The sequence below is a fragment of the Zeus faber genome, assembly GCF_960531495.2.
Source record: "Zeus faber genome assembly, chromosome: 2".
NCBI lineage: Eukaryota > Metazoa > Chordata > Actinopteri > Zeiformes > Zeidae > Zeus > Zeus faber.
Window position 1 is genome coordinate 11724470 of NC_137189.1, and position 71782 is coordinate 11796251.

Here is a 71782-nt window from a genome sequence, read left to right on the forward strand (position 1 = left end):
AATGCATTTCAGAGTTGGTGATTTGAATCAATGGGAAATTGCATAGTAATAACATAAGGTAAGATAAGACTCTAATAACCCCAGGAGGAATGAAAGTGACTATTTGAACACGGAGGCAAGCAGAGGACTCGGAGGTCTCTCCCCAGTGGGACGGGTGCATCTCGGTGAACGTCGGCCACTGGGTCCGGGTCAAAACTTTTGGGTCTGCAGACACAGCAGCTGTCACTTTACAGTCTCGGCGCGATCCACATTTGGTGCCGGAGTGACTTTCGGTGTGTATAAAGTGCGGCAATCGTGGACTTGCTGATCCCCACCGCATTTGTGTGCGAGTGTTTGTGGGTGCAAGTGTGAGTGTGACACCATCTGAGACGAGCACACCGGGTCCTGATGGCTTTGCTTTCCCAGATGCCTGAGAAGTCAGGGGTGGGGGTGGGGTGGGATTGGGGTCCGTCACAGGACGGTGGCTCAAGGCCCCTCTCAGGTTTCTGACTGGAGTCCCAGGTAAATTTAGTAAGCCGCTGTCTCGGCACCCACGCACACAACACACTTGGACTTGGGTCGCGCGGGAAGACCTACACAAGGATCCTAAACCTCTTTCAGATAAATCACAGATCGGTTCACGCACGGATGGTTGTGTAACAGCGACAGACCCGAGAGAGAGAGAGAGAGAGAGAGAAGCTGCCGAAACGACTTTCGCTGCTGGGGATGAACCTGACAATGGAAGCATGATATCGATTGAGCACTTTGAAGAGTTCCAAGACGCTGGAGACGATGCCAGCGCCACCACCTGGAGCTGGGTAAAACACCGTGTGAAATAGGCACATTTGGAATGTTGATGGCTGATATCGGTGCAGGCAGTGACTAAGGGCTGATATTTGGAGGAATTTCATACGCCGAGGAGCTTCACCGTCGCAATGAAAGTGGCACTGAAGTCAATCCTGCATTGCATGATCCATTTATTGCATTTGCTTTCCTCATTTATCCTCCCTACATGTGTGTGTTTCTGGACGTGTGTGTGTGTGTTTGGACATGTGTGTGCTTATATCAGATGCAGAGGCCTTATGTGTGTCTGCGGTAAAGTAATTGGCACTGCCAGACATATTGGGCTCAGGCGGCAGGGCCAGCGGTGTGCGTTTCGGTAATCTTTCCCCTTGTAAGACGATCTGATCTCGTCGCCAGGATGTGGAGAGGGTGAGGAGAAAGATAAGAAAAATGGAAAATGAGAGAGAGAGGGAGGGGAGGGGGTGGGGTAGGGAGCTGAGGAAAGAGATGTTTTGATAGATTGAAGGGGAGTCTTTTGCAGCACATACTGCAGCTGGTGTTGGTGTCCAGATTCTGGACCTCTCCCTCTGTGATGCCTCCATAGTTTTTTGTTGGGCCTGGGAGATATGGCAACAAAGAGGGACTGAAGGGGATTTAAAATATTTGTAATATTAATAGTCGGTTTGTAATACTCCTTATACTTTACAAACTAGTTTTATTAAAGAGATTTATACATATGACTGAGAGTGTATATGTATAAATTACTCATAAAAACAAAGCCATTCATATCTGGTATTAAAAGTAAAACCATGAGGTATTTTTAAAACCCACCAACTGATAAGGGACCAAAGGGGAGCTGTGTGATGTGAGTTAACAATTGGTTGTAATGTCATCACACAGAAATCTAAACATGTCCATGACTCCAAACTAACCACAGGTCTGGATTTGGATTTATTTGAACTAGTCTGATGTCTTTGTTTACAGGTGCCAATGTAAAAACGGCCCAAATCACAGTTTGTGTTGATGCTGCTCAGTCGCCATGAGGCCTTCGTGTCACTTCAGCTGCTTTCCACTGGAGCTAACGACGTCGTTTTAGTCGTCGTCATCATCATTCGATTAGATAAGACACTTTACTGACCCCCAGAGCAAAATGGCGGTTATAGTCAAGTAATTAAAATATAAAATAGTAAAAGTTTGGCCCTTTACAAGCATTTTTGTGAGGTTCAAAAGAGATACATTGGAGGCATGGACTCCACAAGACCTCTGAAGGTGTCCTGTGGTATCTGGCACCAATTCATAGGCAGCAGATATTTAAGTCCTGTAAGTGCCAGGTGGGGCCCCCATGGATGGGGCTTGTTGTTCCAGCACATCCCACAGATGCGCCATCGGATCGGACCCTAGCCCCGACCATCAACATAATGTAGAAGAAAACGGGATTCATCAGACCAGGCCACCTTCTTCTATTGCTTCATGGTCCAGTTCTGATGCTCACATGCCAATTGTAGGTGCTTTCTGTGGTGGACAGGGGTCAGCATGGGCACTCTGACCGGTCTGCAGCTACTCAGCCCCATACGCAGCAAGCTGTGATGCATTGTGTGTTCTGACACCTTTCCATCATAGCAGCATTAACATTTTCAGCAGCTTGTGCTACAGTCACTGAGACCATGGGCCCCCTTGACCCTGCCACCAGTTTACCAGTTGCCCTTTCTTGGACCACTTTTGGTGGACCCTAACAACTGCATACCGGGAACACCCCACAAGACCTGCCGTCACTATTTGGTCCTTGTCAACGGTGCTCAGATCCTTACGCTTGCTAATTTTTCCTGCTTCCAACACATCAACTTCAAGAACTGACTGTTCACTTGCTGCCTAATATATCCCACCCCTTGACAGGTGCCATTGGAACGAGATGAGCAATATTATTCACACTTGGCAGACATGCTCAGGGATATAAATAGTTTAAATTCAGTGTGACTAAAAAGTTGTTTATAACTGTAATAATTGCCCTTACACCGATAGGCCCTTAGGCCTAAAATCACATAACTCGCATAGTCCATAAACCCTCACTGCCACTCATAACTCCTGCGTTCAGATGAGTTCACAGAAAAACCAATGGACACTTCTATTTCTGCTCAAGGCAGAAGTTGCTGTAACAAAGCTTTGTTTACTTATTCATTATCATCAAACCACAATAATATATTTGAGGGAAATTTTACATCAGATAATGTCGTTCTCTTTCCACTGCCCTCATGAGTTTGTTTGTGTCCTCAGCAGAATATTTCCTACTTTATATTATTCAATCAACGTGTTGTTTCATGGTCTGTATGAAATCTCTGCCCTTCCAGCGAACGTTTCCCTCGCGTCTTACGACCCGTCGGAGGCCTGACACGGCGGCTTTATGAGCTGGTTATGTCATGAACCTCCCCCAGCGTGTCCTCTCTGAGGTAAATGGCAGGAAAAATAACTGTGGTCGTTAAGATACGCACTATTAACAGCCGTCCTCAATGTCGTCACGTTTTGCTCATATCAGCGTCACAGTGACAGCTGTAAGTGACTTTTTGACCCGAGCTTGAACAACGATTCCTTTATGCAGTCACAACATTAGAACAGGCAAAATGTTCTGCCGATATGACATGTTAAGGTTATATGCGCCTCATTTGTTTCCGTCAGGCTGGACAGCTTTTGACACCAAATGAAGGCACGGAAATTCACTGTGGTTTTGTTGAACAATATTCCTGGTTGTTACTATATGTGTGCTGTCGCCTGAGTAAAGCTCGAGCCTCAGAATTAGATTCTCATGTTTTTCATGCCTCTATATGAGACAAAATGCCTTGGCCATAGGGTATGAATGGGCATCTTTGTCACTAAACATGTTGAGTTTAGCCCCTCGTGTGGCTGTGCGTGTTATAGGCAAAATGCTTGAAAGGGTTGAAAGGTTTATTCTGTTACTTTGCCCCCAACAATCCCTTTGGAACTAAAATACTAAGGGAATGGTGTTGTTCTGCAATATCCTGATGGGTCCTTAGGGTAGGTAGTTGATTTGTTAAAAAAAGTGTGACCATTCCAGCCGAGGGAGACGGGACAATGTCTAAGCAGAGACTCTGGACTTAGCACCATGACAAACAAATCTTTATTTTGTCAAATCCATTCACTAAGAGTGTATATTTGTAATAAATATATATAGGAAGTTGTCTATTTTGATGTGAGACACCTTTTTCTACATAACATTTCACCTTTGCCCCATTGAGGTTTGATACGGGCCTTGGCGCTTGATGTTGGACATGGTGGAAATGAGATACCCATCATATGACGTTGGGCTCCGTCAGCCAAAGGCAGTAGCTGGCAATAACGCTGTGTTCTGCTCCCATAACACCTCGGTGTGCTCGGCTCAAATGAGAACTAATGACATTTGAGAGAATGGCTTAGGAACAGCTTGCTCCAGGTATGTCGGCCAGTGATACAAAATCCACGTGGCCCAAACATGGAAGAGAAACTCCACGCACTTTAGGAATCTGAGGCTAAACCGGTGAAACAAGAGAGAGCAGCTGTGGAGTGACAAAATGAAAAAATAATAATACGTCAATAACACGTCAAAAGTCATTAACAGGGAAATGCTATTCTTTATGCTATTTTAGAATGGTGTGAGATGATCCAGCACTGTGTACTACATGCACTGGCTCTAAAACAACACACACATGGTTTTATACTGCTGGACTGGGACATGGAGTTGGAAAAGCTATCCATTCTCCCTTTCCTCTCAATGCCCAAAAAAGACATCACAGGCGGGAAAATCCTTTTTCTGTGCACACTGACACACACACACACACACACACACACACACACACACACACACACACATACACACACACACACACACACACGCATATTGGCTCCACATGCGGGAGGGCTGCACGTGATGGTCCAGTAACGTGGGACCGTCCACATGTATAGGGGCTTTGCTGTGGGATACTCCGCCATGGAGAAAATACTTCATTGTCAGAACATTGGCTCACCGCCCAGACATGGCACACATGTATGCAAAAAGCAACACACACACACACACACACACACACACACACACACACACACACACACACACACACACACACACACACACTACACAGACTAACCTACACAGATGTAATTACCAGACCTTGTCTCAAGCGGTGGAAAGTACTTAAGTAAACTCTTCAAGTATCTGTTCTTACTTAAGTATATTCAATTTTCGGCGACTTTCGACTTTTACCCTGCTACATTTCTCAAAGCAAATATCTTTTATTTTTACTCCGCTACATTTCTAATTTTCTAATTTCTGATCCCCCTTTACTTCAAAAAATCCCTCAAACTTTATACAATATTTATAGGCTGTAACATCAGGACACTTGATATGACAAGTACTTTTACTTTTAATACTTTAATTACATTTAAGAATAAACACTTATGCACTTTAACTTTATGTTTGCGTGGTGCATTCATTTTTACTCATTCATTCACTCACATGTTGCTTCTTAGGCAAAACATCTGAGACTGGGTACTTTTTCTACCACTACCTGTCTCACTTCGGGGTTCACCGGATTACTCGCAGTCACACACACACACACACACACACACACACACACACACACCACACACACACACCACACACACACACACACACACCACACACACACACACACACACACACTGCACTTCGCGCTGAACGCCACACATCGCACGCAGCGCTGTGATTGGTCGGAAGAATCGCCTCACCGCGTCTTGCGACAGCCATGGCGTCACACCAGAGCCTGCTCGTGTTTCCTCACTTCCCAAATACAACATTGAATTCCGTGTAAACTTATTCATTCTATATGGTAAATTCTCATACATAAATGCAGCATAACAAAAGGTACCCCCGATTTCAGTGGATTTTTATGTGAATTGAAATTATTATTAACTATATTAATAACTCTATTAATTATTATAAACTATTAATATTCATTCTCAAACTCGTGGACACCAAAACGATTGTTAACATGCTATTCTTTAAAGAAGAATAACACAATTTGTTTTTAATCAGGATTTTGTATTAGTGAAGTTGAGTCATCCCAATTCTATTTCTTTATAAATGATTATCATTACCTTTTTTTTTTTTTAATTTTGTATTCACTACATTTATATTCGTGTTTATCCGTATACCATCATGTTGAGCACATGTCTGCACGGTTTAATTTTCAACAATCCCAACAACAATCGCAACAGCGGTACAAACGGCTGGGAAAACAACCTTGGCGGCGGACGCCAGCGCCGAGTTGTTGCCGATTGGTCCGCGGCTCGGCTGCCGATGACATCGATTGCTTGAAGCTGCGGCGCCGCCACCGTGTCAGCGGAGCACCGCGGCGCCTCCAACCAGTCGGCGCCGATTGGTTCGCACTTTTGTTTTTGACGACGCCGGGGGGGGGGAGGAGAGAGGAGGAATGTCATTGTAGATGCACGAAGTAGTCGCTGGGACCGAGAGCGAGACCGATTCCGCTGCTATGATGTCCCCTTCTGGTGTGGTTTTCTGAGGATATATATATATACACCGGGGGTGCGCGTTTCGGGAAAGGCCACCAGCTCGTCCTGCACACAAGGTATGTTTTTTTTATTCGTCTTACATTTGGTCTGCAATGGCTTAGTCTCGAGAAGCTTTTTTTTTTTTTTTTTTTTGTGTGCGTGTATTCACATGTCTTTCTACCGCATTAGCTGATCATTAATCAATTATTGTGACGACGTCAGAGAGGGGTCTAAGCCCAACTGTTTTTTTTTTTTGGGACAACCGCTCCGGTGGGGGGGACACACGTTGCGTGAAGTGTGTGTTGTATTTGTTATGAACAGAGCGCAGCTCTTACATGGATGTATTAAAGAACCGAGCAGGGTGACAAAACCAAACTTGAAATCCAAAATCGATCAGTTGTTCGACCACATTCATTCAGATACACTTTCTATTTGCAGGTCCATCGCATTATTCGGCGTTTTCACAGCTAAGCAGACCAAACTCTATTGTAACACACATGACAGGCACTATTTTTTTTTAACTGCTTCGTCTAGTCATGTCGGCACCCACTAGTCAAAGTGAAAATAGAGTTTGGACGCTAACCAATTCGTCCTCGTTGCGTCTGTAACATGAGCATGTATATGCGGGAAATCGACGCTCCAACGCGTACAGGGAAGAGGCGGCGACGCACATTCCACCTCCTTTCTAGTTCCGCTGCTTTGTAGTGTTATTGTGAAGTGGATCTACACATGACTTGGTTTTCAGATACACCCACAACCCACAATGTCCAATTTGAATGTGGGGCCCCGCTCCCCCTACCAAGGGGCCTCCTCTGACGCGCGAACGGGCACAGCAAGGGGGTAGGCGGGTGGAGAAGGGATGCTGGCGCATTTCCATCTGTTCTTGCCCCGTGGTGCAATCATTTTTGGGGAAAACTGACAGCTGAGTCAAGGGCACACCTCCCTATCCTTTCTTTGCCTTTCCTGTCCTTTCCTTCAATTCCCTACTCCACAGCAACCTCCCCCATCTAAAATCAGGTGACCACATAGTCACTGGACATATTCAGCCTGATGATCGTAAGGATATATACATTTTATGGCTGCCACATTAAAATCCCACTGAATAACTCAGTTTTAATTTCAACTCCAGGATATAATGTAAAAAAAACACACAAAAAACAACAATTGAAATGGTATGATATTGTAATAGGGTGTTGAACTGTCTCAGGAAAGTTTAAGAATAAAGACAAGTGGTTCATCGAATCCAGGAACTTGTACTGTTTCAATATTCCAAGTCAATATTAATTGAACGCAGAGCACAGTATGGTAACACACTTGGGACTCCACGTAGTTTTGCTTGCATAGCCTTTTATTGGTGCTGTATGAGTATATATATTATAATATAGTATGATAGTATCAATGTGTGTGAATAAGAGTGATACCTATATTGCCACTAACTCATAGGTTAAAATGAATGTATTATCCCTCTCCTCTCGTGGAGGTGCATTGTTATTGTTATGCGTCATGTAGAAATCTTTTTGGATCTATGAATAGGTAATAGTGTACGATGACACAAAGATTGTCAGAGAGCAATCCAACATCCAGTAATGCACTTGACAAGACTAATTCAATCCCCTGTCCATTCGCTTGCTTGCTTTATATAGTCTGAGTATATAGGAGGCCAATGGGCTTTTGGCCAAATCAAGTGCAACATTACTGTTGTTCTACTGCTGATCCTTTATAGGACTCACCCAATCACAGGGTCCCCTGATCCTCTCAACTTTGTATCTGCAGTTATTGCTATGGCCTCATTTATATGTTGAATTTCATCAATGAAAGTATTGACACTTTCTACGGCATTCATTGCCAAATGTCTATGCCTATGTCGTTAAACAGTGAGACACAAATATAACTAAATGTTTGTACAACAAGAGAAAATTAATGAAGGGGTATGTAAAAATAGTATAATAATAATAATATCTATAAAAACACTGACTGGCGCTTTGCTGGCCATCTTCCCCCTCGTGCCTGTGGTTGTTTTTCTGGCAGCTGAATGGAAAACACTAGGGTAGGATTTCCAGTGTTATCTCATAGACAAGGGTGGGAAGGTCAAAGTGGTAGCTGGTTTCTACCACAGTAAATAGGTCACAGACCGCTTGGGTACAAACCAGGGTGGCTATCCAAGAGTTGTATGCAGATCAGCTTTCTTGCCCACTGTGCTCACCCCCCAACCGCCATTGGTAAACATCTAAAAGCTGACCTCCGATTGGTGCGCTGGAATGACCTGTCATGACGGGTCGTATATGTATGTCCTCTACAGTTTGATTGACAGAAGGAGGAAAAGCAGGTGTCAGTTGCTTCAGTCGTTCTTGGAGAGTTAGTTGAGGAGTAAACTAGATCTAGAACGGTGTCTCCACCAACTACTTTGAACCGGATGGTTCATGGGGGCCTGCAGCCCCAGGACGTTTGATTTGTGGCGTGGCAAAATTTGTAAAATTGTAAACCTCTCTGGGATTAATCCCTTTACACAGCCTCCCCTCTGCCCGTTTGAATGTCTGTAAATTCTACATGTTGTCCGTTCTCCTGAACCTCTTTTATTGTCATCATGTTCTGCTGTGTTAGTTGTCCGCCGACATGGCCTATTTGTTCTGTTCTTATCTTCAGTTAGATTACTGTAACCGCAACTCTACACTGCGCTGACCCACTCCCCCTAAAGCTGCATCTTATTTTATGTCACCAGACCCGTCAAACCATGAACTACGTGGGCCAGTTGGCAGGTCAGGTGTTCGTCCAGGTCAAGGAGTTATACCGGGGGCTGAACCCGGCCACCCTCTCCGGCTGCATCGATGTGATCGTGGTGAGGCAGCCCGATGGCTCGCTGCAGTGCTCGCCCTTCCACGTGCGCTTCGGCAAGATGGGCGTCCTCCGTTCCAGAGAGAAAGTGGTGAGGACATGGAGGACAGGCAGCTCTAATTCCAATTTGAATGAACACCTTAAGTCCGCCGTATTCTTTTCTCTCTTCTGACAGCTTGTCCCGTTGTCTCATCTCCTTCCTCCTCAAGGTGGACATGGAGATCAATGGTGAACAAGTGGATCTACACATGAAGCTGGGGGAGAACGGGGAGGCATTCTTTGTCCAGGAGACAGAAAATGACCAGGTACGTAATGCTTTAGCCTAAGGAGAAGATGAGAAGAACTCTAGTCGATGATAAAACACTGTGTTTCAAAGGGAGAAGCTCGTTTCAACTAAAACATACTCCACATGCATGCGGCATACCCCGATTTCTGTGGCCCAGAAACCCAGACACACCCATTGTTTAGGTTTGAGAACCTTTATCAAAACAATCTCACCGTATTCAACCTACTTATGTTCAAACAAGGTCGCGCAGTGTCTCAAGTTGGCACAGGAGCCAGGAATTTCTTCCATTAGTTGGCAGAACAGTATTCCTCTATGCGCCAAAAAGGAGCCCTGAATTAACCCTTTAGTAACGTCTGCCTATTCAAACAGCTTTAATTAGCTTCAGCAAATAAAACGTCAACTATTAAATATATAAATCTCAAAAGGGGATAGAGAATAAAGAGACCATTTATAGAAAATAGCTCAGCTGCTATGATGTTGACAACCTTTTTAAAGACTTAAAGCCTTACAAAACAAATCGAAAAAGTGCATTGTCGATGATTTGGGAAGTGCTGACGCCAACAAAATAAAACAGGATTTCCGATTTCTTGTAATATTCAGCTTTTATAGCCCATCAGAGGCATCGGTTATGGTTAAAACAGCTGAGTTGTGGTCGACATTAACAACGTGCTAGGTTTATATGGCGCTGTATGTACATGTGAAAACAGCCTGAAAGCATTAGAACTGAGCGGGGGAACGGCGGGGGCTGCAGGCCGTCACCAAACAGAGCAAAGCGGATGATTTATCGCCACCCCCAGGAAGGTGTCGGATTCTCAGGCATGTTCGTAGAGGGGCCTGAGAGAGGGAGGGCTCTGTAGGCGTTCTGGGTACAGCGATGAAAACGTGTGGCGGTAGCATCATATAACAAGATAATAATTATCTTCTTTTCCTTTCTTTTCTACTGTCCCTCTCTCTCCGAAGTACGCTTGTTTGTGTTTTCAGACGAGTCACGTGTAGAGAACACTGATTGTTTGATATAGCTTTGGGTCATGGATTACACAGGAATGTATGTTCTCATCCACACAATCTTATGCCCCCCGGCCCACACACACACACACGTACATACACACACACACACACACGTACATACACACACACACACACACACACACACACGCATATGGACAAATGCACACCCTTACATTAGCAGTATGTGGGGCCTTGTAGGAAGGCAATTTCTTTTCCTAGAAGGAGTTTGTAGGTCCCTCCCTCTTTCGCAGAACAGCAGAGCACATCCTGTTTGGAGTTGTCCGTTTTATTTAGCTGGAAACCCCTGTCCCCTAAGGAAGAAAGAGTTTCTAAGAACTACTTGGCAGCTGCCGTATGCATTTTTCTTAACAGTTTATTCAGTTTATTTGTTATTCAGTTTCTTCCCAAATTGCGCAAAACAATAACAGCAGAGTTGTATTTCAGCTGTTGTACAGCCTGTTCAGACATAACCAAGTGGAAAGGGAATTTTCATGAATTTGGTTCAATCTGCAACAACAGCTTACTGTTATTGCAATAGATGAAGCCAGATCATATCTTGTTATGAGTGTTTGAATGTCGCAATCTTTGACACTTACGTGAGTCACACAAGTGGTGTTTTTTTTGGTTTGGCCTGGATATGAACCGACTACACTCAGATGCATAATGATTAGTTTGTCTAGCCAGCAGTCAAAATAAGTGCCATCCTCATCCTCATCATATGAATCATCTCAACTGTCAAAAAAACACATTATACACAGTCCATAACACGCATTTAACATTTGATTATTTATATTGTTTGTTAATCGTTTGGACCTCATTTAGATTTAGATAACACATTATTTGATCTGTTCATGATTTTAGTGGATTAGAAATGGGCAACATTTTTACTACAACAGGGCCTGGTAATAATTGTTGCGTAGTTACCCTGGGCAACCACATTTTGGCCATTATAAACCAACTATCCTAACTATGACTTCAGAAACTTCTGCCACTGGCACATTGATTTACTCTGTCAATGTACAATATACAATAGCAAGTTTCACTGGTAGCCCATAATGTCAAAGACAGTGAATTTTAAAATATCTAAGAGCCCTTTCTTACATTGTTTCCTGTCTAAACAGGAAGTAGTTCCATCCCACCTGGCGACATCCCCCATCTTGTCTGACGGAGCCCTCCTGATGAGCTCCTCCCTGATAGGGAAGGGCTGCGGTTCCACCATCCAGATGCTGGGCTCCGCGAGCAGCACCGTAGAGAGCGGCAACATGGCGATGAAGAAGAGGAGGAAGAGGAGGAGGAAGGCCCGGCCGGACAACATGAGGAGGGAGGAGAGCGGAGACTACTCTGAGGATGAAGACATGTTCACCATCGACATCAGCTCCGATGACGGGAAGAATATGGAGAACAGCAGGTGAGAGGACGGGTGGAAGGAAGGAAGGAAGGAAAGAAATGTCTGAATAAAAAAAGTTAAAACAAAGCCCGGTGGACATGTAACCGTGCGATCTTTCCGGGAGTGGCGGACCCCACCACCAACAATATAAACAGCCTATAGAGTATCACATGCATAACGCAAACACATCGAATGACTATTTCTTATAAAGTATCAGCTTAATGAACAAAACAAAAAAATCTCACGGATTACCACTTTAAATTTGTTTCACAGCTCAAGACATAACTGATTAAGTTTCCCCTTGTGGCTGGCCAAAGCAATTTCTGCAAAAATCTAGTAGCGGTGGCTTTAGCAGATCTACTTATGGGAAGAAGAACAGGGAGATGGAGCATGTGCAGAAGTTTAGGGCTGTGATTCTGGACTCTACATCTGAAGAGATAGTCGAGCACTCATTTCAATCTTAACAGAGAATAGACCCTGGGTTGGAATTGAATAGCGGAATAAATTGAACGAACTGTTGGTCAGACTTGAAATCTGAAAAAGGCTATGTGGGGAAGGAGAAGGGAAGGAAGGGGAAGAGAAGGAAATATAATGCAAACTAAGAAGATAAGAAGAGGGAAGAGCCAGAGTGGTGTGTGGGAGGGAGCCGGTGTCTAGTGGAACTGATGGAGATAAACAACCCGTCGCAGAAATTAGCTCCGTGTGCAGCTGTAGCGGAATCGGTGTCTGGCAGGCAAGGAGCAACAGAGCGCCCGTCACGTGGACTCTGAGCAGCCGCAAGCCACAGCTCACACACACACACACACACACACACACACACACACACACACACACACACACACACACACACACACACACACACACACACAAAAAAAACCAATGGAAACAGTAACATCAGCACTATAGCGATAATGCTGCATATAGAATAAAAATGAAGTATTCTCTGTGATTTAATTTTTGTGTGTGTGTGTGTGTGTGTGTGTGTGTGTGTGTTTTCAAGTTCAAGTTCAAGTTCAAGTTCAAGAGATTATTTGTCACATACATACACATACGGTGTGTGTGTGTGTGTGTGTGTGTGTGTGTGTGTGTGTGTGTGTGTGTGTGTGTGTGTGTGTATCTAAGAGAGGGAGTATAAGCAGTATTTTTTGCCTCTGTGCAGACATGCTATATGTTTTTCTTTGTGTGTTGCTCTCTGGTATGAACCTCTATGCTCAGTATGCAGGTCGGGAATACATACATTTGAACAAGATCTTTAAGCATGCACAGGGTAAACACATATTCTAAATATGGTGTGGTTGTTGTTGTTGTTGTTGTTGTCTTGTTGTTGTAGGTAATGTAAAAGTCTGCTGTTCTTTGGACTGTGGCTTATGTTATAGATATCTTACCAATTGGCAATAATATTGTTTGCATGTGTATAAAAGCTATATTGGTGTGTGCAGGACTTCATCCATCAATGTTTTTGTCGACGAGGGGAGCTCCTACAAGCAGACAGGGATATACGGCCACTCGGATGGGGACTGGAGCCCTATCCAGAGGTACACACACACACACCACACACCACACACCAGGGTTCCTACCAGGTCGGTGAGGTGCATGAAGTGCTTGAATTTTCGTCCTCAAAAATTGAAGTTCTGGAATACCTTGAAAATAACCAATTTTTTTGGCTGAAGTGCTTTCTCCTGGTTTTGTTATTCAAATCGTAATGCAAAAAAACTTTCCAGAATTTCTTTTAGGACATAGATGATTTCAGGGAAATGTCAATTTAAGACAGCATGGTTGGAAATACACTTATAATAGTAGATGAAAATGAGATTAATAGTAAATATATAGATTTACTGTATGTATAATTGACAATGACACTAAGATTATATTATATTTTAATTAAAAAAGATTACAGAGAAAATGTATTATATTTAGTCCTTGAAAATGAAAACGATTTGCTTAATATAGTACTTGAAAGTCCTTCATGTTATAATACCAGAATTAGGCCTAACACGCAGACTATGAAAAATTGACATGTTAGTCATTCTTCTTTCTTGTTTCAGCCCCAACGTCTCTCGTCCCACCACTCCCAAGAGTGACTCTGAGCTGACGACAAAGCCACTGGAATCGACCAATCAGAATCCAGCCATGCACTGGGCCTGGGGAGAGCTGCCGCAGGCTGCCACGGTAACAACAGCTCTCAAACAAATACACACGAGTGTTCATTTTATGTTACGGACTTGATCATCTTCTCCTAACTTTTCTCTCTCCCTCAGCCGTCTTTCCTTCCGCTCAAACACGGTCCGCCTCCACCTCCAGTCTGCCCCGTGTCTATCCCCGTCACCGACAGCACCCATTTCCGCGTGATTCCTCACGAGACGCCTTCGGAACACCCCGAAAACCGCCCGGTCGTGTCGTCTCTCCGGCTGCTGATGCCGGAGGACGCGTGTCAGACGGTCGTGACGATCGGGGCGGAGTCAGAGAGCATGAAGATGGATGCCCAGTCCATAGAAGGGGAGGCAACCATGGAAGACGTCGTGGCCCATGTGATGTCGGAGGGGGAGGAGAATAACGTGGCGCCGTGTCCGCCGTCCAAAACAGACTCTCCGTCCAGAAGGAAAGGTAACATGTTGTCATCGAAACCAGAAATTCTCCACGTCTTAGTTTATCTTTTGAATAACTTTTAAGTAACAGTAATATCCCATTTAATTTCAAACAATCACTTACAATTGGCACAGTACGTCCAAAGAATAACGTTGCCAGTGTGAAGCAGAGCAACTTCCTGTTTCTAGTCTCAGCATTTGTGTGGATGTAGCCAAAAGAGCTGATTTGTGGAAGTCAAAAGGGTCGATAAAACCCTGAAAAAACTGATAAAACGCACTGTTTATGACTATTTTTTAGATAGTATAACATACAGTATAAAGACCTTTTTGTAAAGGCAATTCAACAGGTATAAACTATGGGAACCAAACCAACCAACAAAGATTTAAAAATGGCAAACCTATCCTTTAAGAAATGGAAATGGAGGAGATTTAAACTTCTACTCCCAAGACTGCATGTCAAGCAACGACCAGCCATTATTAATCCACTTTCTATTACCTTTACATTATAAAATTTTAAACTTGTGTTTTTACTTCCTTCCTAAATCAAAGCCCATCAATTGAAGTAGATTACATCCCGTTCAATGTTCTTCTATATAGATAAGAGGAGCCGCCATCTTGGTTCCGATGGCATCTACCTGGATGACATCACTGAGCTGGAGCCTGAAGTGGCAGCGCTGTATTTCCCCAAGAGGTAAGGAAGACACACACACACACACACACACACATGCACACACACACACATATTGAGTAGTATCCCTCCCATTCCTCCCTGCCTGCGCAGTGACGGCGGCGCCACCATGAGGTCCTGCTCGGACCCAGGCCCCCGCAGCGCCAGCCTGTCCCCGCAGTCAGCCAGCTCTGGGGGGGACAGCGGGATGGACAGCTACTGCGACCACATGGCCGACCTGCCCTCTATCACCATCTCTCTGTGCGGAGGACTCACTGACAACAGGGAGATCACTAAAGGTACGTGTAATACAAAGCAAAAAAAATCCTATTAACACCCTTTTCTATGAGCTGAGGAAAACAAATTCTTGGGTTTTTTTTGTCGTGTCCTTACAGAGCAGTTCCAGAAGAAGACCATCTCCTACCAGCAGTTTTCAGAGAACCCCTCCATCATTGACGACCCAAACCTAGTCGTTAAAATCGGTTCCAAGTAAGTCATTAGCGCTGATTGGCACTGGTTTTTGCCAAGTTTATGAAATCTGTGTTAATGTCTTTTTTTGTCCCCCAGGTACTATAATTGGAACACTGCAGCTCCACTTATGCTGGCGATGCAAGCTTTCCAGAAACCTCTGCCAAAGGTAGGATATGTAGACTAGCAAATACACACCGAAGACACACTGCAGAGTACACACATACAAGGCACACAGATACTGTATAATGCTGTTTTCCTACTCCCCCTACTGGCCCAAAGTAGTACTGCAGCGTAGATGTCCTTGTCTTTTTGCGGTCAATATGCCAATATTCATCTGAAAGCCTGTTCTAGATAAACAACAACAATTGTCTTCCCTCTCTTCTCTCCCATCTTATTTGAACACTCCTCCCTCCACCCACCTGACCATCCACCCATCCCTTCATTTATCCATCCATCCACCTTTCCAGCACTCTTGCCTTAATTATATCTACGCAGCCATGGAACTCCTTCTCTGTTGTTTAACTGGCATATTCAGCTCCGGTGCCGTATGTCGGACAAAAGTCTCTCTCTATTCTTTGTCTTTCTTTGACTTCTCTTTTTCTCTTTTTCTGTTTTCTTCTCTCCTGAATCTCCCTGTCACGGAATCTCCCTACCATTTGTATCCTCTTTCTCTTTTTTGCCAAATGCCTTTTCAGTCGCAGTCTCTCTTGCTGGAATTTAGTTTCTCTTACCCTTATTTCATTTTCTTAATACACCCTAACTTAATATAATATTTTTCAATATCCTGGATCAGGCCACCTACTTTCTCTCACTCCATCACATTCCTTCAGCCATATCAGACATATTGTCATTTTTTTATTTGTTGTGTGTGATTTCTGGTTCGGTCGGCTTCAGTTCTTTATGTACGTTTTTGTTGTTCTTTGTTCTGTTGTGTTTGTGGTTGTGTGGTTGTTGTTGTTGGGTTTGTGTGTGTGTGTGTGTGTGTGTGTGTGTGTGTGTGTGTGTGTGTGTCTGTGTGCGTGCGTGCGTTCCGTTCCAGGCCACAGTAGAGAACATCATGAAGGAGAAGATGCCAAAGAAAGGAGGGAGGTGGTGGTTCTCCTGGAGAGGCAGGAACAGCAGCACTAAATCGGTACATTCCACCAGGAAACCTACCAAAACTCAGACTTTGAACAAAGCAGATTTTAGAACAAATGTGAGACCTGAAGAAAGGGAGTGATTACGGAGTATATACTCAAAGCTTTTCTTCTTGTAGGACTCCGTCTCTGAGCGCGTGGCCTGTGATTCCATTGAGCAGCCTGTGAATATGACGTCCATGAACAGGTTGGAAGCAATGCCAAACTTAAAGGAAAACTCTGGTATATTTTAACCTAAGCCCTATTTTTGGGGGGAAATGGGGCAATTGTGTCACTGAAGAACGTGGTCACGATTGCCCCCATTGGTTTAGGTTTTCCTTCAAAATCTCAGATGTTACCTTGATTGAACAACACTTCTAAAAGCTAGTTTGACCATTAATATAGAAAATAAAATTATATAGTTTAACCAAGGCCCTATAAAAAAATAATCTTGCATAAACTTCAGTCTGAAAGATTACAGAATACAGTCAGCAGCTGTAATAGAGTAAGTATGACCTAGTTAGAAGTCAAACCTTTGCAGCCTTAAATCTCCTTATTGAGAACCAAAATCTCTGTATCTTAATACATAAATAACAACGTTAAAATAGGAACTGTGTTGAAGAAAAGCCAAGCCCTTGCTTTAAGGAATCCATAACTCCAATGCTTATCCTGGTACCGTTTGATTTTCACCTGTTGACCTGTCTGTCCATTCCCAGACACAAGGAGGAGTCGTCCTCTAGCGACGATGAGCACATGTCGGGCCAGCAGAGCTCTGCCTCGGCCCATTCAGAACCTCTGCTTCCACCAGGGGGCGTGTTCTACAAGAAGACACTCCGCTTGACCTCAGAGCAGCTGGTAAGGGCACGAGTTTGGTTCAAACACTTTTGAATCATGATCACAACACTCACATAAGATAAGATAAGATAAGATAAGATAAGATAAGATAAAAATACTTTATTAATCCCCAAAGGGAAAATTCAGTGTTGCAGCAGCAATGACATCCATGACAAAACACACATAATTTACAAAAACACACTCAATGAGGTAGGTTGTCTTTGAATGAATTACATGTATATATGTGTGTCTGTGTGTGTGTGTGTGTGTGTGTGTGTGTGTGTGTGTGTGTGTGTGTGTGTGTGTGTGTGTGTGTGTGTGTGTGTGTGTGTGTGTGTGTGTGTGTGTGTGTGTGTGTGTGCGTGTGTGTGTGTATACACGCCCACAATAAAGTCTGTCAGCGTGTAAGTGTTCTGTGTGTTTACATCACAGTATGTGTAGATGTACTGTCATTATAGCATTTGCCTGTGTGCTTGAGGGTGTGTATGTACTGTACTAGAGTGTGTGTGAGTGATGGTTTCTGTAGGCAGGTGTGTGTGTGTGTGTGGGTGTGTGTGTGTGTGTGTGTGTGTGTGTGTGTATACTATATAAAAATAAATAGAATATAATAGAATTTAACATAATGAAAGTTAAAGCTTAAAAGTGGAAGTTAAATGTGAAGTAAAAATCTGCCTTGTGCATTGCCATTCAGAGGAGGAGTTTCCTCTCCGGGCACGGGGGGGGGGTCATTGTAGGTGGCTATTGCAGTCGGCAGGAATGCCCTCTTGTAATGGTCCTTATTGCAGCGGAGCTGAAGGAGACACTCTGTTGTCTGACCAGTAGGTTGCGTAGGGGTTGTGTGGTGTTGTCCATTATGCTGAGCAGCCTATGCAACATCCTTCTCTGCACAACCAGCTCTAGTGGCTCCAGAGCAATCCCCAGCACAGAGTAGGCTTTCCTTATCAGTTTGTTCAGTTTCTTGGAGTTGCTGGTTCTAATGCTGCTGCCCCAACAGATGACAGCGAGGAAAATTGCACTAGCCACAACAGAATGGTAGAAGATATGCACAACATCTTGCTGCACACATTGAAGGAGCTGAGCTTCCTCAAGAAGTAGAGTCTGCTCTGTCCCTTCCTGTAGACAGCCTCAGTGTTGCATTTCCAGTCCAGTCTGTTCTGCAGGTGAACGCCCTGTAACCCTCCACCACCTCCACCTCTTCTCCCAGGGTGGCAATAGTGTTCGGCTTAGTCCTGGTCCTCCGAAATCCACAACCACGATCACATCCACAATCTCCTTCGTCTTGGTTGAATTTAAGGGGAGGTCGTTGTTTCTACACCATGCCACAAAGCGGTCCACCAGTTAGTTCCCTGTACTCAGTCACCTGTCCACCAGTGATACACCCCACAACTGCAGAGTCATCCAAAATGTTCTGCACATGACAGGACTCTGAGTTGGATTGGAAGTCTGAGGTATACAGGGTGAAGAGGAAAGGTGAGAATACAGTCCCCTGCGGAGCTCCTGTGTTGCTAACCACCCGCTCAGACACGCATTCCCTCAGCCGTACAAACTGTGGTCTGTCTGTGAGGTAGTCAATAATCCAGGGGGTTGTAGAGGCGTCCACCTTCATCTCTTGGAGCTTCTCTCTCAGCACTGTGTGTTGAAAGCACTGGAGAAATCAAAAAACATGATCCTCATAGTGCTGCCTGCTTTGTTCAGGTGAGAGTGGTCTCGCTGAAGCAGGTAGATGATGGCGTCTTCAACTCCAACATCGGGACAGTAGGCAAACTGCAGTGGGTCCAGAGAGGTGCTCACCTGAGGTGTGAGATGGGCCAATATCAGTCTCTCCAGGACTTTCATGATGTGTCATGTTAAGGCAACCGGTCTGTAGTCATTGAGGGCAGACGGAGAGGACTTCTTAGGCTTCTTAGGTACCGGAACAGGGCAGGATGTTTCCCACAGCACTGGAACCTTCTCCTGGCTCAGGCTGAGGTTAAAGAGGTGCAGGGAGGGTGTGGGGTCTCTGTGGCTGGGGGTAGGGGAGAAGGCAGCTGACGGTCCTCTGCTGAACCTGTTGAAGAACAAGTTCAAGTCATTGGCTCTGTCCAGGCTTCCCTCAGCCAGATCCCCCTTCATTTTGTATGCCCGTGAGCTTTTTCATTCCTGACCACACATCCCGCACGTTTTTTTGCTGGTGCTTGCTCTCCAGCTTTTGCCTGCATGCATCCTTGCTCTCCCTCAGCCTCCCTTTCAGCTCCCTCTACACGCTCCTCGGTAATTCCCTGTCCCCGTCCCTGAAGGCTCTCTTCTTATTCAGCAGCTCCTTCAGGTCGCTGGTGATCCAGGGCTTGTTATGGCGGGCACATCGCACTGTCCTGGTGGGGATGGTGTTATCCACACAGATGTTGATGTACTCTGTTATACAGTCAGTCATGGAGCTGATGTCATCTCCATGGGACTCACAGAGTACGTCCCAGTCTGTGGCCTCAAAACACCCCTGAAGAGTCTCATTTGCTTCCTTTGACCACCTCCTCACAATCCTTGTGGTCACAGGTTGCTGCTGAACAGTGGGTGTGTAGGTGTGGGTGAGAAATACCAGATTGTGATCTGATCTGCCAAGGGGGGGAGGGCAGTGGAGCTGTATGCATCCATCAAATTAGCATAAAGTAAGTCCAGCGTTTTATTGTCTCTGGTGGGGCAGATAACAAATTGTTGAAAAGTTGGAAGTGTAGATGTGAGAAAAGTGTGGTTAAAATCACCCGAAATCGCTGTGAATGTTTTGTTTTGGTGTTTTGTTTTAAGTCTGGCAGTGACTGAGCTGATGACGTCACAAAGCCGCATCGGCGGAGGTAAACAATACCCCCACTCCTGTTGGCATAGTGACCTGGCACAACAAAAGTTAAAAGTGCCAGGAGTATCAACAGATATCCATTGAGCCGCATAGTATCCATATTTGCGTGAAAAATGCTACTGTGTGCAGTGTTTCACAGAAATGAAAGCGCAATATAAACACAAGAAAACACAAAAGACACAAGACGTTGACCGGAGCTACTGCAACAGGCTGCCACTAGCCATATTGCCAGAATATCTGAAAAATACAGATGGTTCCGCATCAAGCAAGAAGTTTGAGAATATGTGAAGAAGTACTCATTTTATCTTTCCCATATCACTCTTTCCTTTCTACAGCTGTCTCTGCAGTTGCAGGATGGTCCGAATGACGCCGTGTTCAGTGTGACCACGCAGTACCAGGGGACGTGTCGCTGCCAGGGGACCATCTACCTCTGGAACTGGGACGATAAGATAGTCATCTCTGACATCGATGGAACCATCACTAGGTATATGCAGATAAGGACCTGCGCTTGTACTTCGTTTTGTTTTTGGAGGCTGTGTCCTCACACACGCGGCCTTGTGTTTTCGTCTTTGTAGGTCCGACACTCTGGGCCACATCCTTCCCACCCTGGGGAAGGACTGGACCCACCAAGGCATCGCCCGCCTCTACCACAAAGTCAGCCAGTAAGCACTGTTTTGGTACCAAAATAGGGGTCTGTGGCCTAATGCGAATCAAACGGAGGGTCCTTCATGTGAAGAAGGTGGAGAATCCCTTCTGTAAAACCTGCTGTAAACCTTTCTCTCTTTCTTTCCATGATAGAAACGGCTACAAGTTCCTGTACTGCTCGGCTCGGGCCATCGGCATGGCGGACATGACCAGAGGCTACCTCCACTGGGTCAACGAGAGAGGCACCATGCTACCCATGGGCCCCGTCCTGCTCAGCCCCAGCAGCCTGTTTTCTGCCCTGCACAGGTTCCTCAAACATGGAAACAACGACAAACACACCAGACTACGTATAGTCCAATACCTCTTCGATACATTGTGGAATAATGGATGGGTGTGTGTGTTTGACAGGGAGGTGATTGAGAAGAAGCCGGAGAAGTTCAAGGTGGAGTGTCTGACCGACATCAAGAATCTCTTCTACCCCAACATGCAGCCTTTCTATGCAGCCTTCGGTAACAGGCCTACGGTTTGTACACATTTCAACTTATTCTAGTCTTTAAAATTAGAGAATCTTACCTTTATCTTGAAGTTGAGTCTACCTAGAAGTTGTTTTATACTTTATGCCATTGCGTGGATATATCAGCATCGCAAGGGCTTATTTGAATTTGTCTCTCATTATAAACTTCCCTTCTCTCCAAAAAATTCCCATTACAGGACGTTTTCTCCTATAAAGAAGTGGGCGTCCCATTGGAGCGGATCTTCACGGTCAACCCTAAAGGGGAGCTGGTCCAGGAGCACGCCAAGACCAACGTCTCATCGTGAGTCTCAGCCAAAATAAAATCTATTCTCCAATGACGAAGGTTTTGATCATATTTCTGCGGATGTTTAAATTTGGTTCTTTGGTTGGTTCTTTGTTTTGACTTTCCCTGTTTTGTGTTCTTTCCTCTGTATGGCGTGGTCTTTTCCCCTGTCCACCAACCCGCCCCAACCCTTGACCCGCACACCTCCACCCTCCAACCCTCAACTACAGCTACGTGCGTCTGGGTGAGGTGGTGGACCACGTCTTCCCTCCGCTGATGCGAGCCGGCTCCTCGGACTTCCCGTGCTCGGACACGTTCAGCCACTTCACCTACTGGAGGGACCAGCTCCCTCTGGTGGACAATCAGGGGACTACGCCCCTGCCGACTCCCAGCCCCACCAACAACGCCACCGATGGCAGAAGCTGACTGGCAGTCGTCTGTCATTAGTCAAATGCAAACGAAGGTGCTCAGACTGTCCAGGTGTGTATGGGATGTAGGATGCATATGTGCGTTGACCTAAAACATGGAGCACTTTCAGCGTAAAGCTGTAAATAGTTTTCGAAATGAGTGCACTTTCATTACAGCTCAGCATCCTTGGCTTTTTTTGTAATGTAATATGTATATAAGAAATAATGATAATTTATTTGGGCAGCTTATTACATATCATGTTGTTTTTTTGTAGCGTAAAATAGTTGCCGGCACAAACCATTCAAATGGATTGTGCTGGCATCAAAGAACTCGCGGAATTTATTCTTTGCTCTCAGTCGTTTTTCTATCCGACATTTTATAATGTAGATCATTTTTTGCAGCACTGAATGCAAATGTGCATGCACTTACTTGGGCATAATATCAACATTTTGACATTTTTATATTTGTTAAATAAACCGGTGCACTTGGTCTCACAGTTATAACGCTATATTATCTAGCGAATTAAATTCCTGTATTCTACAAAGCACTGTGCACGTGAAAAGTATGTTTGTGTCACCATATATTTTTCTGTGTGACACAGACAAATGGTTAATAATCTTATTTATGATGAAAAGCCTTAACTTATTCAAAAACTAAAGGCAAAGTAAACTTCTAGGACAAATGTAGAAACAGTATACATCTTACAAAGGAAATAAAGCACAAAGTTTGTACGAGTAATCAAAAGAGTGAAGCTTTCCATATATTATTCATACTGTGTTTTATACTTCCTTTAAAAACACACATAATGAATGTTTATTCTCCATGAATGACCTTATTCTCCCGACAATCATAACCCTTCCTCCATTCAAAACGCTCTGAAAATGTTTGTCATAATGTGTAACAAACCTGAGCCCAATACCGTGTTATGTGAATCTCATTTTTGTTGTTTTACATCCATGGAGTGTCTATTTCTGTTTTAAACAGTAGGTTCTCTTTTTCGTTCAACGCATGGGTCGGCTTCACAGCAAACATGTCGGATAAAGTTATTACAAGCTCAAAGCAAAGGAATGTTCTCGTGCACTCTCACAAGAATGGGTTTAAGAGGATTGAGGATATTTGGAAGAGGATTTTTGTTTCTCGCAATTGTATGTAGCACGTTAAAAAGAGTAATTTCCTCAGTAATTACTGAGGAAGCACTGTCATTGTGAATGAATTGCTCATCTTTACATACCACTGAATGTAACGTGTCATCACATAATCTTTTTTGTACTTGTTGAATATTAGAGGGAGTGTAGATAATGCTTTAACAATGCTGTAATTCTTTCTATGAAAGAGGTTGGATAGCGTAACGATTTGGCCTTAGTAGTTCAAGAACCGACGGATTATTGTTCATTATGTTATTTTACGCAACACCTTTTTGTTTTTGACCTATTCACTGTTAATTTGGTGTCAATCACAATCAATAAAAAAATATTTTGAATGATCCCAGTTGTGTTTTCTACTGCAAGGACCATTTTTTTTGCGTGTGTCTCAGAAACGGAAAGAAACGTCTCTCTATGGTCTCAGCTTATTCATAAGTACAAAGGCCTTCTACTTGCTCACACAGTGCAACACAGCTTTTTGTTTAATTTTTTATAGAACATCAGGGTCGCCACATGTGGGACAACGAGGGAGGGAAAGGCACGGTTATTTGTACAGCACATTTCATACACAAGGGCCATTCGAATTGCTTTACGTAATGCATCGAATACACGATAGAAAAGGAAAGAAGGACAAAAGCATAGAAACCCATGCCAGGTAAAGATATTCAAGTGCGATGTCGTACATGCAGCTGCTGCCGCTGCTGCAGTGTCCCGCACCCAAGAGGCATCGCAGGGGCCCCGGCACAGCGCTGGGTCCCCGCACAGAGCAGCAGGAGGAGGTTCTGCAATGCAGCCTCTCCATTGGCCTGCAGGGTGCAGAGAGAGAGCGAAAGAGAAAGAGAGAGAACGAGAGAGAGAGAGAGAGTGAGGCACCTGCTGGACACCATGCCGGCCCCGGTAAGAGACTGTGCTATTTTTTTACTTCTTCAACCGACCGTTGCTTTCTAATCGCTGTTTTCGGTTCCCTCCGAATCGATGAGTCGACGCTCCATCGCTGCGAACGGGGTCGGATCCAGCGTCGACGTTGAAGTCCGAAACGACGACCACGACCTGTGTTTTTTTTTTTTTTTTTTTTACACCCTCGCACCAGGCCAGGGATCCCCCACGAAACGTCTTTGATGAAGTTTGAGACTTTTTTTGTCATTGTTCTTGGTCCGTATCCAGGGTGCGAAGAGCAAAGGCCCTATTTACTGTAACGTCCCGGGGGAGTCGCTCCCAGCGGGACAGCGCTGGAGGTCAGTGAGTTCCCAAAGTTCTCTGAGTACTGTACCTCCTCCAACTTCTACCCCTTCACTGGCATTGGGAGAAAATTTTAATAAAATTGCATAAATCATGTACTGTATGTACGTTTTAAAACATTACATATAACCGATATATATATATATATATATATATATATATATATATATATATATATATATATATATATATTCGGAGTACCACATGCAGTACCCCAAAGTATCACTAGTGCCCCATTTGAGAAACACTGGATTAGAAAAACGGTACCAAAAAGACCCAAATGAATGCTTATGATAATAATAATAATAATAATAATAATAATAATAATAATGAGGATAATAATAATGATAATAATAATAATAATAATAATGATAATAATAATAATTTAACATAATAATACTAACAATAATAGTAGAGGTAATAATAATAATAATAATAATAATAATAATAATAATAATAATAATAAAAGTATAAATAAATAAATATAAAGACTCTATGAAAAGTATAGGAAAGAATGATCTGATCTAAGAACTGAATACAATACTTCCTATTCTATTCAATATTCTTCTTTGCCGGGTCAACTTGCGCCGAACAAATAATGAAGGTCAAAGTCTACGTTCAAAAAAGAATCGAATGCACAGCATAACACAGGGTCATTCTGAACAGTGAAACAGCTACGTAGAAAGCATTAGAAAGAAGATATTATTAGTTGGAGATGAGACAGAGGGTGGTGGTGTCGTCTGCAAACTTAAGGATGACGTTGGAGCTGAGCGTGGCTGAGTACGTAGCCCCGAGGGGCAGTGCAGAGAAGGTGAGGTGACCGAGTTGCAAAGGGAGGTGTTAAGACCCAGGATCCTGAGCTTGGGAACGCGCTTAGCGGGCAACCTGTAATCTACAAACAGCAATCCTCATGTATACACATACACCATTATCCACAGTTAGTGTTAGGGTGCACTGTCAGAGCAATGGCGTCGTCTGTAGATCTATTGGGGCGGTATATGAATGGAAGGGCGGCCAATGTGTCAGGAAGGGTGGAGCAGATGTGGAGTCTGACTAGCCCCTGGAAGCACTTCATGACGATGGAGGTCAGTGCTACAGAGCGGTAGTCACTCAGGCAGGTGATGGAATGTTTCTTTGGTGCGGGGACAACGGTGATCTGTTTGAAGAAGGTGGGGACTGTAGACTGCTTCAGGAAGAGGTTGAATATAGAGGTGAATACCTCCGCTGGGTGGTCGGCGTAGGCCCTCAGGACACGGCCTGGAATACCATCTGGCCCTGGTGGCTACCGAGGATTTACTCTTTTAAAAGCTGTCCTCACATCAGCCGTAGATAGGGACAGAATGCAGTCATCCTGGTCCTCAGCTGGTCTTCCAGTAGGAATGGTGTTGCTCGCCCCAAATTGAGCGTAGAAGGTGTTGAGCTTATCAGGGAGAGAGGCAGCAGACATCACTACCATTTCTCCCTTTACAGTCTGTTATGGATCGCAGTCCCCACCCCATGGGTCTGGGGTAAGAGCTGTGGTAGTTAGGCTCCAACTTATCCCTGTAGTCTCTTTCTGTATCTCCCGTAGATGGCTTTCCGTAGGTCATATCTGGACTTCCTCAAGGCCTTCAGGTCCCTGGAGCTACGGTATAGGCAGAGGAACGTGTTCTGAGCTTAGCACGGATATTGCAATAAACCCTAGGCTTTTGCTTGGGGAAAGTCCTAACATTGACTTTCGGGATGACATCGATGCACTTTGAGATGTAGGCTGAAACAGAGTCTGTGTATTCATTAATGTCCCCATCAGCTGCAACACAGAACATCTGCCAGTCTGTAGTTTCAAAACAGTATTCAATAGACCCGGGTATAATCGGCTCCACCTCCGATCGGCTCTGATGTGAACAGGACATCCGGGTTGAGTTTAGTCGTTTTGGGTGCATTTTACAGTTTCCCCGGGTTCTCTGAAATGCAGCACAATTTTCCCGCTTTACTTGAATGCGGCATGGGCTCCCCCCAGTCTTTCGTCTCCCGGTTGCTAATCTCACGGAGAAACCACTACGCGGTCTACACAGCGCAACCCTCCTGTCTTTAAAACAACCGTCCATGCTTGCTTGTAAACCAGAGCATCTCTTTGTTAGAACTCACTGTGCTGTCTGTGGAAATAGAGCTGCACTCTCAGTGACGGGTGGCCGTTTGATGCCGTGCAGGGTACAATATTTATTTGTTGAGTTTTTACTTGAAAAACATTTTCAGTAAGTTACTTTTCTTTGAAATAAGAAAAACATTGTGGTATTGCTATGCATAATTACCATTGCACAGCTGTTATTTTACCGACGCCTCGCTGGATTTTAATCTTAAATCTTAAATTTTGGATCTTAAACGACACCTCAACTGCGTTCGTAGCTTATGCCAAAGTATGTGTTCCAGATAGTTTTAGCTGGGTTGGACATATTTCGGCATCAGATGTACTGTGTCTGTGCCTGTGTCTGTGTTAAAATGGCTCAAAATTTGAATGGTTTTTCGCTAATATCTGCTTTGATGTGGATCGATATGTATGACACCTCAACCACAAAGTCTTTGTGACAGGTTCAAACAAGACGGAAACCATATTTGTGTGTTCTTCTGAAGTTGGTCTTCCAGATAGTCCAGATAGTCCTGGGGGCTGGACCCCTAATAAAATTGAATAAATAAAAACAAACCATCTCATACATGCTATGTAAACATGCCCCTCACTTCCAGGATATGGACTCATGCAGACCAGATCTGGAAGATGAAGACGGGGATGAAGATGAGGAGTTTGTGGACATTTTGCAGGAGCGGAGGGAGAGCAGTGACCTAAGCCACGCGCTCAGGGCCTTCAACCCAGTGCCTTACAGGGGATCCACGGCCTGCTCCACCCGAGACCTCAACACCGCCGTGCTGGAGTCCCACTACCTCCGCTACATAGCCAAGGAGGTGGGACGATGTGGTGGTTCTTTTTTGTTTATACTGTATACTGCTATCACAAAATCAGTAGCCCACACGCCGGCCCTTTGTTTGTTCCCTTCCCCTCCTAGATCGCCATGGAAACCGGGGCATCGGTGGACGAGGTGAAGGAGGAGGCTCGCGGGATCCTGAACGAAATGTCCCACAACCTGCAGCTGGGCTTCATCCGGCTGATGGGCTTCATGCTGAGCAAGGTGTTCAAGAGGCTGTTCCAGAACATCTACGTCAACCTGGAAGGGCTCAACAGGGTCAGGATCCATACTTTATACCTTTATTATGACTAGTTGTGCAAGGAATTGACAGTGTGGTTTATTATAGTGTAAACAATGTACATTGAACCATTGAATGGACTATGATCCATTGTGTAGAGAGCATTCATAAAAGAAGAACTTTATTGGAGGTTCTTCAGTGATATATTTTCTGAGCAACTGTCCAATGTGTACTTAAATTATATTTATATTAATATTATTTTGCCCTGATTATATATTTATTTGTCCCCTCCAGCTCAAACAAGCTTTTCAGGAATTCCCTGTAATTCTGATGCCCAATCACAGGAGTTATGTTGACTTCCTGGTCATCTCCTTCATCCTTTTCACCTACGACCTGCCCATTCCAGTCATCGCTGCAGGAGTTCGCAAGTATCTATTACAATTGAAGCGCCAATTAACCACTTTACTGATGTATTATAGGATATAGTATTTATAATAAGTCTTATCTTATTTGAACTTATCTCATAGCAAATAGAGATCACAGCAGCATTTCCATCTATTGGGGTGCTGACAACCTTATCTATCTATCTATCTATCTATCTATCTATCTATCCATCCATCCATCCATCCATCCATCCATCCATCCATCCATCCATCCATCCATCCATCCATCCATCTATATATCTATCTATCTCCCTTCATTTTTTCCTTCCTCCAGCTCTGGCTGGCATGAAGATGATCGGTGAAATCCTCCGCCGTTCCGGTGCGTTCTTTATTCGCCGTGCCATCGGCTCAGACAAGCTGTACTGGGCGGTGCTGTCGGAGTACGTCAAGACCATCATCAGGGTACGACCTGACGGCCTGTAATTTACTGCCTATACGACTGAGGAAAGAATGAACAAAGTCAGTAAAGTTCGTACGGTACTTACGTAGTTTTATTACAACCGGTACAACAATGGCGCACTCTGGTCTGCTACCAAGGTATGAGCGATGAGACAGGGTTCTGTCTCCTCTTAAAGCCCCTCTCCTCCCCCAGTGGAAAAGTACTGGAAGGGCAGCACACAGAGTCAAGTTGAAAAGTACTGGAAGGACGGCACATAGAATGAAGTGAAAATGTACAGAGTTGTACAATATGGAAACTGAAAGTTACTGAGTTATGGACTATGAGAGGGGGGGGGGGGATGCACAGAGAGGGGTAGATAGAGAAGGAGAGGGAGGGGGAGAGAGGGGGAGAAGTTTGACCGAAGCTCGTAAAATAGACTTCAGACCTCAGCAAAAAATAACCATTTTATACAGTGGTTTCTTTGGCATAAAAAAAAAAATGCTCTTTGCTTATTTTGATAAAACTATTAAAGTTATTTTTTATATATTTCATCTCTATAGCACCTAGACCCCAAACCCTGGGTTTGACGTATTCACAACTAAAACTACTATTGTCTGATTATTTATATTAAACATACTTTGTGTAGACAGGATTTGCTCCAGTGGAGTTTTATGTCGAGGGCCTGAGAAGTCGCACCCTGAAGTCCCTGACACCCAAGTTAGGTGAGTGGAGACATATTTTTGCTTGGATGCAGATGAGTCTTGTGTTTGTCTTCATTCATGTGCAGTGTATACACACATGTATACACACACATTATCTTTACATCTTTACATTATATTGCGAAATTGCACTTCCATCACCCACCTGGATGCAGGTTATTTTTCAGTGTTATTGTACTTTAATTAATATTGTGACTATCCATTTTTTTAACCATTTTATCATATTTTTACATTTATTGTTGGGTATTTTGAAAATGTGTATTTTTTGTAAATTACATAGTGCTTTTCATACTGTTTTATCACCTATTCTAAACCTTTTATTCTACTTACATTGCTAAATATGCTGACGCTTGCTGCACTCTTATGCACATGACCAATAAACTACTTAAACTTGTTTCAATTGCTGTTTTACACCAAAATTAGCAGGTATACCCGGATTTTTTAAACGCCGTTTAAATGCCGTTTTTTGTTTATTTATTTTTTCTGGTGCGTCGACGTCACCAACATGCCGGAAAAGAGGCGTTTCATGTTTCCAGTGTGATTGTGAAAAAACAGTAGAGGAGACAGCAACTTAAACAAACAACGACATCAAAAAAAAATGGCTCATCACCCAGGGAGACTCGGTTCCCTTCGTTCCTACAAAAGAGCTGTTCAAAAGAATTGGATCGTTTGCAGCCACCTGAATTGCAGAAGGACCGAAGCGGGGACGCTCCTCTGGTTCAGACCGGCTTGGGGCGGTGCTGGAGTTGCTTGGAGTCTGGTGGGGTGCGTGGGGCTCTCCACTGTGCTCCCTACGGATTCTTCATCGGTTATGAAATGATGACGATGAATGACATTTCTGTCTATTGACGCGTCAACTTCCAGAACTTGAACACACATCACATCGCACCGATGAAGGGCCAAAGTAGTGTTTACATCACAGCTGATAAAAACCTGTGTCTATTGCAGGGTCATTTGACCTTGGAATGAAACCTGGGTGTAACGTTTCCCACTAATGAAAAATGCCGGTTTTTAGTGGGTGTTACCGGGTTTTTGGCGCAGTGGGAAAGGGGTTTAAGATGCATGTGTGTTTGTTGTTTCCCAACCTATATATTTATATATTTTTCGCAGGAATGATGCAAATGGTGCTGGAGCCCTTCTTTAAGGGCGAGGTGTATGACATCACGCTGGTGCCGATCAGCATCAGCTACGACCGCGTGCTGGAGGAGTCTCTGCTGGCCCACGAGCTGCTGGGGTTCCCCAAGCCCAAGGAGACCACCAGGGTACATACAGCCCCACAGTGTCACTAAGCAACAGAAAACAACAACCTTAAGCCTACTGAAATATAGGGCTGAATGATTTGGTAAAATAATCAAATTGCGATTTTTTTAGACCAATATTGCGATTGAGATTTAGTATGCAATTTTTTAAAAGTCCCTTATTTTCTGTATTATTCATTAAAAACAACAACAACAAGCAACAACACAACACAAACAATAAAACATTCTATAGTATGACCAACACAACACTGGATACAGTCAACATGTAAACGGCTCTTTCCTGGAGGCCAGGCCACCGTGTTATGATGAAATGAGATTAAATGATATGACTAACATATCTTAATTCAACTTCTGAATTATAAAAAAAAAAAAAAACCTTCAATCACAGCCTAATATCGACTCATTGATTTAACTTCAAGTCTTGTAATTGTTTAAATATGAAAATTAACATTCTAAAAATATGCAGCGTTTCAGCACAAATGTGTCCCACCACAGCACAAGCCGCCATCTCGTGCATTTCTAAAATCGCCAGGAACAGCCAAATAAGTTGAAAAAACCTTTGTTGAAGGAAAATTAGATTTTTCCAGATTCGTGTTTCTTTGTGTTTTTTTATTTCTCAACGTATTTTCAAAACCGGGTTTGATTTATAAATAGTAGAAAAATGTGAACTCAAATACTGTGACGTCAAATATTCCCGTTAGATTACATGGGGAAACACAGTTCACTTACCGAGACGCTGAACAGAGCTAAACAACGCAGATTGATTATTTCCTTTGAAGTGACCGTCCAGGTGAAGATCATTCATCCATATTCCATGTGATGTGAAGTCACAATGTGAAACCGTATTGAGAGAGTTCAACCTTAAAATCGTATGTGTTTTATACACACACGGAGACGTTGTTGTGGAGGGGGCGTGTCACTGATGTCACCGTCACTTCCGTAAACAAGACGAGGATCCGGTTTCACTTGTCAAAACTTTTATTTCCCTGTGTTGTTATTGATTACGAGAAGCAAGTGGAGGACGATCTAAATCATATTTCGGACCTTAATCTGACCAGTGCGATAGATCCAGTCAGTTTAAGCAGCGCCCACTGGACTTCATTTTCCGTGATGTAGTCAGTTCTCCGACAGCGACGCTGAATCTGATATTACTCCGGACTTGGAGAACATTTCAAACAGCGGATTTCAACCATTTACCATTTAGCATTAACCATTCAACCTGAATGTGACGATGAAACGGAATATTTTCAAGAACCACCCGAGGAGACCGACGATACACGTGTCACAACGGAAGAAGTTGATGACTTGATGAAGTCCGTTAAGGTTGGTGATTTAAAATAAAATAAAATAATTCCACTTTTATGAAACATGTATATTCTAACTGTTAAATAAAATCATTTTTCAAAACAGAAATACTTTCAACGTTCCCTCAAAACACAAGAACAAAGAAGTGATTGGCCCATTCAGCAGTATGTTAATTAGCCTTTGTTTGTCCGCCAACCTCATTTGCATTCTGGGAGCTGGCTGAATGAACCTGGTGTGGGTAAAAACTTTGAGGGTGATTATCTCAGAAACACAGTTTGCCACACCCTTGTCATTAACAAGTCATAGTTAAAAAAATGTTTTCTTGATTTGCACAAGTGACACCTTGTTTGGAAGCTCTGATTCTCCTCTTTGAAATGCTGTGAAAAACAAAAAAAGTCGAAAACCGCAAAATGACCCTAAAGTCTGCGGTGGGTCATAATGTATTCTTTTTTGTAAAAATGCTGCGCACATACGTCCACATGTATGACATGACATGGCATGTCGACCAATAATGAGCTTCATGCTCATTCAAAAAAAAAAAAAAGGCAAAAAAAGAAAGGCGCATTATTCTGGAAGAGGCCTCTGGACTCTACAGGTGTTCCGAGCTTGGTCAGCAGCGCACACCCCGCACAGCGCACTGTGGCCCAGGCCGGAGCACCGGGTCTCACTGTGGGGCAGCGCAGAGGATTAAAGCAATCGGGGGGCACGGAGAAAGTGTCCCCGTCACACACGGTTTCGTTCCATACGCGCCAGTTTCGTTCCATTAAGAGACGTAAAATAAAATAAAAACACACTGCTCTGGCATCAGCATCGTCGGTACCGCCGGAGAGGGAGACAGGTGCACAAAATGTGCCCCGATAGCTCCCTCTCTGCAAACCCGCCCCCTCCTGGGAAGGCGTGCTAGGCGGCCGCCAATCTTGCCTAAAGGAAGAGCCAGCCCTGGACAGACTCATTGGTGAGATTGGTGCAAAAACAGTAACTTTTTTCTTTAATCGCAGGCTTTGGGATTTGAAAATTGCGTTCTGTTACATTACGATGTCGGTTTGAATTCGATTAATCGTTCAGCCCTACTGAAATAGTGTGACAAACTGAATAACAAAATATAACAATATGAGAATGTGATCAGTTCCGTGTCCATCTGACGGATTAGGACAGAAGTAGCATTGAAACCCCAAAACGAATTAAATTTTTTTTATATTTACTTAGATACATAAATCTTGTTCTCCCTCTCGGTTTTCACCGTCTTATTAGAGCCGCTCAGATCATCCTCTGAATTTCGCTGATGTTTGGTTTGCTGATGTTTGGTTGCACCCCCCAGGGTCTGCTGAAGGCCAGCAAGGTGCTGCAGGAGGATTACGGCTCCATGCACGTGCACTTTGGCCGTGCTCTGTCAGTCAGACGGCTGTCTCAGGGATCTATCAACCGCAGCCACTACAACCTCACACCTCGGTACGCCGGTCTATTCACCTCTCTTTGTCCTCACTACATTTAGTCTCTCACTAAATACCATTTCCTGGTTCCTCCCCCTGGTCCTACTCTCAGAGACCTTCCCCAGAAGCCCAGTGCAGACATGCAGGCCTGCGTGAGTCAGCTTGCCCACCTTGTGGTCCGGGCCCAGGAGCGGGGGTCCATCCTCGGACCCTGGTCCCTCATGGCCTGCGTGTTGATCCAGAACCCCGTGGATACTCTCACAGAGCAGGGCGTGGCCTGGGACCAGCTCACCGAAAACACCCTGTGGCTCAGGACGCTGGCACTGGGCTTTGGGGCTCGCCTGAACTGGCCTGGTGAGTTGGGGAGGGTGGATGGATGGATGGATGGATGGATGGATTTGGGATATTGTGCCTTCCTCTCAGGACCTGAAACTAACTTCTAAAAGTAGTTGCTAAACTGGCAACCCTGCATCAGCTGTTGGTTGCTAAGACTACCAAAATGGTTGCTGAATTTTATTTGAATGATCCTGTTTAATGACCTGTGTCACAACGTACGTCGCTTTGGTTGCTGTGTTGGTCGCTCGGCTGGCTGCTTTGCTGTGTTGGTTCTGGCTATGGTCACTCAAAGTCTGCGGGCGGTGCTTAATGAGTTAATTTGCATTTCCAAAATATGTTCCCACTTCCCTCCACTCAAAGTTTTGCGACAGTTTAAGTACCAGAAAGCCAGGAGCTCTGGTGAAACCTAGTATGATTTTAATTTATAACGCCTGTTTTGTTGACTGGGAATGCTGGGTTGTATTATATTTCCTTATTTTGAACACAGTGTCGTTTTCTAACCCAGAACAAGAAAAACAAATAATGTCTTTACTTTTATTCTCATCTATTTTTCTACTGAAGTGCGGTTTGAAAGAGATTGTAGATGTATTTTTGTTTTGATTTATTAAGTATCAATAAAAGCTATTAATTGTATTGTGTGTTGTATTAAGCTTGTGTGTTTTTAGTTTTTTGTTTTGTTAAATCTCAGTACCACTGCCCAATGCCATAGACACACTACATGACTTTCAAAGTCGTCAGATTGCTGTGCTCACCCTCACTGGGGAGGAATCCCCAGTGAGGGTCTCAAAACTACATTTTGTCACGAAAACAGACGGGAGGATTGAAATAAGAAATATATAAAAAACCTAAAGAAGAAAAGTAAAATATATATGTTGTGTGTTTCTGGCTGCTGCTCCGTGCACTGCCGTCTCTTCTCGTGATACTGAGATTTACACAAACACAACAAAACAAACAAAAGTACACAAGCTTAATACAGCACACAATACAATTAATAGCTTTTATTTATACTAATCAAATAAAAACAAAAATTACATCTACAATCTCTTTCAACATATCGATCAAAAGTTTGTCATGACCGTTTAGTCTGAGCCTTTGTTTTCCCCTGTACAGTCTGTAGGGGGCGTTTGTACCATGTACGGCTCTACAAGGCAAAGAAAGGAAAAGCAGGAATCTGCATCTCACGATGGTCCACTAAATACTATTCTGGAAGGTCTGTTTGGGAGATCAGACAGATTAGATGAATGTAAGTTGGCACAAGTGCCAAGATTCACTCAGGAGATGTTTAGTGGATTAAAACACTTTAAGCAACTTACCGTCAGAGAACCCCGATGACCTGTCTCACTCCAGACGTCTCGTGCACTTGGACACAAAACACATGCACACACACACACACACACACACACACACACACTGTCCTGGGTGTGATTTGTCCATCGCAATAAAAATCCCAGTGTCGGCAGGTCCTTAACATACCTTGAATATCAATTTATAAGGTCTTCATTTTCACATAAACATTTGATCCATATATTTCTTCCCTTCTCCATCAGAGTTAACATTTCTGAAGTTATATAACCTACCGCTGAACTTAATTCTTACTGTACCCTTATCCTTACCTGTGGAGAGAAATCAAAGACGATCCTTATACTCACCTGTCTGAAGCAAAACAAAGTTTATTTTTTAATTTGATTTATTACTGTACCTAATCACTTACCTTGCCATTTGATTTTTTTCTTATTTATTATTTATCATTTTTTGTATTTTAGTTATTTAATTATTCATTCTATTTGTTATGATTTGTATTTTTTTTATATGTTTTAAATTATATAAAAATAGGTCGTAAGGATTTTAATAAATAATTATAATCATAATCATAATCATAATAAATATAGCTACAGGTAGCAATAAAAGTGATCCATTTTTGTCGTTTTAGGTATGTATTACAGTTTTCCGGGTTCTGTGAAACGCAGCACAAGGTACAACTAGCAGCCTTCTAAATGCGGCTGTAAACAAGGGTTTGTCATTGCTGTAACTCATCCTGATGCTTGTGTTAATACAGCCGTACTCTCAGAGGCTGATGAGTCTCAGCGTCCATTTTCCGGAATGTAAAACAAGGTCACAACAATGTTTACTTTTAATGAAGTATCAAATTTTTCATGTGTTTTTACAAGAGTATGTCTCATGCTCCTGTGTTCGACAAATCACTGTGCACTTACGTCACTGAATGTTTCTCTTCTGTCGTTCAGTTTAAATATCCCCCAAGAATGTTTTTTTAACAATTAGGATCATTTGTGGATCATGAAGTGCGGACACTAAAGAAAGCGTCGATTTGTCCAAAGGTTCTTATAAACCTCCTGCGGTGCCAAAACATCTTCTTTGAACGATTATAGTTATTTGGCGTTTTGTAAAACGCAGCACGAGTTACAGTGTTCGGAGTTTCCTTTAAACGCCACATCAGCTCAAGTTGTCTGTCTTGATGTCGCACTCGCAAGTGGCTGGATGCAAAAGAGTTCCGAGAGACGAAGCTTTGACTTATATAACTTCGGATGATGATGTCACAAAGCGACCCACTCCTGAAACTAATGAAATTTCGACAGTTTTTCATTCATTTCTACTCCAAATGTAGATCGATATTGATCAAACTCGAACGACAAAACATCGGAAACGTCCTGTTTCTAACGGGATCTCAACCACACACTGCCGTTGTGGTGTTTCTGATACTTTTAGCCCGAAAACGCCAATATTAGAAATAAAAAAAGTGCCGGCTGGGCCCCTTATAATAATAAATATAGCCGCAAGCAGCAATATATGGGATCTAGCTTAGTCGTATTAGATACGAATTACAGTTTTTCGAGTTCCCATAGAACACACCATCACTTTCTATCAACACCAATTACACAAATGCGCGGCCAGAGTCACAACCTGCAGATATATAAGGAATTGGATGTTGATGTCACAAAGCGCCCACTCAACAAACTCATGTCGCTACTCATTTACATTTACATTACATTTAGTCATTTAGCAGACGCTTTTATCCAAAGCGACTTAAAAGGAAGAATAACATTCAAGCTACATTGCAACAGAAACATTAGTGTAACAATAAATAAATAAATAAATACTGCTAAGTAGTGCTAAGTAATTGTAAGTTAGGAGAGGAGCTGGGTCTTCAAGTGCTTCTTAAAGACAAAGAGTGAGGCCCCTGCTCTGGTGGTTTTTGGCAGCTCGTTCCACCAACATGGAACTACAAATGAGAACAGCCTGGATTGCCGTGGTTGTGCAGCCGGCAGAGCCAGGCGACGCTAATTTGACGAGCGCAGCATCCGGGTGGGTAACATGTGCTCTTACAAGAGCATTTAAGTAAGTGGGAGCATTCCCAGCAATCACTCTGTAGACAAGCATCAGAGACTTTAACTTGATGCGGGCGGCTACAGGTAACCAGTGGAGCTCGATGAGCAGCGGAGTGACATGTGCCCTCTTTGGCTGGTTGAGCACCAGTTGCGCCGCCGCATTCTGTATCATCTGTAGTGGCTTCACCGCACAGGCCGGCAAGCCTGTTAAGAGGGCGTTGCAGTAGTCGAGGCGGGATATCACCAAGGTTTGTACCAGCAGTTGAATGGCATATTGGGTCAGTTACGGCCTGACTTTTCGGATGTTGAATAGTGCGAAGCGGCACGACCAAGAGACGGCGGCAAAATGGTCCGAGAATGTCAGTTGGTCATCGATAATGACACCACCTTCCTTGCAGCAGGTAGGAGAAAGAGATAAAGAGTCAATTTTGATATCAATGTTGTGATAAATACCTTGTTTGGCCGGGAAGACCAACAGTTGCGTTTTTGCCAGGTTTAGTTGAAGATGATAATCCTTCATCCACGTGGATATGTCAGCGAGGCAATCCGAGATCCGCGTCGAGACAGTGGGGTCATCAGGCAGGAAGGACAGATAGAGTTGAGTATCATCCGCATAGCAGTCATATGAACAACCATGCGAGCGGATAATCGGGCCCCAGCGAGGTGGTGTATATGGCAAAGAGGAGGGGTCCCACACAGAGCCTTGGGGCACCCCTGTGGTGAGGTGGTGAGGCACAGACAACTGTCCTTGCCATGTCACACTGAACGAACGCCCAGTGAGGTAAGATTCGAACCAGGGAAGTGCACTGCCAGAGATGCCCATACTTGAGAGTATGGACAGGAGAATGCTGTGATTGACAGTGTCAAAAGCAGCTGATACGTCTAGCAGAATGAGAACCGAGGATTGGGCAGCAGCTCTAGCAGTTTTTAAGGCCTCCGTCACAGACAACAGGGCTGTTTCGGTGGAGTGACCGCTTTTCAAGCCAGATTGAAGTGGATCAAGAAGGTTGTTTCTTGACAGGAATTCTGTAACCTGTCTCGAGACCGCCCTCTCAATGGTTTTGGAAAGGAATGGGAGGAGAGAGACCGGCCGATAGATTTACACTCGAGTGGGATCAAGTGATGGTTTTTTGAGCAGTGGTGCTACCCTAGGCACTTTGAAAGCAGAGGGGAATGTGCCAGAAGTGAGGGAAGAATTAATCAAATGTGTGATTGCCAGGGTGACAGTCGGTGATATGGCTTGAAGGAGGTTAGATGGGATCGGCTCGAGCGGACGGGTAGTAGGACGGCTACATGTTAGTAGTTTAGATACCTCACTCTCAGCAAGAGGGGTAAAACCAGGGAACTATGAGCCTTGAGCTGGAGTAGACAGGTTGTGACTCCACCTGATCGCAAGTTTTAGAACTGTATCGGCGATGTGCGTATTTCTGCTACGTCCAGTAGATTTTCTTTGGTTTTTCACTAATTCCTGCTTCAAATGTGGATCAATATTGATCAAAATTGGGGTACGAGATGTCTGAGACGTCCCGGTTCTAACTAGACCTCAACCGTGTTTGTGGATTCAGTGAGTGTCGTGTTCCAGACAATTTTAGCCAGAAAAATGCCAAGGAGAATAAAAATAATAATTTTAAAAAACCTTATAATTAAAAGGTATTTAAATAAAAGTATTACATTTAACTTTCCGACACCTGAGCTCCACCCTATTCCATCACCGCTCTGATTTATTTGTCTGTATTTCTCCCTCTCCAGGACAAATCCCCCCGTTGGACGTGATGTCGTCCAGCATAAACCAGCACCACTCTGTGGTGCGTCGCAGAGGGGGGCACCTCCTCCTGGTGGAGGAGGCGGGGCTGCCAGGGAAGCAGCCAATCAGCTCAGAGGAGGGTGTGGCCTGGAGGGCAGCGGCCGTGCTGATGGTGGCGTCCTACAGGAACCAGGCGCTGCATGTGTTTGTCCGCCCAGCGCTGCTAGCCGTCGCCATGGAAACCACAAAGAGCACCCAGAGGGGTGAGTATCGACTTGATTTATATATTTTCAAATATACGACAATATATTCAATAGGAATATAAACCTGGTCATTTAATTTCCAGATGAGCTCTTTGCCTTCTTCGGTTTTCTTCAAGACATTTTCTCCAATGAGTTCATCTTTATCCCTGGACAGTCCACTGGGGTAATGGAATTCATCTAACACTATGATCACTCATTTTCATTTCACATCATAGTGGAAAAGGTCATCATGGTGGTATTGTTGTCTAAATAAATGATTTCCATAATGCTCTTAACTCCTGGGCTTAATTGGAAACTTCTCGTGAAAGTTATTCTTCAGCGTCCATGTCTAGTTACTCTGCTGAAATTGTGTTTTTCATTTTTCAGGATTTTGAGGAAGCCTGTTCGCTGCTGGAGAAGCGTCGAGCCGTCCATTCTGGCCCTCAGGAAATTAAAGAGTTGGAGGCGGGGCTCCGGACCACTTCCTTCCTGCGAGCGCTGCTGCGACCCTTCATCGACTCCTATCAGGTATCACACGCCCAAATACAATTCCTCAGAGGTTTCTTTGTGTTGTGCATCCTAATCTGGTGGATGTTATTTTGCCCAGGTGGTGTTCAGTCATCTGCTTGAGGAGGGAGTGAACACATTCCCAGAGAAGCACTTTCTACCTGCTGTTCGAAGTGTGGCCATCAGACGTATCCTCTCAGGTAATAATGGACGGAATGGATAGACCCCACCCTTATTAGTGAGGGAAATTATTTGTGTTTTATCTGAAAAAATATATTGAAGTTGAAAGTAAATGTTGTAAATTATAAATTAAATTAAAATAACATGTATACATAAATATAAAATATATGTATACAAAATATATGTATTAAAAAATGTAAAATAAATAAAATAAACATAACTTTGCAGTGGAGCCCCTGCAGTTCCTATAGTGACCCCTGGTCAAATTCAGTTCACAGTTTTGGAACCACTGTATCTAGAGTTGAATATCTACTAAGAGAAAGCACTGAACCCTGTGGTTTTAATTATGTTCATTTACCACGTGTGACTAGATGCTGCTGCCGTTAAGTCCTGTCAGTTATATTTCCCCACTTTGCTCATGCGTCTCCCAGGTGAGCTTCACTCCTACGAGGCGCTCTCCTCTGACACACAAAAGAACGCTTTGTCTGTCCTGCTGCGGCTGGAGGCCGTGACAAAGTTCAGGACGTAAGTAATAAGATCAGCGCCTTAGTAAAGCTGTTTGGCATTAAGCTCATCTTGTGCGGTGGTTTGAGAAGCTGTCGGCATTAATCTGCTGTTCTCCGGCGGCAGCGTCGAGCAGAGCCGGTTCAGAGTCAACAGATCAGCCGTCAGAAGGATCGGAGACGTACTGTGTAAGAACGGAAGCTGCTCATTAATGAAGCCCCTTTCTGTGTCACCTGACCCGCATTTACTCATGACGGCTTCGTTGTCGTTGCAGCTGGTAAAATCCCGCTGGGGACGCTGAAGACGCCACCTGATGCCAGACTCTAGTGTCCGTGGAAAGGATCCATTTTCGATTCCTACCCCCTCCCCTCCCCCAGACACAGTACAGTCACCTGACTTGAAACCTGGACACGTTCCATTGTTCAACAGTCTCCTCCTCCTCCTTTTTATCTGTCAACGGTCTGATTAGATTAATGGTAAAGTAAAAATAAAAACTCTAGATGTTGTACGCCATTTGGCTGAGGGAGAAAGTAACTCTCAAAAACGAAACCAGACCACCTCACTGGCCTCACGTGTTTGGCTTCTATAACAGTACAGACGACCTGTGACCTCTAATCACCTAATAACCTTGTACTATCCCAATGCTTTTCTATGTTAGTAGTCCACTAGTAAACTAGAATAACATCTATACAGAAAATGAAGAAACAAAGCCTTAAAACTGGAATTAGATATAGCTATATATATAATAATTGACTGTATTCATTTAAACAATCACCACGTCAAAATAATGTGACGCCTGAATACTTGTTGGAAACATTTATTTTTTTTTAATTTCTGTACATCTCAGTGAATGTAAAGAATGTAATAAAATGCACCATAACATTTTCCCCACGTCCTTTTTTCTTAGAACCAGTTGTTTCTTGCTGTGTACTGCATTTGGGCAGCTGTCTTAGAGAGAGTGGAAGCATTTCTGAGCGTTGGTGTGAACCAGGGGGTGTCAAACTCATTTTTGGGCCGAAACACGTCTTCATTTTTTTTGTTACTTTCTGAGTCATTTTAGCCCATATGCATCTATTATTCGTACTAATTACACACATTCATAACCGAATCTGGATATGTTTATGAAAATGTAGTTTAAATTGAGTTGTTTTTCTGTTGTTCTTGGTTTTTATTTTTTGTTTTTGTTTTGTTTTGTTTTTTTCAATTTTGATGTTCCTCAAATGATTTCACAAGCGGGAGAAAAAAATTAAAATGGTAAAAATAATAATTGCAAAATATGATTTCAGTAATCCAATTGCAACCTATGGTGCATAACTTAAGTTTAATATTTAAATGAAAATCTTAATTAATTGGGGTTTTTTTTGTGTTGTTTTATTTTCCTTTTTCCCCAAGCATCCTGCACGGGCCATATTGGGCCTCTCTGAGGGCCGAATCCGGCCCGCGAGAAGCATCTTTGACACCCCTGCTCTAAAATGCTTGAACCATCATTACACAGTAGGCCTACGCTGTACCGAACCAATCAATATTTTCCCCTGCACTGGTAACCCACTCAGCGGTTGAATGAAGGCCTCTCATGTGCCAGTTTTCATTCTGCATTATCTGTACACGGGCGGCACGTCCACCTTGATGCGCAGGGCGGAGACGGGGTCCTGGCAGAACACCGACACGTACTCCATCACCTTGGAATTCATCTTTTTCTCGTTCTCCCGGGCCCGGTGCCGCTCCTTGTCCCACCGCTCCTTCTCGCCGTTCATCTGCGAGAACAGGTTGATCTGGATGGTGCGCAGCGTGGCCGCCAGCACGTAAAAGGCGCCCTGCGCGGCGTGGCACAGCGCCGCGCCGACGCTCAGCGCCGCGCCCATCAGGTTGGGCACCGTCTCGCACACCACGCACGCGCCCTCCAGCAGGTGCAGGGTGCCCTTGCGCGCCGGCGGCTGGCCGTGCTGGTACATGTATCCGTCGGGCGTCGGGGCCTGCTGGGCGTGCGTGAGCAGGTGCCTGCCGCAGTCCGCGAAGTGCGCGGCGGCGCGGCGGAGCGGCAGCAGCGCCAGGTAGAGGTGGCACGCCGCCTTGGTGAGCGCATGGAAGAGCAGCCGCAGCTCCAGCACCGCGTTGCCTGGAGACGAGGAGGGAGTTTATTAAAAAGCTTATCGATTCATCTTTGAAATTATAGGCAAATATCATGATCTAATGTTTATTATTATGAGTGGTTGTATATGGTTTATCTGGGCCTACTTCTGGCCTCTTCAACTGGCGGCCAGCGGACCAAATGTGGCCCACGCACCTAGGCCTGTTAACGCTTGAATAGATTTGCAATGAACTGTCGCGACAATCATTTCAGAAATACCTATTAGAGCTTTAAGTACCAACACCAAACAACCATTTGGCTACGGGGAGTGCATTTAAGAATATTATCTAGACATTATGAGATCCTGCAAGTATTATAATAAGAGTAAGAGACCATTTATAGTCGCAGTATAGCCACACTCTCAACAATGATAATTGCTTGTTGAATTTGTAGGGCCCCTGATAAGTGGAAAATCTGAGAATGCAGTTCAGTAGTTCTGTTATAGACCAATAAAATCATGCTTTTAAGGCCCAAACACTTCTAATGTTTATTATAGTGAATGGCTGTATATGAGGGGTTTATAAGAGCGTTGATGTTAACGATAAAAACAAACAAACAAACAAATAAAAGCATCTTAATATTCAAGCAAAGTGATGTAGCCGCAGCTCCAGCACCGTGTTGCCTGGAGATAAAGAGGGTGACGGGGTCAGATGGAGTCTTATTTAAAACTCTGGCTCATGTCAGCAGCCATTACACACAGTCTGCCACTGGATTAAAGTCAATACGGACATCACTGTAACACGCACAGAAAAATGGAGTTTGGGTGAGATCCGTGCACAACCCACTCGGACTCTTCATCAAATCATATTATATTGGCAAATATAAAAGGTCTTTACACAGTTTCACGAGTTTCGATCGAGAGCACCACCCACACACTGTCACAGCCAATTTAGGAAACAAGCAAATGTGTGAAAATCTTATTCTGGTGTCTTAGAATCCTGATCCATGTTCCCGAATCTTCAAGTAGCTACGTTAACTTTTGGGGTGCATGTCATTCTAGGAAGAGGCATCATAATAATAATATAATATTAATATTAATAACCCTACACATGGCATTGCCCTGTGTTCAATTAAGACTAATTTAAAACATAATATGTGAGGTGCGGTGCACAGATCACACTTTATGTTGAACTTATTAATGCTTATTTCCTACCGCAGTAGGGTGGAAGACTACTCCCACACGGTTCCCTTGGTGGTGAAAGGTCCCAAATCTCTGAAAACCATTGTCTCTTACCGTCTATAAAACAGAAGAGCCAGAGCAAGGCAACACTCGCTGCCAACGACGTCCACCAATCCATGTGGGCCTCCTCGCTCCCTGCTGGACCGGACAGACAGAGTGCCGTGCTGTTCCCTGCAAGATCTGGCTCTGGCCAGCTCTCCTCTGCTCTCCACTAATACCCAAACATTAAGTAGTCGTAGCTTTCTCCGCAGGTGTCGATAGGTGCACCTCGGCCCGCACCGGCGCATTAGGATAATAAGACCATCAGTCTCCTACTCTGTGATGCATGCTGCAGGCTGCAAGCTTCAGGCTGCAAGATGTAAGCTGCAGGCTGCAGGCTGCAAGATGTAGGCTGCAGGCTGCAAGATGTAGGTTGCAGGCTGCAAGATGTAAGCTTCAGGCTGTAGGCTGAAAGATCAAGGCTGCATGCCGCAAGATGTAGGCTGCAGGCTGCAAGATACAGGCTGAATGCTGCAAGATGTAGGCTGCAGGCTGCAAGATACAGGCTGAATGCTGCAAGATGTAGGCTGCAGGCTGCAAGATGTAGGCTGCAGGCTGCAAGATACAGGTTGCAGGCTGCAAGAGGTAAGCTTCAGGCTGTAGGCTGAAAGATCAAGGCTGCCTGCTGCAAGATGTAGGCTGCATGCTGCAAGATGAAAGTTGCATGCTACACGATGTAGGCTGCATGCTGCAAGATACAGGCTGCATGCTGCAAGATGTAGGCTGCATGCTGCAAGATGAAAGTTGCAGGCTGCATGCTGTGTGATGTAGGCTACATGCTGCAAGATGCAGGATGCAGGCTGCATGCTACAAGATGTAGGTTGCATGCTACAAGATGTAGGCTGCATGCTGCAAGATACAGGCTGCATGCTGCAAGATGTAGGTTGCAGGCTGCAAGATGTAAGCTTCAGGCTGTAGGCTGAAAGATCAAGGTTGCATGCTACAAGATGTAGGCTGCATGCTGCAAGATACAGGCTGCATGCTGCAAGATGTAGGTTGCAGGCTGCAAGATGTAAGCTTCAGGCTGTAGGCTGAAAGATCAAGGCTGCATGCCGCAAGATGTAGGCTGCAGGCTGCAAGATACAGGCTGAATGCTGCAAGATGTAGGCTGCAGGCTGCAAGATACAGACTGAATGCTGCAAGATGTAGGCTGCAGGCTGCAAGATACAGGCTGAATGCTGCAAGATGTAGGCTGCAGGCTGCAAGATACAGACTGAATGCTGCAAGATGTAGGCTGCAGGCTGCAAGATGTAGGCTGCAGGCTGCAAGATACAGGTTGCAGGCTGCAAGAGGTAAGCTTCAGGCTGTAGACTGAAAGATCAAGGCTGCATGCTACAAGATGTAGGCTGCATGCTGCAAGATGTAGACTGCATGCTGCAAGATGAAAGTTGCATGCTACATGATGTAGGCTGCATGCTGCAAGATACAGGCTGCATGCTGCCAGATGTAGGCTGCATGCTGCAAGATGAAGGATGCAGGCTGCATGCTACAAGATGTAGGTTGCATGCTACAAGATGTAGTCTGCATGCTGCAAGATACAGGCTGCATGCTGCAAGATGTAGGCTGCATGCTGCAAGATGTAGGCTGCATGCTGCAAGATGAAAGTTGCAGGCTGCATGCTGTAGGCTACATGCTGCAAGATGAAGGATGCAGGCTGCATGCTACAAGATGTAGGTTGCATGCTACAAGATGTAGGCTGCATGCTGCAAGATACAGGCTGCATGCTGCAAGATGTAGGCTGCATGCTGCAAGATACAGGCTGCATGCTGCAAGATGTAGGCTGCATGCTGCAAGATGTAGGCTGCATGCTGCAAGATGTAGGCTGCATGCTGCATGCTGCATGCTGCAAGATGTAGGCTGCATGCTGCAAGATGAAAGTTGCAGGCTGCATGCTGTGCGATGTAGGCTACATGCTGCAAGATGTAGGTTGCAGGCTGCATGCTGCAGGCTTCAAGATGTAGGCATCAGTTAATTTTTTTTAGACAAGGCAAGTGTATTATCTTTTATAGCACATTTCATTCATAAAGGCAATTCAAAGTACTTTGAATGAAGGCATGCTTAATATAAAAGCAAAGAAGGATAAATGCATAGAGATACAGGGAAGGAGTCAAGACATTGAAGTGCAATTTAAAACAGGCACACAGACTATAAAATAAATCAAATAAGTGTTTTTATATAGAGTTCAAAAAAATGACTAGTGCAGGTTTGTTTTAAGAAAGATCCCATAGCAATACCACGCAGGCCCTTTATTCATTTAACTAAATTTAAGTTTCGCTTCTGACCTGCTTCAAACCAATGCTACCTACAGCTTGTCATCTTTGATATCAAATCATCAAATAAATATAATTATAAAACCATACCTTTAGGCCGTTAATGTCATTACCTAATGTTTATTATAGGGAGTGATTTATAACGTATATCTCAAAGGAAGCAGCCTTTCGCTGAGCAACAAAACACAACATTTTAAATCAAAAAAGAAAATAAAAAAGGCAACAAATAATCATTAAAACAACGTTCGAAAGGGGCCGAACGCGCGCTGCCTTCTCGTCCGTCGTTTACGTGAGTGACGCATTGCCATGGCAGCGCGTACCGCTGCAGGTAAGCCTCAGAGCGGCGACTTTTCCATTTTGTGCGCCGGGGTGGAACACAGCGGTTCAGTTCCGCGCAAAGCGTACTTGGATGACGTTCCGCGGTTTGAAAAAAATATGTAAACAAAGCAAATACGTATTTGTGAATTGTTAAATTGTATGCGTGGTGCTCCCTAAACGTGCATGTTTGCGTATCATTTACAATGGCACGGTCCAGTGGGCGTGGCCTAGACCTTATAAAAGCTGGCTCCGGACCTGAGGGGGAAGACACTGGGGGTCTGCCCAGCTGTGTACACCTGTCCCGTAGCCGTCCCTGTAGCCACATGGATATACACACGCGTTTTTTTGCTTTTTGTGTTTGTGCACATATTGTTTGGATGCGTTTCACTGATTTACATTTTTCTCCCCCCCGTGTTGGTGGTCAACCATAATATCTGCATCTACCTCCTACTGCCATCATTTCTCTTAAAGGTATTTCTTCCCCCCACGGTGATCCCAGTTGTTGCGACATGCTCCCACTGTTTGTTTCACTGGTGCATTTCCACTTTTCAGTGAAGGACAGGTAAGAGGGGTGCAATCCTAACCGTTCCTGACAGCGCAAGCTGCTCCGTGCAATGGGGAATAGGCCGGATCAACAGGATACTTTTTAAGAGATTGGATTTAATTTAGGTCAATGAAAGAAAACATAATTATCTTTTTGCACCTAGAGTGGATCAGGAGCCACTTTATAGGTGGTGCTAATTAATAATACATTATTTGGAGGTGCTAATACATTTAACATATATATCCTTTCGCACAATTTAGGCATGTCACTGAAGAACAGCACCACGGATGGTGTGATCACATTCCACACGGCCTGTCCTCTCCGCCTCTTGAAGTTGAAGGTAAATAAGACATTTGAACTGACATCAGTAATCTATTAAATCGACGTCACGCAGAGAGCGAGGTTGACCAATAGTCCCCCATGGGTATTATTCATCTTTGTTTACAAGACCGTGATCGTGATCTCATGTATTTCAGTCAGTCCAAATTCATTCAGAACGGGTGACAATAAGTTTTAACCCTTAAAATGTTCTCTCATTTACACCCCCCCCCCCACACACACACACACACTGACATGGTTGATGATACCGACACACACTTCTCAGCTCTACACATTGACAGGGTGAAACTATCAACTCTTGCAATTAATTATTTATCAGCAGACGTTTAAATGCACTCTGCCAGGGCTCTCAGAGCGGGGGACGGAGGGGGGGGGGATTACAAAGGCCTTGCTGCGGGCATGGCTACCCACCTTCTCCTCTCCCTGTAGGGTGTCATATCTAATGATGCAACTGCAAAACCTCGGGGACGCATGGAAAGGCTTCACGTTACACCGATTCACAATATCCACCTCATCTGCATCGCTCTATTGAACACCACAGAAAGACGTCATCGTGTGACAAGAAATAATAGGTTTACCTCCAATAGAAGAAGACAACCGACCCATTCAAATAGGTGTAGCCTCACATTATTTTCATAACAGAGAACGGAGCGTTTAAGTATAGAGCTGCCATTTTCGTGTGGCGGCTGAAGTCTCCACGTAAGAGAGACGGCAGCACGTCGGTGTAAACGTCCTACGCTGTGCGTGTGAAACGGTGAGATGCCGCTCAGGTTTCAAGGTATTGAGACGATCGCTCGCTCTCTGTGCTGGCCTCGACTCCCCTCTACACTTCGAGTTTGATGCCGCTTTCTGGCTGTAAACTCCCTGCGATGCTACAATCCCTGGAACGCTGGGTTAATATTTCCTCTATTTAAAAGAAATCATCGGTCGTATCCATCTAAAAATGCTGCGAAGATGCAGTGTTTTCAAACTGCGATCACAGGTTAACTGTACTAATATTTAAATTGGTAATCCACAAGATTATCTTGACAACAAAAAACAATCCCATAGTTTGTTTTGCTGGCATTTCATAAGAGACAACCATCCAATGTATTTGGGTTCTGATCCTCTTATACGTTGTTTCCATTGTTGGTGGCGTGGTCCGCCACTCCAGGCAAGAATGCAGCGATCAAGAGCAGACGCGAATGGCAACCGCAGTCAATTTCATAAAGCAGTGTGTAACTAGTTGTGGTCAGCAAACTGTCCATTATGTCTGAAGCACAGCCATTCAAAATGCTGGAATCGGAATGGAATCCACTTCAAAGAAACTTCTCACTATATTTAATTCTTTTTACTTTGGTCACTGAGAAAGACGCCTTTCATGGATCACGTTAGAGCGCGACCATGAACCGTCTCACTTTATTTTTCAGGAACCCAACGACGTCTTGAAAGGCGGTTTGTCCCGAGAGTCGGGGAGCGGGAAGCCCAGGGGACGCGTGAGGTCGAGGGCCAGCGGCGGGAGGCTCCGAGCCGGGAGGAGGGACCAACTCTGGGTGTCCGGGCTTCCTCGCGACCCCCGCCTAGACTGGCTCCTTCATGTCAGCCTGAGACAACGACAGGTACTGCAAGTTCACCTAAATTGCACAAGCAACCGTCAGGTCAGGTCGGGTCATCCCTCGTGCCGTCGGGGCACGTTGATGACATCACCACCCATCTCCAAACGTCCCGATCTGCCGCCAGTCTCACCCACTCCCCTACCGCTTTGCCCGTCCATCTCTTTATGTCCTTCACCCATTCTCCCCTCAGCCTTCCTGCACCGTGCATCATGGTAGACATGCACATGCACATATACACACTCAAAAACATTGCATTTATTGTACTGTGGGTACCATTTAGATTGAATTTGAGGCTGAATATCAAGAGGCCACAGTAGTTATCCAACCCATCCTGGACACAGAGAACACCTTCATCAAGGCGAGTGGCGCAATCATTTGTAGTCTAAATTGGACCAGTTACGCATCTTTTTTTTTGGTCCGGTTTCCACGCTCCACATCTAATATGGATGTTGTGCAATGCATTCTGGGTGTCCACGTTTAGCAGCTGGACGCCTTTCTGTGCCGCTGGGACCTCATGCAACTCCAGAAGAAGGAAATGCTGCACAAGCGCTGGATGGAGCAGGTGTGGATGCCCATACAGAAGGCGGTGGAGAATCACATCTCCAGCCGCTGGTACGACGAAGCAGAGATCCTGGCATACCTGCACACGGGCTACATCCATCACTGCAACACCAAGGTATCGTACCATTCACGTCCATGGACGCCATGTTTTACCAAGCCTTCTCTAATCTTGTTTTCTCCAATCTCAAACCTGCCCTCCTCTTTGTTTCTAGGGCTTTGTGTTTCTCGACACCTATGATTCATGGGAATACGATCCATTTCTTCTCACCGAAATCAAACTACATTGCAACAAGGTCAGAACAGAGCCCAAATGACAAATGTTGAGTACAAGGTGAAAAATATCTTTGGATGTACTTCATTTTTATCAAGCCAGTGGTATTTAAACGTTTATTTTTGCAGAGCCCCCCTCCACAGAATTTCAAGGACTTAAGACCCCCCCCACCCCCTCTGAAAAAGTGCAAATAAAAAAATGTGTCACTTGCAATTTACGTAGTTTATAGTAAGTTTATTTACACAGGCTATCGGGGGCAGAAAGGTGCACAAATAATAATAAAATAAATTATATGGGAAACAAATAATGAAAATAAATGAAAATATGAACAAATTGCATCATTTTAAATAAACTATTATCCTACTAGATCTAGAAATTACATTTTTTTTCCATGACATTTAATGAGTCAAGTCAAATTAGTGCTTGATTTTTTTTCCATCTTTAATTTTCTTGCCCCCCCCCTTGCAATTCCTCCACACCCCACTAGGGGACGCACCCCACAGTTTGAATACCAGTGTCAGACATGGGTCAACTTGTCTCCCTCTGTAGATCAAAACGGCGGCCTTACAAGACCCGCTGTTGAAACACTCACGTGAGAGAATAAAGGAAAAGAGATCAGCCCTGTCTTGTCAAACAGGTATCCAAGATGTTTAACATGAAGAATTTATTTTGGCCGATTAAAGCAGTGTGTCTGATGGAGATAAATCCCTTGATTTTAGGATGCAGATTTACAAAGCAGCAAGTGGCGGAGCTGCTTCAGAAGGATCTACCTCACCAAGCACCTTTCGTTCCACCCTCCAAAACTGTCTCCACCTTCAGGCATCCCCGGGCTGACACTCATCCACAGTCGAGGTACAGATACATAGTTTTGAGATACAAAGCCCTTTATGATCTAATACAGATGACGAGAACAACAATGGTTTGGCAAACAGATATTTGCTGAATTGGAAAAAAGCCCCAACGATAAACATGTATGTGTTCCCATCCAGGCTGGATCCTGTACCGTTCCACATCACAGAAACATCCACCCTCAATAACATCTGTCACCGGGCCAGCTGCTGGTTCTCAACACGATGATATTGGATCAGTTAGTTAAAAAAAAAATTAAAAGATGCATTCAAAAAAAAAAACATTCAATACCTCATTACCTTGGAAGACCTTTAAAAAATATATATATATATATTTATTTTTATTTTTTCCATGTATTTATTATTGGTGAATGGTTGTTTTGGATTTTGTTAAAATGATGTTTGAACTGACACTCATGTTGATTTCTGAGCCATGTTAGGAAATATACAACAACTTGAGGTGTATATTTATATTGGTATATATATTGGAGTTATATATTGTATATATTATATGTTTGCATGATATACTATTAATATATTTGATCATGATATGGGAATATACGCTAAATGTGTATTTGGAGAGTAAACATGCACAAAACTGCCAAGAGATATTCAACTGAACTTTATTAAGGCATTTGGGATTTGAATGGGTTCCCAAAAGGAGACCCTGTACAGTAGGTCGACCTACAGGTTCAACTGGGACATTTAATTCACCGGTAATGTGCAAAAAGTTGTATTGACCAACACATCAAGATATTTAAAAGACAGCACCGAAGAGATATTTGTAAAATAAAAAATACACTTCGAGAAAGGTTTTGAAGCAATTTAGAGGAACAGTTACATCTTGAGGCACATTTGTCTGAATGTGTTCCTGGAGTTCCTTTCGCTGATATTGATGCAGATGAGGTTATTTATCAGCGGATGTCAAGATATTTTTATATTCTAAAACCAAATAATCACAAGCAAACTTCCAAAAATGCAACATTTGGCAAAAATCAACACATCTGTGGACAGTCATCTTTTTATTTATGTATGAGCTCTGTCTACTTCGAACCAACTTTAAGATCACACCCTACACCATATTAAAAAATGAAAGAAATTATTTTCTTAATGACCTTTCTTGGATTTGTCACACCATAAGCTCTTCTCTTCCAGGAAATATATCATGGCACTACTTTCGCGAGGGGAAAAAGAGCCACGTTTGGCTCAGCTTTTAGCCTTTCATTTGGGCTGCTCGTAGAGCTGCAGGTCCAGCTTGACCCACACTTCTCCGGTCGGGACCTCGTGCAGCAGGAGGCGACGGTTGGCGGCGCGTTTGCTCTCCATCTCCTTCTTGATGGTCGCCACAGGAACCTCGGTGCGACCCAGGAAATCTGAAGAGAGGTTTGATTCAGTCTGAGCATGTGTGCCTGTGTTCAATTCTTAATAATTCTATCAAGTGACCGACCGTCCGGGGAGAACTGGTCCTTCTCGAACACGGTGAGGCACAGCACGTCCTGGTACAGGTCCTGGATGAAGAACTGGCAGTTGAAGTTCCATTTGGGGTTGAGCGTGTCGCTGATCGGCCGCGAGGTGTAGCACTGAGCGCCCATGGTCAGCTCACAGTACGGGTTACTCTTACCTGGATGGGGAAAAACCGAATTCCCAAGGTAAAAAACACAACGCATCTGTGGATTTTTTACCTGATTTCTACTTTTAGGAAACATGCCTCAAAACAGCCCAAGGATTTGCACCCACAATAATAGCAGTAAATAGGTTAAATTATGTTTCTGGTTTTTGTTTTTGGAAGGTGAATAGTTTGCTATGTTTTCGTGGACTATTTTCTTAGAGGAAGCTTTGCCTCCGGCATACTGGTTAAGTTACTAGTAAAATCAATATTCCGTCTCAATTTTATTAAATTTTTTTCATAAATAGCTGTGCAATAAGTGGAATAATGTACAGCCAGCCGATCATTATCGCAAAGGACCCCCTTCAGAATGATACAAGACCTGACCAACCCTGTTCAGACGTCAAAATAATGAATAAAATTAGACTTCCGCCGAGTGCAACGTGAGAAAAACTCCACTCCAATTCTCTGAGTTGGGTTTACGTTTTCCCTCAAATGCAAAGTATTTCCAAACAGCACTCCTCCTGTTTGCTTTGTCACCCAAAATTGGTCGCAGACGCTCTGAACTTGCCATCTTCAAAGAGCTAACACTAAAACAAACCGCGAATGAGACAAGTGACGAGAACACTGCATTGTGAGTGAGTGAGAGGAGGCGGGGCTATGTGGGCGCTGCGTCAACTCCCTGTCGCAGAGAAAAGAGCGAGGCGGCGCAGCTGTGCTTTCAATGCTTATTGTATTTAAAAGTATATAGTTATGTTAAAAATGATATATTGCTCTCTGTTTTTCCCAGGAAGGGGGGATACGGACACCCCGTCTCCTGTAATTTTCGCCCCTGCACTAGTGGCTCCGTTATAAAGAAACATTATTGCTTATTACTAATGCAATACAAGTTTGATTTAGTGCCGTGACACCGTTCCAACAGTTTGCTAATGAAGGCTACTTTTTTAAACATACCGGTTTAGGCCCAACTCTACCTGTCTGGATATTATTTTGCGATAATGACCGCCTGGCTACACATTATTCCTTACTCTGGAAAGGGGTCTAACAACTGCTCAGTGGATTCAGATTGTAGGGTATGATGGGTCTCCGGGGAGAAAGCCAGGGTCTGCGCCCCAGTATAGGGCCTCACCGTTGGGCTTGCAGGCCTTGAGCTCCTGGGCTTCGATGACGGTCACCAGCAGACGACCGATACCGCTGCTTTTCAGAGAACGTGCTGTGGACAAACCGAGCATGAAGGTTTGAAATGGACTTTCAAGCAAACACCGACACAGGTTAAATTGAGAGACAACCTGGCTTACCTTGGTAGGCCTTCTCTCTCTTCTTCTTCTCCGTCTCAATGAAGTGTTCAGAAGCCGCTTTGATCCTCTGGACCCACGTCGTCCTACACACGAAGAAGACGTCACAGCACCATACACAGCGTATTGATTACATTCATTAAACGCACAGAGTATAATAAATACACACCTTTCTGTCAAGGTGTCGGTCTTGAGCGTGTACATGCGGTCAATGTGGGAGATGTGGAAGAGCGGCTCGTCGCTGGACGGGTCGGGAGGCATCTTCACCAGGACCTCGTTCAGAAACACGGGCTGGAGATGGAGGAGGGACGCAAGGATGAGGGGGTGAAGAGTTAGACCCAAGAGGAAGGAAAAGAAACACAACAATTACATAAAGTGATAAAGGCTTATTGTTTCGGGGTATGGCCGGATGGTTGTTGCAAGTACTTGGTTTGGGTATGCAATTATAAATATAATTATAATTAATTAGGTATCAATGATCAAATGATATCACTACAGTATTACCCTTCCTCACTCACCGTCTTATACATCTTGAGCTGTGTGTTGGTCTTAGGGCTGAACAGCTTGTCCGGCGCTGAGGAGGAGGAGAAGGGCTTGGCGCTGTGCGTGAGGAGGAGGAAGTCGTTGAAGAGGAAGGCCCACAGCTCCCGGCTGCTCTTGGTCTTGTGCAGCAGGCCGCTGTGCAGCAGCTTGCGAGGTCCAAGGCAGTTGGTCAGGGAGTTGAAAACCAGGTGCTGCGAGCGTGAAAGGAGGAGGAGAGGAAGGATGGGAAAAATATGAGGGTAAGAAAAATTGAATTTTGAAAGCAAATTCAGTCAGACAGAAAACTGAAAATTTGTTGTGTGAATGTGTAAAAAGAGTAGGCATTAAATCCATGGTTCGGGTAACTACTTTTTATGGCAAATCCAAGCTCTGGCTGAGGACCCCACCCTACACTTTATCTGCCTATAATATAGTCATGTGCCACATGTAACTTAAACCTCACTGACAAATAATGCAAATTTCAAGTTTTTACATCATTGGTGAGATTAAGTATCCAGTATATATAATAACCTTTATAATAAAGAACTAAATAGAATAAATAGAAATAAATAGAAAAAATATAAAGAATAAAATATAGAAAAGCAAATATAACACATATAAAATATTATTATTATATAAAGTATATTAAAAACCGTCCCAAAAACAAATCAATATATACAAAAGTGTAGATATAGAAAAGAAAAAAATATTTTTTTCTGTGGACCACCTGAAATTCCTTTGAGGACCCCTAGGAGGGCCACAGACCCGAGTTTGAGAAGCCCTGCATTATTAATCGTACCCTTTGAATGTGTATGTATGTGTATGTATGTGTGTGTGTGTGTGTGTGTACTTCTATGAGCCCCTCGCACTGCACGTGCATCTGGATCCACTCCAGCCGGTCAGAGTTCTCCTTCTCGCGGACGCCCTCATTGACCTGCGAGCAGAGCTCCTCGGCCCGGTCCAGGGCCTCCCTGAGGGGCCTGCGGTCTGCGTGGCCCTCCGGGGTGTGCTCCAGGATCTGACCATCAGGGAGCATCACATCAGAAACATGAAAGGAGCGGTAGCTCAAAAACGGTTCCTAGATGTAACAGCAGAACTGAAGTTCTCAGAGCTTGTAAGGGAACTGGACTCTTGTCATCTAAACTGTTCATCACATCAAATGTTGATGCTTTCAATAACAATATGATTAACCCTAACCCTAACCCCACTCAAGGTCAAAAAGAGGTAAAGTGGTAAACCATCACCATGGATAAATAGCTCTGTCCAGAAGCTCAAGGGGTCATGTAGAGCAGTAAAAGGAAATGGAGAAAATCGACTCGAGGGCCATCCTAGCATTCATAAAGAATCCTTATTTGTATATGACAATTCTGTACGCGCTGCAAGAAAAGAGAATTTCTCAAAGATTATTACAGATAGTGGGAGTAACCCTAGAATACTGTTTTCCACCCTTGACCAACTGCTTGATCCTGACCCTGTTCCTGATATTTTAAGCCAAGCATCTGTCCCAAAATGTGAGGAGTTTGCTGCCTTCTTTAAAACCAATATGACAACTATCGGTGCGAGTATTACTTCCGCTGGTGGAAATTTCAAAAATCAACCCTATAAAAGGAAAGCATCGATGAGGAACTTTAAAACTATTTATGTTACAGAACTCTGTAGGATTGGAATAGAGAGTAAATCTTCCACCTGCTCTCTTGATCCTGTACCTACTATTATTTCTTTTTGATGTTTTCAACAGCGTCTCAAGCTCTGCTCTGAAAATCACTCATCACTTGAGACTGGGGATTTTCCTGATGCTTCTAAAATGGATGTTGTGAAACCATTGTTGAAGAAACCACACTTGGACACTGGTGTCCTAGGTAACTACAGGCCCAAATCAAAGTTTTTTTAAGTACGATACTTAAGAAAGTAGTCCGGAATTAAATCGAAAACTTTGTAAATGAAAAGAACATCTTGTAGAAATGGCAGTGAATTTTCAGAACCCATCACAGCACAGAAACAGCTCTCGCCAAAATAATCAATCAGCATTTGAGCGCAGCATTTGACACCATTGATCACAATATTCTCATAGATTGTCTGGAGAAGTGGGTTGGTCTGTCTGATTGTGTCCTGAACTGGCTCCGATCTTACACTACAGGGAGAAAGATTTGGAGATCATACATCAGAGAAACATGATATTTCTTCTGACAAGGGAGCTGCCATGGGCCCTTTTCTCACTTTACATTGCTTCCATTTGACGATATTATCAGAGAACATCATGTAAATTTAAGTTTTAACTCCCATATTCAGCGAGTGACCGAGAACAGCATTATTTCATCTTAGAAACATTGCCAAAGTACGGCCCTTCCTAGCCCAGAAAGATGCTGAAAAGCTAACTCATGTCTTCATTACAAGTCGATTGGACTACTGCAATGCCCTTTTTGCTGGCCTTCCTAAAAAGTCTATTGAGAGATTTCAGCTTATTCAGAATTTGGCAGCTGGACGCAAACGCACCACTCCAATTTTATTTAGAACTGCATTGGCTCATATTTACCTTTAGAATTTATTCTAAAATCGTGTTACTTGTATACAAAGCTCTACATTACAGAATCACTGGTCTTCGACAGTACGCCGGTTAGAAGTACACCCAACTCAGAAGAGGATTGGAGGTGCAGCCTTTTTTGACTATTCTCTCAAACTATGGAGCAAGCTTCCAAAGAATATTAGAGAGGCAGACTCTGTAGATGCTTTCAAGCGGATGATTCAAACTTTTCTTTTCAGCTCAGTCTTCAATTAGTCCTTCAGTTTGTCTTCATAGTTAAATTAATAGTTAAATTAATTGTTTTAATTGGAATGTTTTAAAACGAGTGTAAAAAAAGAAGAAGAGCTTAAAAAAGTTCAGAGGTAAGATATAGGTAAGCGATGGGATGTGGGGAAAAAAGAAAACAGGAAGAAATCCATGATGAAATGTTTCAAATAGTTCGCAATAATCTGTCGGCACCAGGGGAAGAACGCATTGGTCAAGAGAAACGTGAACATAAGATGAAACATGATGATATGATGATGATATTCTTACCCTGTTTTTAATATATTTCATTATTTTCTTATTCTACTTTGTAAATGCATTTTGCATTGCTTACTTTGCTTTAACTGTCACCATCCGATGGCCGTCTTTTAATGTAAAGAACTAAGTAACATGTCATGAATGAAAGATGCTATTTAAATAAAGGTTATTATGATTATTATTATTATTATTATTATTATTATTATTATTATTATTATTGTAGTGGAAAGTTACAGAAAATCATTTGCGCAACACATTGTTTTGGTTATTGAAATAGTGGTCTGAGCGTAGCTTTCTCGCTCAATGCCACTCCAAAAGAGATAAGTTAGTCTGGTAGACAGAACTATTTAATCAGACAAATTGTTGAAATATTATGCTTAGAACTCACTCCACGACTAGACATTATAAAAGGGTATGTATCTCTGTATTTAGCCAATTTTTATCCTCTCCAGAGACAAAATCAGATCATAATAAAGTATCTTAAATTAAAGAACCTCTTCTCCAAGGTGAATTCTTCCACCACAAATTTGGTGTCACGAACAGGATTGGAAAAAGAGCAAAAAGGAGGACTTTTATGCGCCTCTAGGCACAGTGTCGTCGGGGCGGCAATCCTTCCCAAAGATCGGAAAAAATTGGCCACGGTAAGCGTTTTGCTTATTTCATTTCCATTTGGGGGAGGAATCTGCTGTTTTTTTCCCCTGACGATATGGGTAAGACCAGAATGAATTTGGCTCTCCAAACAAAGAACTAATGCAGTGGAGGTGCTAGCAAAATAAAATGTATTAAAAAAAAAAAAAGAGAAAGCGACAAAGAAAAAAACATTTTTGAAACTAAAATAGCAGAGGTGAAAAGGGGAAAAACAGCCGCTCTAAAAACATTTTTACAGGTCTGTACGGATACCAAACAGATTTAGGACGTAAGAAGTTTTGCTGTGGATACTGCTGTAAACAGATCGAGGGTCTGTAGTCTGCCAGAAAGAGTTAAGGCTTGTGGTTATTGTATTGTCTGCGCACCACTAGAAAGGTTAAAAGGTTAACCTCAGGCCTCTTTGAGCCTGGAAATAAATAGGTAATATCGAGGCTGGTTATTGAACTTACAGGTTGTTTGTCCTGGAAACCTGGTCTGGTTGTACCACTATAGCTAGAGAGCTATCATATCCTTGGGTGAAGAGGTAGATAAACATCCATGAAGGAAAAGAACATATAATATGTATACAATATTATAGATACATAATGATATGTACATTATTGTTTCGCTTTTTTGCTTAGCTTTTACAAGTGTGTGAAAAAGAGAGATTGAGAGCACGAGAGAGAAAGTGGTAGAATGTGAGAAAGAAAGATTGAGAGAAACAAAAAAGGGAAAGAGATAGAAAGAGAGGTTGCAAGAAAAGAGGGCGAGTGAAAGAGAAAGTTAGAGGGCAAGAGAAGGAAAGAAAGCGAAAGAGGGGAAAGAGGAGAGTGAGAGAGAGAGAGAGAGAGAGAGAGAGAGACAGAGAGAGAGTTGTGCTTACATTCTTGATGAGCAGGGGGTAGCGTGTGATCCTCTGCATGGGCTTCAGCAGGAAGCTGGACAGTGGCATTCCCTTACAGCGGTAGTTAGTGGCTATCTTCTGCTCAGAAGCAGGAAGAGAGTGAATTATAACCCATTTTTTAGAGTGTTAGACATTTATTTAGCACGTTTCTTCCCAAGGGCCTTTAATCCCCTCCAAAAGGACCACAGTCCCCAGGATTCAGCACCTTGAGGAAGTCTTTGAATTCAGGCTGGCCATGGGTCTTTCTCTGAAGCAGGGCGGCGGCGTTGAGCTGGCAGGAGCAGAAGCGGATGTAGGGCTGCATGTGGGCCAGCTCCGAGGCCAGCAGGTCCCCCACCACCTGCACCGGCATGTTCTCCCCACCCGTCTTTTTACGCACCCGCAGGGCCCTGCGGTGAGTGAGGGATGAATTTGGAAGCATAGACATTAATCCATGAAACCATAGAAACACAGTACGAAGAACTGTTATGTGATTTACCTTGCGTTTGGTCTGTACACATCCTGAAGTATTAGTATGTTACCAAACAGATGATACATTTTTGTTCATTGACTGCTCATTGTTTCTAAAACCATAGATAAAGGGTGTCAAAATTCAGTCAAATACCCCATGGGTTGAGTTCAGATTTGTATATATATATATATATATATATATATATATATATATATATATAAATACAAATATACAAACTACTGTACTATATACTAAATTTACTATTTTTCTATCTGTATGAAATTGCATTTCCCCTCTATTATTCCACTATAACAGCAGGAAACCACAACTTCTGCGCTGTATGCTTCATATGTATGGACCATCTTGACCAGTGAAGATACAGTTGATCGAATCAAACTTGTTTTTTTGTTCAAAAGATCTTCTTAATAGGGTGCTTTGTTAGACGCGCACATGAACAAACCTCCAACCATGCTCCAAAAGAAGAATCTAATCTCATCTAATCAAACATTCCTTGATATTTCTGCAATAGATTATCTTTACAGGTAGTTCCTGTTTGAGCCGGAGAGGTGAGTATTATATAATAATAGAGACTGAATTGGGTTTGTGCACGTTGAAAATCCAATGGGCAAAAACTCTATAGTAATTATTTAAAGAATCTTTGAATATCCTCTCTATTGCTCTGATTTCAGGCAGCATTAAGCATAAAAAACATTCAAGGCGAAGCGCCTACTTGAGTAGTTTGGTGTTGCACATGATCAGCTCCCTCCAGTTGACAAAGATCACTCCCATCTCAGCGTCAGTCAGACGACCCGACTCTGACATGGGCTTGTAGAAAACCTAAGACAGGCACAATGAAAGAGAGCGAACACTTCAAACCCATTCGGAAACAAATGGCTCTTCCAATATACAGTACTTGTCTACTTACAGTATATCAAAGTTTGCATGTATGTGTGTGAATGAACTGGTGTACCTCTAGGACCAATTCTAGGTCCTCCAGATAAGTCTCTTCAGTCTGGATGAGCTCATGGATGTAACCTTGCCTCTTCCTCTCCTGTGGTGTCATGGTGTCCAAGCTCATCAGGTTAGCACACCCTATAGTGTGTACACGCACACACGCACATATCAAATGCACACGTGTGAAATTCTGTGATGCTGATTGGTTGATACTGAGCAGCAAAACACACATTTGCAATGTTAAAATTTCTTTATTGTTATAGTTCTGTGCTATTTTATTTACAATTTTATGCAAAGATCCGAGTGAGGCACATTGTTTGCAGAACATGGACATGGACAGAACACAGAGAATTGCTATCGCTGACAACACTGCTACCAAACACCCTCAGTTAGATAGAAGTGGAGTGAAGCACCTTCCATGGTTGCATAGGTGTGGACGACTGCAAATGCCTGTAGAAAAGTGTGATGGAAGACTCCAAGGGCAGCTGGGCGTCTTTACATTAGTAGTTTATGTCTTTTATAGGGTGGAGGTGGTATCCAGCAGCTGCAGTGTTACATCTCTGAGTATATGTTTCGTGTTTTATATCTAATAACTGTTTTTAGTTGTTGTTTTTTTGCTGGTGCGTATTGCAGTACAAGTTGAAAACAATCGCAATCAAATCAACTGTGAAGGAATCTATATGAAGGTGTGCATAACAGATTAATTGGATAATATACTGTAAAAGCCACAATCATTTCCAAGCAATTTTGCAAGCAGCAAGGTTATTTTTGTTATCAAGCAACACATAGTGATTTGTCAACTAATATATTTTTTTTACATTGGTCCATCGTAGCAAGGCTTCATGTTGTTAGTGCAAGGATGACTGACCCTGTTAGAAAGTTCTACCGTCTACCGACTAAAAGCATAGATTTATAAAATGTAAGGACTTTTACATTTTACATTTTGACACATGACATGGTGTGCACAGGAGGGGTGCAGGAGGGGGGGCAAGAAACCCTCACCATTTTGTTTCAAGTGCCCTTTTCGGATGGGAATTTAAATAATTCACTTCTAATTGGATAATCAATGTGACTATGCTGAAAAAGTCATTTGCTTGCATTGTCAATGTCAATCAACAGTAAATCAATAGTTTTCGTTTGTCCTTTGGATAATACTATTTAACAGTTGAGTAAATAAAAAAATACTAATGGCAAAAGGTTTTGAAAAGCCCCCCCACCCACTTACCAAGATTTTTCAGTACACAGAATAATCTGGCGTACTACATGGCGCGCTCCTGGTACCACCACATTTTGAGAATCACTGCTCTAAGAAAAGCAAAGCTAAACCCAATTTCTTCCCGTCTACCATTTTATCAGATAACTTAATTGGTTTAAATGGTTGAACATTAATTAAGTACATAACAACACTTCATAAAGGTTTCCCCAAGATCACATTTAAACAATTACAATCCATGAAACCTGTACCATTTCTCTAGGGAAGGTCCTTTTCAGAGTTTTTTGCCCCGTCTCCTGGAAAAGTCTGAGCACGTCACTGATAATGATACAAGAATTCTACTGTATTTAAACTTTTTTTACCCACTTGTCAAAGACATAACTACACATTCCGTGCCTTTGACACAGTAGCGGAGGTATAAAGCCGTAGAAAATAATAATACATATGCTCTCCTGCCTCAATTGTCCTGTAGACGAAAAGGACGGGGTGGGGGCGGGGCGGGGTACAGATGCATTGCAGAGGAAAGATAGAAGGAGAGGAACATAAAAAAGAATGAAAGAAGACAGGAAAAACGAAAAAAAAAATCAGCTGGTCTATTGTTGTGGCTGCGGAGCCTCCTGATGCGACAGGGGGAGGAAGAGGAGGTGGAGGAGGAAGGGCAGAAAGGAAAGCCAGCGTTACTGTCCTACGGAGGAATAAGAAAAGAAAGAAAAAGATGTGGCGGAGGATTGTCGGGGGAAGTGAGGGAGATGAGAGACGGGTGGATGGAGACAAGGAGAGACAAGCAGGCGTTAATACATTATTAATATTAATATCAATGGTGAACTTTAATAGGGTTCCACATGGAGACACATTAATAATGCATGTTCTGCAGATGTAAATGTTAATTTTTTTTTTGTTATTGTAATTCTGACAATTTATTTTGTCATTCTGAGGAAAATATAACCTTGTGTGTGTCTGGGAGCCTTGAATATCCCAATTATAGATTAAAAAAAGAAAAAAAAGGTTTTATGTTAATGGGAAATTTCTTGGATTTCATCCCAAATAAATAGTTTAGTGTCGTCAGGGTTGTCAACAAAACGCCATTACGGCTCCAGAAGCACACGCCATGATACTGGCACGCGCGCACACACACACACACACACACACACACACACACACACACACACACACACACACACACACACACACATACACATACACATACACATACACTACACATACACATACACACACACACACACACACACACACACACACACACACACGTCTATACAGGGACTTTAAGTAATTAAGTGGATGAATCAGATCATTAGTTCATAAAAATCTGCTCCTCCCATATGTGCTTTATGAGTGACCCAATAGATTTCTTCCCTGTTCCCCGTAAGGATCTTCAAAATTGTACTTTAGTCAATAGAGAGAAACTTTAAGGGCTCAATGTTAGCTAAAGTATCAAAAACATTGAGACGTCCCAATTTATTCACCATGGAAATGCCAAACACTGCATGTTTTAACTATATATTGTTGAGAAAACCCAGTAATTAACAGCGATTGAGCCCTTAAAGTTCAGTTCAGTGTATTCCTGTTCACCAGAAAACCCCAAAAAGCCACAAAATACTTACCGGAACTCTCGCAATTCTCCAAAATGGACAAACAATCTACTGGATCTGGAGTCAGTGAATCATTTCAACCAGTCAGAATTTTCAGTTTCTTTGAAAAGGAGTTTTGAGTAAAAACTTTGGTCATTACTCTGTATGACCTGCTCAGACAGTGTAAATATTGTTATGAAAAACAAATGTTCAAACCAGCAGACAGTGTCTGCTGGTTTGAACATTTGTTTTTCCCCAATTGTATTCAATGATAAAAACAATCTATTTTCTTTGGTACTCTCCGTATATGTGTTAAAAAGTGATTTTCCAGGCCACAGTTTCTACAGGAAATATAATTCAAATTCGAAAACTTACATTGCTGGCTGGGGTCGGACTCTGTCGTCATTTTAACGTAGTTGGTGGGCAGTAGGCCGGTGACTCCGTTGGCCTCGGCTTTCCACCAGTCGGGGTTGGTCTTGTCCAGCACGCTGATCAGCTGACCCTTGGAGAAGCTCAGCTCGTCCTGATTCGCCGCTGTATAGTCGTACATGGCGATGACCTGACACACTGCGGGGCCGGCCAAGAAAGTATTAAAGAAGGGATTTAGTAAAATACATAAAAGACAAAACATACATAATGGTACAAGTTTGAAACCACTTGAATGACAACATAGGGGAGGGAAAATGGACATTAAGAGAACATTAGATTACTATCATTAGGATTCTGGAGATAAAAAAAAGCAAATAAGGAGAAAGAAAATCTCAGATAAATACAAACAAATAACATAAAAATGAATATATATATAATAATTATATAAAATAAACATAAAGCATTAATAAATACATAATAAAATAATTTATACAAATGTATCAATAAAATAAATGGACTGGACTACTGATTTATCACCCAAGGACAACATTTTCAGCTTTTAATTTGACGTTTTGACAGATTTTCTTCATACAACAGTGATACAGAAATGTATTATGGAAAAGGGACTATCATTAACACCCTCATTTTTATAATTAAAACCAAGCTATCCTCTATGATTATTAGCCAACAAAATAAACCCATTCAATATTTTTGCGAAGACATTCCACAGCCAAACAAGGTTACATTATATTTTAAAGCATATTACCAGGCAGAGGCGATGGAGTGGACTTTCCGCTGGAAGGACCCAGAAGTTTGACGTGGGAGGAATGGAACCAGCCCCGCTGGCGCTTCCTGCCTCTGGCCTGAAGGGAGAAACAGTCCTGATCATTCATCTTTAATCTAACAGATACATGCAGTTAATTACAAAAACTCTGCAGGACTATGAATCCTTAACTGCTATAATTATCCCCTCATTATCCACTCTGAAGGCATTGTTTTTGTGATTTCTCTAAGCATTTTCCTAGGGAATTAATATAATATAAAAACGATAGAAGATTGATTAAAATGTATTCTTCGGGTGGAACCATTTGGAATAATAGCTATATTTTATGACTTAAACCAAGTGTGTGTGTGTCCCAACCTAAAGCCCACTTGCCAGCATGGTTAACTGGGGGCTAATTTATTCCAGCTCCTACCCATCGGCGGAGGCTTAACAGAGCTCAAACTGTGGCTGGAACTGCTACACTCAGCACAAACTGAGCTGTGGGAGTATTAATGTTTCTCCCTGATGGATATGTCTGACCTGGGGACAGACCATCATTATTTTGGTAACCTTCCCCCCACCTACTCATGGCTCCTCATTGATATGGCAGCTCTGCAGACATGGGGTATAGTAACCCTGTACGCTGACTGTGAACGATGGCTGAGCTCTCCTGCTCTAAGACAGAATACTGTGTACGTAGGAGTACATTATGAAAGCATCTTTTCATGTTTCATCTTGGACCTGAAATTGGACATGATATATAAATATATAAATAATATATAAAATTATTAAGATAATAATAATAATAATAATGATAATAATTCAGCATAATAGTGCAAAAAAAAATTTTTTTGATTAATTTATGAGAAAAAAAATATATATATATCAGGCCAAACTAAATAAGAACAAGATGTAGATTACATTATTTATTACTATAAGGAGGGAAATTAATTATTGAGGAAGTCCATTTCATCATTGAAATGTCAAACTACATCATTTCAGATATGTGTTTTAATAAATCCTGAATTCCTCCCCAGGGATCAATAAAGCACTGTTTTATTTTAATCATATTAAGTAAAAGGGTTATGACCGAATGACCGACCTGCAGTTCCCCAAGCCACCAGCCAGTGGAGTTCTTGGCCAGAACCACAATCAGTTGCCCAGGGGACAGACTCAGCTGCTGCATCGTCGGGGCAACCATGGCGCTCACTGCCTGGGCGATCTCTGTCGAACCAAATTCACAAAATGAAGTAATGTCATTTATGTGTTAAAACAATGCAAGAGTATTTGGTGTCCCATTCCTCTATTGCTCACCATGCTTCTTGGTCGGACCCCCAGGTCTTGAAATCTGTCAAAATAAAGTTACTCCATCATCACAACAATACAAAACTTTTGACTACAATGGAATTACAGGACTTGGCTAACTTAAAATGTGTCATTTTCCTCACCTCTAGCTCCACCGGCCTGACATAGTTGGAGGGGAACACCCCGCTCCGGTCCCCGATGCAGCCTCGCCACCACTCCGCTTCCCGCTCCGTCACCATGACGACGTCTCCCTCAACAAACGTCAGGTCTCCTGCCTCCGGGCTCTCGTAGGTGTACAGGGCCACATACTCTAGGCGTGCCAAGAGTCAAACACAACACGGGATAAAAATAAATCGACTTTGCTAAAAAAGATAGACCTTGAAGTTCCAAAGTCATTACTGTGGTACTTACCATTACATGTGGTAAGTAGCAATGTGGTGGTAGCGATGTTTAATTTAAATGGGATAAGATAACACCTTATTAATCCTCGGGGGGGGGGGAGGGATGACGCTGTTTTATTCTGTTCCGTTTATTAGATAAGAGTAATATCAGATAGTCGGATAACTCAAATTAACATCCACGTCTTACCCTCGAGCTGAGCAGAATCGGAGGTGTCAAAGGCATCCACGCTAGAATCAGAACAACACAACAATTACATTACAACACAACTCTCTCAACACAAATCACACACACACACACACACACACACACACACACACACACGTGTGTGTGTGTGTGTGTGTGTGTGTGTGTGTGTGTGTGTGTGTGTGTGTGCCTGTTCTTGCGGGAGTCGTTTCGTACTCTGCGCTCGTGCACGGTTCCAGAGCCACGTAGGCCTTGGGGAACCATCCCTGAGTCCCGTTGAGCCGTCCCAGCCACCAGTCGTCCCTCTGCTGCAGAACACCGATGACGTCTCCTTGCGAGAAGCTCAGCAACGTGATGGCATCGCCACTGCCGCCGCCCGAGTGAGTGAACCTGGTGTCGGAGGTGGCCGACCACGAGGTGAGCGCACGAGCCCTCGGAGCGACCACGGCCTGAAGACGGTAGAGGAAAAAGGAGCCCAGACCAGGCCAGAGTCCAACGTAAGTCCAGGGGAGAAAGGAGTCCACATGAATGGACAAGTTGGGCGATAAGTCTAGTCTCCTTGTTTCAGAGGGTGCTTTAAAAATAGCTCCGGACAAATGTATGGTCACTATAGCCTTGCTAATCTTTCTAACCATGAGTAATCAAAGGTTCGACTCTTATTTGAGACTCAGTTGTTGACGAGTGACTCAGTAAAAAAAGGTTCATTCGATTCCCTGACTCGTCATTAATTTCATTCAGTCGACCTACAGTAACGCACGGGTGAGAGCAGGAGAACTTCTGGTGAACAGTGGTTGCAGTTACCGAGTAATGAACAAAACGGAACTAACGAATATTTAGCTGGAGTGACTCCCGACTCCCCAGTCATTTAAGAGATTTGCTTGCTACAGACGAACCGTTGACCAGTCGTGCATCACTACGGGAAGTGGCCTACAAACATCAGACCTACTAACATGGATGCTGTCCGCTGGAAGATGGAGTCCTGCGAATGTGTGACCTACAGGGAGAATGGCCTTCCCTGAGGAGGAGCTGGGGGGCTAAAAATATACACTAGTTCTGTTGTTGGAGCGTGTGTGTGCGTACATGTGTGCGCGCGTGCGTGCGTGCGTGACTGAGTGAACCAATGCCAGACCTAATTTGATGCCAAGTCTCCAACTCGGTGCCAAAGCTAGTTTATAGCCCAGATATAACCGTTACAGACGTCGGCCAGCCAGCGAGACGCTCCTACAGCAGCAGGTCTGAGTGGGCCGGATCAGTGAACCAGAGAACTGGTATATTTCTTTTTTTTAACACATAAAATGGATAATGGATAAAAGGAGAAGCCCTAAAAAGCACTTGACCCATGATTGATTCATAATTAAATTAATTGTAGCCTCTAACCAACAAAAAACAATACTCGGCATCAGTAAAAAGGTTATTTGTCCATTCAAAATCATCACTTTTGTAAAGGTAGGACAATCAGGGCTGTGTAATAAATAATTGGTGTTTAAGCTAAGTGCTATATTGTAAAGTAATCCATTTACTTTGTACCTGTGAGGAATCTGATACGGGAGGTGCCGGACTTGGGGCTGAACTGAATCCAGCGCGGGCCATTTCCACCTCTGGAAGGCTGGGTAAAGACACAGCAACGCACAATGAGGAACATAAGAAAAAATAAAAAATCATAGAAAAAACAAATGGTGCAAGTGTGATATATAACATTATCCAATACATATAATCACTATAATACCATATTATAATAACTCAATTTCACATAATCACAATGAGCAAAGTGAGCGATTACTACACTACACACCACCGCCATAAAACCATATCATGTCAGTGAAAGGCTCTGCTGCAGCTTTTGTTTAAGACTTAAAAAAAAAACCATTAAACCTCCTTTACGAGGTTATGCTATGAACATTTAAATAACATTTGGGTTGAAAAACAGCTTAATTATCTTTGAATAATTTCCGGCATCATGGCCCATCTCACATTGGTCATTAATAATATTAATGACCAATGTGGGATGGGCCATGATGCATTAAATGAACATTTTGTTCGGACAAAAGAAAATGAATATTATTCTTTATCGCTTGTCCAAACAAAATGTTCAGTGTTGTTTTCTATCTATTCCTACTTGAACTGACTAATGTTTATCTGTTTAATGTACTGACAACGGTTTCCTGGCATCCTACCCTGTGATGACAGGAAGTGTCAGTGAGGAAGAGGAGGAGAGTCGCGAAGCAGATCCCAGGTCAGGAGCCGGAGTCTCGGCCGTTGAGGGGGTGGGGGGACATTTCTCCGCGTAGCTCTGAGGGAACCAGCCCTTGTTTCCCCCGAAACTCCCACACAGCCACCCGGGCTCCCCCACGGTGCCCTCTTCCACCTGGAATAAGGGAAAACAAAACAAATTAAAATACTGAAAAAAAGTCAGAGTGAAATGGCTAACGGAGCATGGATCCCATTTTCATATACATCTCAAGAAAAATGGTTTTACGCCTTTTTGAAATAGTAAACAATAACTAGTAACGAGAAGTAGTAACGATAACTTCAATATTATTTAAATAAATTCATTTAAGGTCGTACCTCGATGAGGCCGCTCGCCTCAAGCGTGAGCTCATCTGCATTTCGCGCGATGAAGGGGTACAAGGCTCGGTAGGTGATCAGGTTGGACGACTGCTGTGTTGTCATCACTGGATGCTGCCCTCCTCCTCCTCCTACCTCCTGCAGCTCTCTTCTCCTCCTCTCCTCCTCCTCCTCTTCCTGTTTCCTCTTCTCTTCCTCCTGCTGCTGCTGCTTCCTCCCCTCCTCCTTCCGTTTCCTCTCCTCCTCTTCCTCCTGTCTTCGCCTCCTCTCCTCTTCCTGGGCCTTCTCCTGGGCCTCTCGGAGGCGCTCCTGGGCCTCCTTCTGGTCCTCCTCCCTCTGTCGGGCCTTCTGCTCCTCTAGGAGCCTCCTTTGTCGCGCCTCCTCCTCTTCCCTCTCCCTCCTCTGCTGTTCTCTCTGTTCCTCTTCCCTCCTTTCTTGCTCCAACTTTGCCTGTCTATGGTGACAAATACAAAATAGTCGTAAAAAGATACACTCAACATTTACATCAATGGGATGCTGGGGAAATTTGCCTTTTGTCCATCTTAACCATATTGAGACAAGAAAGTCAATACCAACTGTATCATGTAGCTGCATATAAAATAACTAGGTTCTGCTTTAAATGTTAATGACTTTTACGCATCATAAAGATGCTTAATTAACAACATTTTTGAGATACTGGAACGTGTATATCTCAAATTTCACAGGAGCTAGGCTAGTTGATCCCATCTGCAGCCTTGCATCATGCCAACCCAGTTAGCATGCAGCCTCTCGCTATCTCTGTACTGGACACAGGGATGAAATTGGTCTCGATCTTCTCGCCTGAATCTTGGTAAGGACAACAAAAAGCAAATTTCCCCCCAAAAAAAACACCGCTGTCCTTTCGAGCCCCTCATGCTCACCTGGCCGCCTCCTCTTCCTCCCTCCTCCTCCTCCTCTTCTCTCTCTCCTCCTCCTCCTCTCGTCGTCTCTGCAGCTCCCTCAGTTTCTGCTCTTTAACCCTTCGCAGGTCATCCAGGGCGGCCTGCTGCCTGCCCTGCTTCTCCCTCAGCTCCTGGTGTTTTTAAAAGGACCATGTAAATCCACTCCCACCACACATAAACATATTATTGAATCATGTACCCAATCGGGAATTGTTTGATGTGAATTAAATGTTATGTGACCGCATAAAAAACAAACCATTCCGCTCATGCACTTAACATAAAAAACAACAACTCGGCGGCAGGTGGCTTCCGGGATACAGCATGCAAATATTGATGCATTTCACTGGCATTTCACATTCACAAAAAAAACAAAACAAAGCTGTGCTGGTTGCAGATTCTCAGTGTGCATTTTCAATCCCTCGGGCTATATCCTGTTTTGCGAATGGAAATCACAAGCTACATCGTGTCTTATGGAGGAAAGACAACACAGAAGAATATGGGGCAGACGAGTGCACCAACGCCTCCATTTCGACTGGATTGAATGGATAATGGATGGAATGAAGAATAAAAGCAGGACGGAAAACAGACAGACAGAGAGACAGATGGAGGGATGGAGGGGTGTATCACAGCAGCAGAGCATGAAAAGAACATCCTGATGGAAAGTGCGGCACCGGCAAAAGGCAACAAAAGTGTCAGAGGGAATGTGAAGAGTAGCTTGATGGGTGGGAGGGTGGGAGGGTGGGATGGAGGGAGGGAGGGAGGGAGGGAATAACCTTGATGAGGAGGAAGAGCTGGCTGAGACAGGCCAGCAGAGATAGAAGGCCTCGAAGGACACAGTCATCCATATCCCCAAACTACCACGCAGCAAGGAAAGAACAGGGGGGGTTGAGACAGAGAAGGAATTAGAAAAAGAGATAAATAGAGATGTATAAAGATAGAGGAAAGAAGGAGATGAGATAAGATGAAATATGACAAGGCAAGACAAGAATTGATCCCAGGGGAAAATTCAGAGAGCGGGAGGGAGATACTGTATAAGGTGGGGCAAGATAAGATTTTATTGATATCGGGTGAATTTGGGAAGAGAGAGGGCGATAGAGAGAAAAAGAGAGCTGTAGACGTGGGCCCGGGATGGGGGCTACGAGGTCCAAGATTTAGCAAAAACAGTAGAACCACCGAGACATGAAAGGGAAAGAAAAAAATGGCAGGAGTGAAAGGAGAGAGAAAAAAATAAAGAGGGTTAAAAGCTCAGAAAACCAGTTCTAATTGCCAGAGACAAAGTTAACAAAGCCCACAGGGGAAAGGGAAAGTATCTTTGGAGCAATAATCTTTAATTTTGGTGTAATAGTCTCATCGTGCTTGTAAAACACTATAAATTGTTCTCTGAAGTCTGTGACTTCCAGATCCCTTTGGAACATGACATCAGAGACGTATCAGGTTTACTGCTTTGTGTTACTTTTTGTACTGCGTGTATACGTGTTGGATAATAATGTGTTTCAATAATACGGGTTGCTCCGCCCGAGGAAGACATTCTCTAGTTACAGTTTCCAGTTTAGCAGGTATTCAACAACAACAGATGGAAAATTCCCCAAATGTCTCCAGGAACCCATGCACCCCTGCTATAATCCCCAAACTTCAAACTAGTTTTATTCCATTCCTTTTTACTTCACAGTGCTCATCTAAATTGCTTTGGAATTAAACTACAACCTTTAACGTACTGTGCCAATGCGCTGGTCTAAAATAGTTGGTGTGACCAAATCCGGACCAAATCGAAATCATGCAAACGATATACATATTGGATATTAGTCCAATAACAGGATAAAATGGCGTGTTATATTGGAGAATATCCACAACACAAAAATAAAGAGAGACGTATCAAAGGTGACATATATGAACAGAAAATCAACTTGATTTTCTGTCTTTTTGATCAACAGAAGCATGTTAGATCTCTGATGTCATAATCATTCTGATCTAATGAGCCCAAAAGGACCTGAAAGGATCCAAGTCTAAATTGGAGCGATACTGAGTGTGGTCAAACACCTTAAAGTACAAATTCCGATAAGACTACGAATCAGTACAAACAGTGAAACAGCAGCATTGTTGGAATAATGTGTTGTGGAGCTGATAGCCTGGTTTCGATTCCAGAGCTGACCTTGATCATTTTGTAAGATCGTCAGATTTGACAATGATGATGTTTTCGTCAAGATTTAAGGGGAATTTTAGGCCAACGTTAGAAATGTTGCAATGAATAAAATGTGAATTAGGTGTGTTGGGCGAGGTTGAGGCAAATCCAACCAAATTCTTCTGCTCCAATGTTTAATGTCAATAAATTACTCTTCTGGAATAGGGAGAGATGTGTTATCACACCATTATAAGCTTATACTATGACACGATCATATCAACAGAAAGGACAATTCAATTAAATTCCAACTATCTGCATGACAACCAATCAACTAAAATGCCCTGATAGTGACAGCCCTAATGTGTGTTGATTTATTCTAGCCCTGAACTAATGATCACAGACCTGCAGCTCTTTATTGTACTGATCCATCTCGGCCAATTTGTCCGTGGTCTCTCTCTCCAGAGTGTCCAGCTGGCCCTTCAGCTGGCGACACGTCACTCCCTTTTCCGCCACACTTCCAGTCAAAGAGGCCAGGGTCGCCGCTGCAAGGGGTCAAAGGTCACAATTCACACAGACCGAAGAGCACGATGCGCGTGTTTATATAGATGTGCGTGTACTGGTCACCCACAGGGGAGGTTGTTGTGGCCGATGCTGCGCAGCTTCTCCGTCAGCCTCTGCTGCTCCGGGACCAGCTGGGACAGCTTCCTCTGCCAGTCCTGTTCAACAGCCAGGGAAGAAGCGAAGAAGAGTCAG

The 71782-nt window shown here is 43.5% G+C and overlaps 3 protein-coding genes across 4 annotated transcripts in view; 2 read left to right on the top strand and 1 right to left on the bottom strand.

Moving 5' to 3' along the window:
• Positions 1-548: 548 nt before the first annotated feature.
• Positions 549-23630, top strand: LOC307247931 (phosphatidate phosphatase LPIN1-like). Of its 2 annotated transcripts, none has more exons than XM_080024082.1 (20): positions 549-797; positions 9014-9217; positions 9336-9431; positions 11542-11828; positions 13247-13342; positions 13853-13976; positions 14066-14411; positions 14990-15083; positions 15174-15358; positions 15455-15548; positions 15627-15696; positions 16570-16662; positions 16786-16853; positions 17362-17500; positions 20642-20790; positions 20882-20968; positions 21105-21257; positions 21360-21474; positions 21663-21766; positions 21979-23630. In XM_080024082.1, exons 1-20 carry the CDS (start codon positions 726-728, stop codon positions 22172-22174), a joined length of 2772 nt encoding a protein of 923 aa, XP_079880208.1. In that variant the 5' UTR covers positions 549-725; the 3' UTR covers positions 22175-23630. The 2 variants fall into 2 exon arrangements, with proteins under 2 accessions (XP_079880208.1, XP_079880209.1); XM_080024083.1 differs by lacking the exon at positions 549-797 and adding an exon at positions 6216-6371.
• A 294-nt stretch (positions 23631-23924) lies between these two features.
• gnpat2 (glyceronephosphate O-acyltransferase 2) lies at positions 23925-40993 on the top strand. The gene is made up of 16 exons (XM_079996949.1): positions 23925-24195; positions 27259-27474; positions 27576-27752; positions 28009-28138; positions 28432-28559; positions 29183-29258; positions 30366-30517; positions 33138-33268; positions 33362-33603; positions 38679-38936; positions 39020-39099; positions 39303-39443; positions 39523-39622; positions 40034-40127; positions 40233-40294; positions 40381-40993. The coding sequence occupies exons 1-16, from the start codon at positions 23947-23949 to the stop codon at positions 40431-40433; spliced, it is 2289 nt and encodes a 762-aa protein (XP_079853075.1). The 5' UTR covers positions 23925-23946; the 3' UTR covers positions 40434-40993.
• A 9853-nt stretch (positions 40994-50846) lies between these two features.
• LOC307227361 (intersectin-2-like) overlaps positions 50847-71782 on the bottom strand; it is a 44477-nt gene continuing 23541 nt past the window's right edge. Inside the window, exons 15-39 of the mRNA XM_079996646.1 lie at positions 71658-71745; positions 71432-71571; positions 69684-69764; positions 68890-69041; positions 67991-68444; positions 67600-67790; positions 66953-67031; positions 65642-65874; positions 65429-65469; positions 64984-65150; positions 64850-64883; positions 64638-64759; positions 63539-63635; positions 62779-62970; positions 59618-59739; positions 59378-59484; positions 58402-58585; positions 58176-58274; positions 54473-54640; positions 53619-53834; positions 53270-53391; positions 53104-53186; positions 52935-53018; positions 51647-51820; positions 50847-51572 (exon numbers count right to left, since the gene is read on the bottom strand). Coding sequence (XP_079852772.1) covers positions 51421-51572; positions 51647-51820; positions 52935-53018; positions 53104-53186; positions 53270-53391; positions 53619-53834; positions 54473-54640; positions 58176-58274; positions 58402-58585; positions 59378-59484; positions 59618-59739; positions 62779-62970; positions 63539-63635; positions 64638-64759; positions 64850-64883; positions 64984-65150; positions 65429-65469; positions 65642-65874; positions 66953-67031; positions 67600-67790; positions 67991-68444; positions 68890-69041; positions 69684-69764; positions 71432-71571; positions 71658-71745 — 3582 coding nt within the window. The 3' untranslated portion in view covers positions 50847-51420. The remainder of the gene's footprint in view (positions 51573-51646; positions 51821-52934; positions 53019-53103; positions 53187-53269; positions 53392-53618; positions 53835-54472; positions 54641-58175; positions 58275-58401; positions 58586-59377; positions 59485-59617; positions 59740-62778; positions 62971-63538; positions 63636-64637; positions 64760-64849; positions 64884-64983; positions 65151-65428; positions 65470-65641; positions 65875-66952; positions 67032-67599; positions 67791-67990; positions 68445-68889; positions 69042-69683; positions 69765-71431; positions 71572-71657; positions 71746-71782) is intronic.

Bases quoted from the DNA above. Each gene is read 5' to 3' on its own strand.
- LOC307247931 (XM_080024082.1), top strand. From the start codon at position 726: ATGATATCGATTGAGCACTTTGAAGAGTTCCAAGACGCTGGAGACGAT. The intron at 16,663-16,785 runs GTACATTCCACC...TTCTTCTTGTAG, and splicing joins GGAACAGCAGCACTAAATCG to GACTCCGTCTCTGAGCGCGT. The intron at 20,969-21,104 runs GTAAGCACTGTT...TTTCCATGATAG, and splicing joins CTCTACCACAAAGTCAGCCA to AAACGGCTACAAGTTCCTGT.
- gnpat2 (XM_079996949.1), top strand. From the start codon at position 23,947: ATGCCAGGTAAAGATATTCAAGTGCGATGTCGTACATGCAGCTGCTGC. The intron at 30,518-33,137 runs GTACATACAGCC...TGCACCCCCCAG, and splicing joins AGCCCAAGGAGACCACCAGG to GGTCTGCTGAAGGCCAGCAA. The intron at 39,100-39,302 runs GTAATGGAATTC...TTCATTTTTCAG, and splicing joins TCCCTGGACAGTCCACTGGG to GATTTTGAGGAAGCCTGTTC.